We start from the raw sequence: 71,436 nt of genomic DNA, 5'->3' as shown, positions 1-71,436 counted from the left end.
TATACCCTAGTCCCTAAGCTTATTAAACCCTTAGGGGAAACAAGAAACGTGTATCAAACATCATAACATGGTACATCTTATTCGTATGCATTGCAGTTCACATATTGTGCATTATATAGTTAATAACATCCATTACTCGTGACAATTTGGTGAATTATTCGTATCGTTTTATAATTTGTTATTAATGCGTACGTACTATACCCTAGCCCCTAAGCTTATTAAACCCTTAGGGGAAACAAGAAACGTGTGTCAAACATCATAACACAGCACATCTTGTTCGTATGCATTGCAGTTCACAAATTGTGCATTATATAGTCAAATATATCCATTACTCGTTACCATATGAAGATTACATACATGTCTACGTACTATACCCCAGCCCCTAAGCTTATTAAACCCTTAGGGGAAACAAGAAACGTGTGTCAAACATCATAACACAACACATCTTGTTCGTATGCATTGCAGTTCACATATTGTGCATTATATAGGCAATTATATGCATTACTCGTGACCATGTGGTGCATTATTCGTAGCGGTTTCCAGCCATTATTAGATTACTATTGTACCCTCATAATGCACAAAATAGGACAAATAATGCAACACGGGATTAATTACCCAATGTTGATCTTGACCGTCCATTTCTCTAATCTAATGGCTGATATTAAGAAGAAAAAAGGAGGAAATATAGGAAAAGGAAATGAATACATCCCTATATATATATATATTTATATATGGTTCAGATATAAATTAATAGCCTTCCACTAAAAATATTTATTTGCATTGAAATAGTGTTTTGTCAATTTTGTCATGATTAAAATTGATGGCTTAGTTTTTAATTATTTTTTTAGTTTTGAGTGAAGTATTATAGTACTGCTTTTGTATATTAGTAAGTGATTCAAAATTCTTTTTTAGTTTTGAGTGGAGTAATGTAATACAGAACTCGTTTTATCTGTTACTAAGTAATTCATATTTCTTTTCTAAAACGTTTCAAGTTAAAAGAGTCATATTTTTTTGGCATTTCATCTTTTTAATTATTTTGATCTATTTATTTTATTCTTTTTTCTCAACTAACAAAATCACATTTCTTAATATTTTGTATCATAAAGAAATGTCTCGCTAAAGACGGAGGTAGTACTAAATTGATGTATGTGTTTATACAATTTAACTCAGTGATATTAGTAAGAATATTTCCATAAGTTTGAGTAAATATATTAAAACCATGATTCAAATTTCTTCAATTATTAAAATATACATATACTCCCTCCGTCCGCCATTGAATGTCCAATTTTTCCTTTTCGTTTATCCGCCAATAAATGTCTCATTTCACTTTTACTATATTTGGAAAGTGTACCATTCATTCCACTAACTCATTCCACTAACATTTTATTATAAAAACAATATATAAAAGTAGGCTCCACCTTCCACTTACTTTTCTACCCACTTTACTACATAAAGTCAAACAATTTCTTAAAACCCGTGCCGCTGAAATATGAGACATTTAATCACGGACGAGAGAGTATTAAAAAAATAGTTATACCGACAAAATAAAGAAACAAAATCACAATCATGAATCGACTGATAAGAATTTTAAATCAAATAATTAATTTTCAGGTTTTAAAATTTGTACAGTATTATTTAATTAAGTAATTTAGTCACATTGAAACTTTGACAATAATTGTAATTTTATTAAATTCTCATTTTATTGACATAATTATGTTTTGTAATATTTTAACAATTGAAGAAATATGAATCAAAGTTTATTTTGTTTACTCGAACTTAAAATATTACTAGAGTGAAATTGTTTAAACAGATATCAAATTCATGGGTCATGTTAAAATGCATATAATATCAAATGGACCAATCCTACAGCATTGGATCTTAAAATGAGTGAATGAGATTAAAGCTCACGTATTGATATCAAATTCATGGGTCATGTTAAAATGCATATAATATCAAATGGACCAATCCTACATCATTGGATCTTAAAATGAGTGAATGAGATTAAAGCTCACGTATTTCAATAAATAGTAGTAGATAAAATATCAATAAAAGAGTATAATAGTCAATCTGTTATAACATAATAATTTTCACAGTTTTTTTCTCTCAACATAGTATTTTACAAATATCAACACAGTGATATGAGAATCTCAACACAAGTACCAGAAAATATCAATATAGTTTTATTGATATTGTACATACATTATATTGAGATTGTTTGATGCATTTATTGATATAAAATTTGATTATCAACATATACGAAAATTAAAATAAAATTATAAAATTTCATTATCCGATCATCGTCGGAACATATGCAATTGAGATCTCGTTAGAATCCTTATGAAAATATCTTTATTTTTTTATATTTTTTACGAAAAATTAATTTAAATCGAGAAAGTTACATAAATTTAAAATTTAAAGATGATTTTAAGGAGAGAGAAATGGGTTAATTTTAACTACTCCCTCCATCCCACTCAAGATGGCCACATTTTTTAGTAGCACGGGGTTTCAGGAAGTGTTGTTAGGTGGAATAAAGTAGAGAGGAAAAAGGTAATTGAATATTTTAATGAGGAGGGAGAAAGTTATTTCTAAAATTGGAAAGTGGTCATCTTGATTGGGACAAACAAAAAAGGAAAGGCGACCATCTTGAATGGGACGGAGGGAGTACTATATATGAATTGACATTAATACCATTTAAGTTTATTTAATAATTTTTTTAATTTAAAATATAATCCAGGTGACATTATATCAACCACTAGATCTCCTAATCTAATGGCTAAGATTTGGTCTTAATTTGTGATTGCTAAATAGTTAGCAATTGGTCATTACCCTCAAATTCAGTGTATTACTTCACTTAAAAGCTAAAATAATTACTCCCTTCATCCGCCATTAATTATCACAAATTAAATGATTTAGATTTTAAGAAATATATAGAAGAATGAGTGAAAAAAATAATAAAATGTGGGTCCCATTTTTATATATTAGTTTTATAATAATATGTAAGTGAAAATGAGTTAGTAGAATAAGGAGTTTACTGCTAAAAGTGGAAAGGCAAGTATGGTACACATTAGTGGACAGACTAAAAAAGAAATTAATGATAAATAATACCATATGGATAAAGTGATAACTAAGCCATTTAATTTTATTGATGACTATACATATATTTAATCCAATAAAAAGTTGTTACTAGGTTGTGAAAAGGTACAAAACTGTCATTCATACATTGGAGGGCAGGTTTGTGTTAAAATGACAACACCGTTTAATATGACAATGTACCACCAAGGACAACCGTTAGATTTAGGAGCAGATTCAACCTTAGCCTGACACGTGGCAGACTTGATTGCCTATATATCGTAGATTGCTTGATTATATTTGATTTCGTATCGTCGATTGTTTGATACCATATGCCGAGTTGTTTGCCTATGTATCGTAGATTGCTTGCCCAGATTGTCATTTTAACTATGGTGTCACCATAGTGCTTTGATTTTGTATCTCATATTGCTTGGAACCATATACCGAATTGTTTGCCTATGTATCACATATTGCTTACATAAGTATTGCAGATTGCTTGTTACTTGTTGTCACTTTAAGAGTGATGTCACCCTAACGCACCCTTTGGAGGGCATTTATATATATATATATATATAAAGGATCAAGATGAAATCATCGACAACTTCATCCAATACTACAAGGGACTCCTGGGAACCGAAGGAGTAGTTCAACCACGGAGAACAGAGGTGCTTCACAGAGGTTACAGACTTGATATTGAAGACAATGAAGGCCTCACCCGTGAGGTGACCACAGAGGAGATCAAGGAAGCACTTTTCAACATCAGTATTGATAAGTCACCGGGACCGGACGGGTACACATCAGCCTTCTTCAGGAGACACTGGGAGTTCATTGGGGGAGACTTAGTCAATGCGGTTAAGGAGTTTTTCACCACCGGAAAGCTTCTGAAAAGCCTCAATACGACAACCATTTCTCTTATCCCGAAGACCTCCACGAACCCCAAAGTTAGTGACTTTAGACCGATTGCCTGTTGCAATGTGGTCTACAAGGTGATCACAAAAATCTTTTCGAAGCGGCTTGAGATCTTCCTCCCTAAGATAGTTAGCCCAGCTCAGTCGGCTTTCATTAAGGGGCGGAGTATCATGGACAATATTTACCTTGCGGAGGAGATCATGAGAGGTTACACAGTCAAGAGAGGGCCACCGAGATGCACTGTCAAGATTGATCTCCGAAAAGCTTACGACACAATTGACTGGAGTTTCTTGAGGGGCGTGCTTCAAGGCCTCAACTTCCACCCTTTCTTTATCCACTTGATCATGGAGTGCGTTACTTCACCTTCATACACGATCATGGTGAATGGTAGCCACCACGGCTACTTCAGAGGTAAAAGGGGTCTTAGGCAGGGAGACCCCATGTCCCCTTCTCTGTTCATTTTATGCATGGAATATCTGTCGCGTTTGCTCCTTACCCGCACTACTAGGGAATTCTCTTTCCATAAAAGATGCGGGCAAGCGGGCATTACTCATCTTGCTTTTGCAGACGATCTCCTTCTGTTCGGCAGGGGAGACTTGATTTCTATGAAGATTTTGGCAGACACTTTTGAGGAATTCTCGGCATGCTCAGGACTAGGGATCAATCAGGGAAAGTCTAACATGTTCATTGCAGGCACCATCAAAGTTCCCAAGGAGACTTTGCTGCAAGTGTTTGGCTTCCCAGAAGGCACCCTTCCAATCAAGTATTTGGGCATTCCACTCGCTTCGAAGAGACTTGTTTCTTCAGACCATGGCCAATTGATCGACAAGCTTTCAGACAAAATAAAAAAATGGCCAAGTAAGACTCTTTCTTTTGTTGGGCGCTTGGAACTGATTACATCTGTCGTGTATGGAGTGGAAGCATACTGGCTCCAAGCCTTTCTGATACTTGGGACAAGCATTGAGAAGCTTATTGGGATTGCCCGTACTTTCCTTTGGGGGAAGAAGTATGGTCAAGTTGCTTGGGATGATGTTTGCAAGCCGAAGAACGAAGGGGGCTTGGGAGTCAGAAACCTCAAGGCTTGGAATTCAGCACTTCATGCCAAGACCCTCTAGAACATTCACTCGAAGAAGGACTCCCTCTGGATTCGATGGATTCATGCAGAATACATCAGGAATAATTCTATCTGGGATTGGACGGCGCATAAGAAGAACGACTCTATGCTTATAAAGAAGTTCTTGTCCATCCGGGATGAGATGTTGGACAGATGCACCCGAGACGAGATCACAGCGCTCTGGAGTTCTTGGTTCGCGGGAAAAGGGGTTCATGAGGCATATGAGTGGTTTAGGCCGAGAGGTAAGAGACGATTCTGGGCTAAGTATGTTTGGAAGGACTATGTCCCTCCTAAGTACTCGTTCATTACTTGGCTTGCACTTCGAGGAGGCCTTTCCACACGGGATCGCCTCCATTTCTTAGAGAACTTGGACCCTACTTGTCAGCTTTTTCGTTGGGAGGAGGAATCAGCAGACCATCTCTTCTTCAAATGCCCGAAGACTTGGCCTGTTTGGGGAAAGATCATGATGTGGCTTGGCATCGCGAGGAGATCGGCAACCCCACAATCCATTAACTCTACTAAAAATAGAAACTTTAGAATATTTCTATTTTATGACATAGACCCCACAATCCATTAACTCTACTTTCAATACTTTTTTTCTTTCTCTCTCTTACTTTACTCATTTTTCTTTTCCTCTCTCTTACTTTACCAATTTTTCTCACTTACTTTACCAATTATGCATTAAAACCCGTGCCGTTTCAAATGTTTCTATTTTTTTTATACAGAGGGAGTATAGCAATCAACTTCGTAACAATAACATATATAGGGTTAAAAATGTGATTTATACACATCTAATTATGATGAGTATTCTAACTGAACCCCTAACTCGTCTTCTCATTCAACCTTGATCCTATATGATTATATACCAAAATTAAAATACTAAATATCATAACTATCTTCTATACTATAACATGCGCATAAGAAAATAATTTAAGAAAAATAACTATTCCTACAACCTTTCTACCTTCGGACTATCTTTCTGCCTTTCGACTCCAAGTTCTCGCTTCCCTTTTTTTCTTTTAATAAAAATACACTTCAAGGCATACATATGGTAAGTTCTAGTCGGTTATGGGAATAGGATTAACACCTATTTATTTTTGCTAACTCTAAAATTCTTACACGTATCAAACAAAAATAAGACATTATAATTGATGCTATTAGATAAAATTCTAAGTAACTATAGTATAAAAATCACACGTTAGTTGATTGGAACTACTCGCCTTTACGTATACACAAACAGACATATGTATGTGACTTAAATAAATATTATGTGTATGGCTTAGTAATTGGAAAAGTACTCCCTAGTCTAACACAAACATAAACATAAACATAAACATAAACACTTAACACATAATTCAGTTATTTTAATTTTAAAACTCAATTACATGTAATTATGTAATATATAATTGCTAATATCATGAATGTATATTTCTAGATACAAAAAGTTATAACTAACTTAACCTCACATAATTTACTATAGCAACTCACTCAAAACTCTATAGTTCTAAAAAAAATACATCATGTAATTATAATAAAATATGTAATTATGCAATATGACGTATGATTTGGGTTACGGATGTCACACTACCTCCCCAGCTCCCCCTTCACGTGAGCCTCACTAGGATTGGGGTACATGCAACGAATCTCCACATCTCATCCCAGGACGCCGGCTCGCATTGCAGATGCTCTTCAACATTATATACTCCCTATGTCCCATTAAAAATGAAACGTTCCTTTTTGGATTGTCTCATTAAAAATAAATGTTTTCTAAAATTGAAACAACTCCATCCCTACTTTATTTCTCCCTCTCTTAGGGCTCATTCAGTTTATTGGATATGCCCTGAAAAGGGTCCATATTTGAGGCAAATCCAATGTTCAGTTCCACTCCCTCAAATCTTCAAAGCCTTAGATATTGGTTGGGCCCTCACTATTCAGCTTCGAAATAGCCTATAATTAATCTTACCGAAGAGGTGGTTTTTGAAATCTGGTTGGGCACACAAACCCAGAAATAGAGTAAAGATTACATTTTTGCCCATGTACTTTTCGAGTTCCCCCATCTCTTTCATTTGCACTGAGATTTACTAGGGCACAAATAAGAAAAACCCATCCATCCCCTTCAACTTTTACCAAAAGTTGAAGTAGCTCCACAGTGGTAGATGCTTCTTTTTCCCTCCGACGACTGAAAATTAATTTGGAGGAGTAACATTTCCCTTTTGTTGTAGCGACAACGATTATCAGTGGGTCTCGTTTGTGTTCGATTTGTAGAACAACATTGGGCTTCGCGTCGGGAATCCATATTCGCGAGTGGGTAGACCTCATTGCAACATCTCCGACCATTGATTCATACAATCTGCCTTTTAAATTGACATGTGTTTATTATTTGATAATGACTTTGGGTCGTCGATTGCGATTTTATTTCTAAATAAATCTGAACTGTCCATATGCTTCTGTTGTTGTGTTGATTTAATTGAATTTGTATTTTGGTAGGCTAGTTGCAAGGCAAACTTCTTGGGTACGAAACCGTCACGCCTAAACCACAAAGATCTCATCCAAATCGCTAAGTTTAATCAGTAAGCGCCTCAATTGTTGACCGTGTGTGTGTTCAAGGTAGCTTTATTTGTAGAGATCTTAGATTAGCTACATGCTCTCATTTCCCTTGATTTTAGTTTGCAACGTCGATTTTTATAATCATCTTTTGTTACATGCTACAATTACTATGTGTGCTTTGCTGGTGTTTGATTTACCGAGAGTTGCACCCCATCAATCGCTGAATATGGTGCATATATTAAGATGATTTCCACTTCTAGTACCCAATAAGCAGGATGATCCCGCCTACACCTAACACGGCCCGACTGTGTATTATGCTTGAAGACATAATAGACATGTACTGTGTCGAGACCACACTTTTAATCATGAAATATAGGAAGGCACGCACTGTGCGGAAGAAATGCCAAATACTAGACCAGGCTATGAGGTACAGTGTTTTTAATAAGATTCAGGATCAGATAAAACATCTAGACCGCCTCGTACATTTAACTGACGCAGACGCATTTTGAACCTACGCATAGATCGAAACACATTTGGAAAGTTGTGTCGTATTCTGAGTGAACGCGGTGGGTTGACAGTTGGTAGAGTCATTGGTGTTGAAGAGCAGGTTCCTATCTTTTTGGAGGTCTTGCTCACCATAAAAAAAAATAGGATAGTTCGATTTGACTTCAAAACATCTGGACGATTGCACTGACCACTGCTGGAATGTTGGGGGGCATTGTAAGTCTCCACTCTGTCCTTCTAAGTAAGCCTACCCCGGTGTCCGACAATTGCACTGACCACTGCTGGAAATGGTTCAAGGCATGAACTTGTTTCCATGGTTCTTTGGGGCTTTATTATGTAAAAATTACTGCAGTTTATACATAATTTGTGAAATTCACTGGATGGGTGCTTTGGTGCTCTTGATGGGACCCACATCAACATGCTTGTTAGTGCTGCAGACAAGCCGCGATATCGCTCGCGCAAGGGTGACATTGCAACCAACATATTGGTTGAATGTGACCGCAACATGCAATTTGTTTATGTACTACCTGGATGGGAGGGTTCTGCAGGGGATTCACGTGTCCTTAGGGATGCCTTTTCTTGACCCAAAGGCCTGAAGGTGCCACAAGGTTTGTTCACGTCTTTTTTTTAATACATGTCTATTAAAATAGTACATATGTCATGTTGTTTGAGTTTGACATAATAATGTTTGAATTTCTATGAATTATGTTGACGTCTAATTACTCACAGGTTGCTATTACTTATGCGACAATGCATATGCTAATAGCAATGGATTTCTAACACCATACAAATGTGTAAGATACCACCTTAAGGAATGGTCACCAGGGACGGATGCTCCCCAAAACCCGAAGGAATTGTTCACCTTGCGACACACGAAAACGAGAAACGTGATTCAACGAGCGTTCGTGGTTCTAAAAATGCGGTTGGCCATATTGAGAAGTGTTGTGTATTACCCAATTCACACTCAAATCCGCATAATAATGACATGTTTTCTACTCCATAACTTTGTGCGTCGTGAAATGTCCATCGACCCAGTGGAAGCCGAGCTAGACGGAGCCATACCCACCGTAACACCGGATGAGGCATTCATTGGGGCAGAATATGTGGATTGCGTGGAGCCAACCAATGGACTCAAACGCATGATAATTTGGCAATGAACATGTGGAACAATCGTTAGGAAAATTATGCTAAATTTGTAGGAGATATGTGACTGCAATATGTATCCATATTCTACACTCTTGCAACATGACTTGATTATTATCATTCTATATTATTTCAGCCTGTTATGTTAATGGTGTTTTTCCGATCACCATTGCAGCCAATTGTTCCAAAACACCAAAAATGGGTGTTGAAGTCCCAGATTGTGGATGTGTCAGGGAAAAATGGAGCTGTGTTGTGCTGGGAAGAATGCTACGCATGCCGGACATTACTACTTCAAATGTCCGGCTAACGACGAGCGTGCGCCGGATAATAAGGGTGTGGGTGTTGTCAAAGTGAATGACCAGATCAGAATGAATTACTCAACACCTGATAGCGGGCGTCACGACAATGGATGCGTGCATTGCATTTGTATGAAGACCTACATTGACGTCAAGGTTAACACACTCCTGTGGTGTATGGCATTGATGCTGCAAATCGTTGGCTTTTTGATTGGCAAAGTGGTGTAACACACAAGCTGATTACCGTGTGTGGCACGTAAAACGTTTTGTCTTACGAAAAAACTATTGTAATCGCCTTACACGCTTCTTAGATTAGTATTAAGCAACGGTTTGGTACATAAGCAATTTGACTCTCAACCAGTGGCGGAGGGAGAAGGGACAATGGGGGTACGTGAGACAACTGTACATAATTGTAGCTAAAATGAGTTAATTTGTCAACACCCAAAAATGGCGGTAGACAGCATGTGGTTGGTTTGCAGACAATGCTAGTTGGGTAGTTACATACATGTCAATCCAATTACTAACCATCATTTAATTCCCCTTGATGCTGGTATTTTATGTACAGTTCCACAGCATTCCATTCATATCCAAAAACACCACTTACCTTCTCCAGTAAGTATGACTCCACCCACTCAAGCTTCCTACCTCTTCAATGGTGTTTGGCCCGCATCCACCGACTCTATCCTTCTCCACACGATGCTCACCATGAAGAACGAAAGCTCCATACTAGAGTGGGTGTTGTTGTCACCGAGGAGGAGCTTACCAAACGAACAGGCGTTATCGTGTGTTCAAAGCCGTGGTGGTGTCATTCGGAGCACAATGGGATCAGGACAACAAAATTATCGTGTTCTTATTTTGGAAGAAGATCATGAAGGTGCTCTTGCATTTAAATGTGTTTATCGTGATCTTGTTGAAATTATTAACTCAATTACTTCACAATTAAGGAGTACCGTGGTACTGCATCATCACCTTACCTTAGTGGTGTAAACTAGTGAATACTTCATGGCCAAAAGGATGCCACAACTCATCTACCTCATCAACTCCAAAGGCGATGGAACTAGTGGATAACATGTAATATCTTCCTAATTAAGCTAATGAGCCACGTAATGGAGATGTGTATAGTAGCTAGCAATAGTTGAGTATTTTATTATATTTGAATATGTATAAATTGGGGTGTAGTTGTTGATTGTATAATAAAATCTAAAAAGAAAAGAGGAGTGAGTGAGTTAAGAGAGAAAGAGCCGTAGCTCAAGTTAGAAAGAAAGTGAGAGTTTTTGTAGAGCTGAAGCACTTTTCAGTGTATTTTGTAATCCTTTTGTGAGAAGCTTATTAATATTTATCCTCCATATTTCATCCTTGTTGAGTGCTTCTATATTTTGTGTGTAAAATATCCAACAAATCTGGTATCTAGAGCCACTCGATCCTACCTATGGCGGCAGCGTTGAACATGGTTCAACCCCAAATTCCCAAACTAGAAAAACACAATTATGGGAATTGGAGTATTCAAATGCGAGTCTTGTTGCAATCACAAGATTTGTGGGATATTGTTCAAGACGGCTACACCGAACCTACTCCCAAGAAGTCGAAGATGCCCTGACGAACAACCAGAAGAATGCCCTCAGAGACGCAAGGAAACGAGACAAGAAGGCGTTGTTCAATATCTATCAAGGTATTGATGAAACCATGTTCGAGAAAGTAAGTGCAACCACCAAGTCAAAATAAGCCTGGGAGATTCTGAAGACTGCTTTCACCGGCGTTGATAAGACGAAACGAGTCCGATTGCAAATCCTTCGTGGCGAGTTTGAAAGTTTGGCGATGTCTGAAACTGAGAATATTTCGAACTATTTCACAAGAACATTAGTTATTGTGAATCAAATGAAAAGGCAAGGAGAGATAATTGAAGATGTTCGTGTTATTGAGAAAATTCTCCGTTCCTTGACGTCGAAATTTGAGCACGTCGTTGCGGCAACCGAAGAATCAAAAGATCTCAACACTATGTCAATCGACCAGTTGCAGAGCAGCTTGGAAGTCCACGAGCAACGCATGAAGAAAAAGACCACTCCGTCACTTGAGCATATGCTACAAGCGAAGGTGTCAATACAAGAAGACAAGAAGTTTGAGCATGGACATCACGTGGCGGATACAACCGAGGTCGAGGCTATCGTGGCCGAGGAGGACGCAGCCAGAATTACCAGTATGAAGGAGGACATGGCCAGAATTACCAAAATCAAGGAGGACGAGGCCAGAATTATCAAAATGAGGGACGACGTCAATATTCCACCTATCGAGGCAGAGGTCAAAATTCTTATGGACAACGAGGACGAGGAAGAGGACAATACAGAGGCGGTTATTCTCAAACCTACAATCAATAAGGGTTTGATAAAGCAAATGTTGAGTGCTATACTTGTCATGAATTCGGGCATTACAGTTATGAGTGTCCAATAGCCGGATATACCAGGTCCAATCAACAAGTCAATTATGCCGAAGGTGGAGATGATGATGAGCAGGTAATTTTAACCTCTCTTTTTACTCATAAAGGACTTGAAGGTGATCAGTGCAGCACGTGGTACTTGGATACTGGAGCTAGTAACCACATGTGCAGGAATAAGGAACTCTTCGTGGAGCTGAAGGAGACATCTTATGGGGATGTTATTTTTGGAGATTCCTCAAAAGTTGCGGTGCAAGGAAAAGGTAATATCTTGATTAAGCTGAAGAATGGAAATCATGGTTTTATATATGGCGTCTATTATGTGCCTGCCAGGAAAAGCAATATATATATATATATATATATATATTTAAAAATTAACTCCTATATAAAGGAGGAAATTACAATTAAACTCCTATACTATAGATAGGAGGAAATTACAACTGATGTCAAGAGGGCTCGAACTCGGCACCTCATGCAATAACATCTAAGCTCCTTGCCGCTAGGACAAAGGCTCTGGACCCATGAAAAACAATATTTTGAGTCTTGGTCAATTGCTGGAGAAAGGATTTGCCTCATGCAATAACGTCTAAGCTCCTTGCCGCTAGGACAAAGGCTCTGGACCCATGAAAAACAATATTTTGAGTCTTGGTCAATTGCTGGAGAAAGGATTTGATGTGAGTATCAAAAATTCTTATCTTGCTATCAATGATGCTAGTGGTAATTTGGTTGCCGGTGTGAAGATGTCCAAAAATAGATTATTTGCATTGAATATGAAACATGATACGTTGAAGTGCATGAATGCTATTGTTAAAGATGAATCGTGGTTATGGCATTTGCATCTTGGACATCTAAATTTTGGTGGTTTGAAGCTTTTGTCCTCAAAGAATATGGTGAAAGGCTTGCCGCATATTGATCATCCTGAAGAAGTTTGTGAAGGATGCATACTGGGAAAACATCACATGCCAACTTTCTCAAAAGAAATGAGATGGAGAGCATTACGCCCGTTGGAGATCGTTCACACAGACGTTTGTGGTCCTCTGAAGCCTATTTCTACCGGGGGTAATCAGTACTTTTTAACTTACATTGATGATTACTCCAGAAAGACTTAGGTATATTTCCTGAAAATGAAATCTGAGGTATTTGATATTTTCAAAGAGTTCAAAATTCTTGTTGAAAGGCAGAGTGGACACTATATTAAAGTTCTCAGATCCGACTAAGGAGGCGAGTTCACATCCGATCTGTTCGAAAAGTTTTGCAAGGATCATGGAATCGTTCACCAGCTTACACCTCCATATACTCCTCAACTGAATGGCGTTGCTGAAAGGAAGAACCGAACAATTCATGAAATGGCGATGAGTATGATCAAAGGGAAGGACTTACCCCGAGAATTCTGGGCTGAAGCTGTCGCAACAACAGTATATCTCCTGAACCGATGTCTCACCAAAAGTGTTCGCAACATGACGCTCGAAGAAGCATGGAGTTCGTTCAAGCCCAGTGTTGCGCACCTGAGAGTTTTTGGCTGCATTGCTTATGCCAAAATTCCTGAAGCTCGAAGAATCAAGCTTGATGATAAAGGCGAAAAGTGTATCTTCGTGGGATATGGAGATCGAGTAATGGGTTACAAATTGTATAACCCACTCACAAAGAAGGTGATCATAAGCCGCGATGTGGTGTTTGAAGAAGATCAAACATGGAGCTGGGAGGATGAGAAAGCTGCAAGCTCGTCAGAAATTGTACCTGATCAGCAAGAAGATGCACGTGAAATTGAAGAACCAGAGTAACCTACATCATCTCAAGGTCCAGGTGGAAGGCCTAGAAGAATGCACAGTCTGAATGATATATATGAAGCTACCGAAGAAGTTGATGAAGCTGTGGAGGAAAATGTTAATCTTGTTTGTTTTCATATGAATGTTGATCCTATTGCTTATGCAGATGCTGCACAAGATAGGAAATGGAAGATTGCAATGGATGAAGAAATCAATGCGATCGAGAAAAATGATACTTGGTCGTTGACAACGCTACCAGAAGGCCGAAAAGCAATTGGTGTGAAATGGGTGTACAAAACAAAGAAAAATACCAATGGTGAAGTGCAAAGGTACAAGGCGAGGTTGGTAGCGAAAGGATACAAGCTGAAGATTGGAATTTATGCTCGGCATGAAAACTGTGAAGAATTGAGCTTAAGGGAGGATGTTGAAATTATTAACTCAATTACTTCACAATTAAGGAGTGGTGATGAAGCTACTGCATCACCATCTTATCTTAGTGGTGTAAACTAGTGAATACTTCATGGCCAAAAGGATGCCACAACTCATCTACCTCATCAACTCTAAAGGCGGTGGAACTAGTGGATAACATGCAATATCTTCCTAATTAAGCTAATGAGCAATGTAATGGAGATGTGTATAGTAGCTAGCAATAGTTGAGTATTTTATTATATTTGAATATGTATAAATAGGGGTGTAGTTGTTGATTGTATAATAAAATCAAAAAAGAAAAGAGAAGTGAGTGAGTTAAGAGAGAAAGAGCCGTAGCTCAAGTTAGAAAGAAAGTGAGAGTTTTTGTAGGGCTGAAGCACTTTTCAGTGTATTTTGTAATCCTTTTGTGAGAAGCTTATTAATATTTATCCACCATATTTCATCCTTGTTGAGTGCTTCTATATTTTGTGTGCAAAATATCCAACTGTTCTTATTTTGATGATTTCATAGTTTTAATCTAATTTTTCGTTGTTTGGTAGTACGATTGGTTTGCCAACGCGTATTATCACTACGACAAGCTAGAGTACACGAAGCTTGTTTGGCTTAGCGGATGTGAAGATAGAGCGGCAGAATGAGGTTGTCACACTTTCAGATGACACAAAGAGGCTTCCTACTGACGAGTCACACATTCATGAGACTATAGAGGTGAATTCTCCGGCCATATTCCACCCTCTACCGGTGCGCCACCACCGACCTAGGCATTTGCTTCATAGACCTTGCTCCTGATGGACAACTTCGAAAAGATTCTTTGCCTACCCCCGCCCCATGCTATGAAGGCATCTTGCCCTGGTGGTGCGCTAGGTGAAGCTGGCCCATCCAGCAAGCAGTGGCGACCCTGATCCCCCCATCAATTTGGCTTTGAATTATATATATTATATGTAAACAAAAGGTTTTATGTGAACATGTGGTTATGGGCCATGCCTCCTTTGCATTCACTACCATCCAGCTTCGTAGGCTACAAAAAATAATAATATGGATCATTGATAAGGATCATTGATATATAGTTCAATTACAAAATATGCTGGCATCTTTCAGAGAACCAGTTAACGTTCCCCAATGTCTACCAAAATATTCACAGATTATCACACACACTTGCTCCCTAATTTGACATAATAAAAAGTAGACCACACAGTTTCACTTCAATTGCTGAATCACCCAACCCCCCGGTGCTATTAGATGAACCTTTACACATATCCAAGACGAGCAGATGCCAGCATACCCATACAGATCTCAAGACGCTGTGATTTCTTGCTAAGAATGTCACAAAGTTCATACCTTTCTGCCAGTGTTAGTCCATCAACGGTGCCGAGTTTATCAAACACCTCCCTCTGCACCTTTCCCATGTCAAACTCGGACCCAATCCTAGCAGTTAATCTCCACATGAAGGTTTGCAAGAAACTCCATAAATGCATCATCTGTGGAGGTGCTCTTCCGCTTCAGGGATCTGTTTTTCGGAGTGGAAGTGCGGCGCTGATCAGCACCTGAGCTCAACTTCTGCAGACCAGGCTGTTCCCCTATTGGAGTGCTCTGTTTAGCGGGATATCGTCCATACAAGGGTGGTAATTGATGGGGTGCGTACTAAACAAGCCCAACAGCAATGACGGCCCATCAGCCCAAAGCCCAAGGAAGAGTATGAGTTCGGCATTACCAAAGAGTTCGGCCTCAGCCTACAGCTCGGTAAAAGCCAACCTATCAAGCTCTGCTCTCAGGTCGGCATCAAGCTCTACTCTCAGATCGGCAACCAAAGCAGGAGTATGAGTTCGGCATTACCAAAGAGTTCGGCCTCAGCCTACAGCTCGGTAAAAGCCAACCAATCAAGCTCTGCTCTCAGGTCGGCATCAAGCTCTACTCTCAGATCGGCAACCAAAGCAGTTCGGTCTCAGTATTCGACCGAACAAGGAGTTAGTGGACCCATACAGGATGTCCAACACACCCACTACCACGTGGTGTCAACTCAGGCCACGATCGTAGGCCATGACCTACGCTACATCCACGATCTTAGGCCATGACCTACACGACATCCACGACTTAGGGTGGTGATGCAAGCCACGATCTTAGTCCAAGATATAAATGGAACTTAGATCTGATATGAGGGGGTTAAGCTCTCTAGAGATAAAACACCATATAGCAAATAGCAAGTTTGTATTTGTAAGCTGTAGAAAACAGATCAAGCAATACAATCTTGCCCTCCCTTTTTCCCGTGGACGTAGATTTACTTCAGTAAATCGAACCACGTAAATTCTTTGTGTCTGTATTTTCATTCTCTACCAGCATTTGCTAACATCAAAAATTCGCGGATCCATCACTGGCGCCGTCTGTGGGAAGCAGAGAACAAAATTTGTGATAAAGCGAATTTTTGATCCATTTTTTTCCACCCAAAAAATGCATACCAGATCGCAGAGTACCCGTATTCCTGCCCGTGAGAACCAGGAGGAAGCCAATCCATCCCATAGGTCTGGAAAACAGCCTAGGGATAAATCCACCACCAGTTCTCATGGCGAAGGAACAGGCCGCTCCAAAAATCGTCCCACTGAGTCTTCCCAGCAGCCTGATTTGAATGAGGCTGTCAAGCTGTTCTTGGCTGAGAAGCAGGATGAGTTCTTAGCCTTCCTGCAAAAGAGCCAAGAGCCGAAGACGAAAGCGGAGGATTCTCCTTCCTCATCCAGACATGAAAGTCACTACCGCAGTAGTGCCGTGTCTTCCAGGAAGAAGAATCCTCAACCCCGACATATTCCTGCTCTTCCTCGGTACCGGAATCACAGGAGAACTCAATCTCCTCCATACCGACGAGATATCGGATTCGCCGTGTACGGAGCACTGAAGACTCCGTTCTCGGACGACATCACCCGAACTCCCCTACCGCAGAACTACCGAACTCCGTCGATGACTTACGACGGGCTCGTGGACCCTCACGATTTCTTGGGGCGCTATCAGTATAACATGGCGAACCAGGGTCTCAACGAGGTCCACATGTGCAAGCTGTTTCCCGAGCTGCTCATCGGGAACGCGAGAAGGTGGTTCGATAGCCTCCCCCAGGGCAGCATCAGATCTTACCGAGATCTAATGGATGCCTTCCACAGGAGGTTCTTTCAGAAAGCGGAAGCCCGAATCACTTCGGCTCAGCTGCTTTCCATTCGTCAAGGTCGCGACGAAAAAATCAGCGACTTTATGACAAGATTCCACAAGGAATGCCTGCAAGTAGACGATCTCAACGATCTGCTTGTCATCTCGGCATTCCAAAATGGAATCCTGCCCGGAGCTCTCTACAGGAAGCTCGTTGAGTGCGGTCCGCAGACAGCTCAGGAAATGTGGGACATTGCGGACCAGTACTCCCGGGCCGATGAGGCAGACCGTCGCAAACGGTCGTTAGACAGCTCATCGTCCCGAGGAGACAGGAGGAAGCCCGATCATAGCGATCAGGGACATCCTCGCCGAACTCCTTTTGGCGATCAGGGACATCCTCGCCGAACTCCTTTTGAAAGGATTCAAAGGACTCCGGTGCAAGACAGATTGGGACCCCGTCTCAATCCCGAGAAGCCGCCCGCTCAGTTCGTACCGCTGAACAAGCCGAGAGCGGAAATTTTCGAACTACACTCCGACCTGTTCGAAAAGCCAAAGCGGATGACGAAATCTGCCGCGCGCCGACCCCAGGATAACTACTGCTCCTACCATCAAGACCACGGTCACGATACCGAGGAGTGCAGAAACTTGGCTGCAGGTATCGATGTTCTTGTGAGGGCAGGGACATTGAAAAAATACCAAAGCAAGCAGTCAAAGAAGAATAAGAAGCAGAGAGGTGCGAACTGCGCTCCTCAGGATCCGAAAAGGCAGCCGGATCCCGAAGACGATGACGAGCCGCAATATGATGGAGTAATCCTGACTATTGACGCTCTCCCTGCCGGGAAGACCAAGTCGTCCCTGAAGTCAGAGCGCAGGGGCTCCAATCGAGAGGAGCCAACGCATAAAAGGCTGAAGCAGGACGAAGTGATTACGTTCTCGGATGCTGATCCCGTCCCGGCCATCTCTCCTCACCAAGACGCCATTGTCATCCAAGCCGGAGTGGCAAACAAACTGATCCACAGGGTGTTTGTGGATACAGGAGCGTCAGTCAGCATTCTTTTTAAAGAGTGCTTCGACAAACTAGAAGTGGACCCAGCTCGGCTCAGCCCGGCTCCGCTTCCCCTGAAGAGCTTCGCCCAGGAGGACACCCGCCCTGAAGGTATTATCAGCCTTCCGATCACGGTGGGGAAAGCGCCTACTAGCTCCAGTACGATGATTGAGTTTTTCGTGGTAAAAGCTCGGTCCCCGTACAACGTCATCCTGGGAAGAGACTGGCTCAACACAGTTCGGGCCGTTTGCTCCACCTATCACCTCACCATCAAGATCCCTACTAAAGGAGGGATAGCGGTCATCCGAGGTGACCAAAAAAGAGCAAAGGAATGCCTGCAAATTGCGCTTAGAAGTGCCGAGCAGTCAGATCGGCACCACCAAGCATAGCAATCACAGCAGCCGGAGTCAGAGGCGATGACCGAAGTCATACCGGAGCCGAACTCGATGACAGTTCAGCTGTACGAAGACGATCCATCCAGAACGGTTAAGATCGGCTTCGCGGGAACGCCTCTACTTCGGGAAAAAACCATCCAGCTCCTCAAGGAGTACAAAGACGTCTTTGCATGGTCTCCGTTGGACATGACCGGAGTGCCCCCCGAGGTAATCACTCATCGTTTAAATATTGATCCTTCGGTCCGGCCGATAAAACAGAAGCAAAGACTCTTTGCGGCAGAACGAAGTCAAGTCATCCATGACGAAGTCCGTCAATTATTGAAGGCGGATGTGTTATTCGAAGTGAAGTATCCTTCGTGGGTGGCCAATCCTGTCATGATCAAGAAAAAGGAAGGAGGATGGCGGATGTGCATAGATTTCACCGATCTAAATAAGCACTGTCCCAAAGATTGCTATCCCCTTCCGAACATAGATAAAAAAGTAGAAGCTCTGATAGGCTTTGAAATTTTTTGTTTTCTTGATCTATACAAAGGATACCATCAGGTTTTAATGGATGAGATTGACGCTTCAAAAACGGCCTTCATTACTGATTTCGGCATTTTCGCTTATAAAAAGATGCCATTCGGTTTAAAGAATGCCGGAGCCACTTATCAAAGGATGGTAGACAAGCTTTTTCGGCACCTGATTGGAAAGGAAGTCGAAGTATATGTTGACGATATAGTCGTCAAGAGCAAAAGCACCTCGGAGTACGAGCACAACCTCAAGTCCACTCTCAACGTGCTCAAGAAAGCCAACCTCAAACTTAATCCCCAAAAGTGTACCTTTTTGGTAGATTCGGGAAAGTTTCTGGGTTGTTGGGTTTCAAAAGACGGACTCAAGGCAAACCCCTCAAAAGTTCAAGTCGTTCAGAACATGGCAATGCCGAAGTCCATACATGACGTGCAAAGGCTAACCGGATGTCTAGCCGCACTGAGTCGATTCCTTTCCCAAGCAGCCGAAAAGCAACTGCCGTTCTTCAAGGTGTTGAAAAAGGCACCAAAGTTCGAGTGGGGAGCCGAGCAGAAAAAGGCCTTTGACGAGCTCAAAAGTTATCTAGCCGAGCTTCCTATTCTCTCTGCTCCAGCCGAAGCCGAAGTACTATTCTTATACTTAGCGGCATCGGATCAAACCATCAGCGCGGTGCTTGTACGAGAAGAAGGCCTAAAGCAGTTTCCCATCTACTTTACAAGCCGAGCATTAAGAGGTCCAGAAACAAGGTATCAACCTCTGGAAAAAATTGCTCTGGCGTTAGTAAATGCAGCAAGGAGACTGCGGCCATACTTCTATGCTCACAAGGTATGCGTCTTAACCGATCTACCTCTTCGGCAAGTTTTGACCAAGCCAGAAGCATCGGGCAGAATCGCCAAGTGGGCTATAGAGTTGGGAGAGCACACAATTGAATATCTACCTCGGAAAGCCATCAAGGGACAAGCCTTGGCAGATTTTCTTGCAGAAGCGAAGTTCGATCAAGCAATTCCTATTATTGCCGAACAGAAGAATTCTGCCAATGCCGAACTAGCACAACCCTTGGAATCCGAAGTAGAGCCGCCGGACTGCTGGAGCGGATTCGTAGATGGAGCTTCAAACAAGATGGGAAGTGGAGCTGGTATTTTACTTGTCGCTCCCGACGGACACGAGGTAACCTACTCACTTCGTTTCCTATTCCCCACTACTAATAATGAAGCCGAGTACGAAGCCCTCCTGGCCGGACTCCAGTTAGCGCAAAGTCTACTCGTCAAATCTCTCAAAGTCCATTGTGATTCACAAGTCATAGTAAATCACATGTTGGGTACAAGTGAAGCCCGTGACGAGAGAATGAAGAAGTATTTGGACAAAGCGCAAAGCATCAGCCGAAGTTTCTCCTATTTTCGGATAATCCGCATTCCCAGAGCGGAAAATAGCCGAGCAGATACCTTAAGTAAGTTGGCCTCAGATCCGAGCTCAAAGGCGGAAGAATTAATGCATCGAAGCATTGATGAAGCCGAGGTACATTCTGTATCCAGCTCGCCGAACTGGATGACGCCGATCTTGCAGTATCTGGATCAAGGACAATTGCCCGAGGATAAGAGAGAAGCTCGGAAGATCACGTGCCGAGCTCTTCGGTACGAACTTCATGAAGGAGTCCTCTTTAGAAAGTCTTACCTCCAGCCGTTATTGCGGTGCGTAGGACCAGAAGAGACGGACTACATCCTCAGAGAAGTTCATGAAGGATCGTGCGGTAGCCACATCGGAGCCAGAGCTTTAGCTAAAAAAGTTCTGAGATGGGGATATTATTGGCCAACCATGGTACAAGAGGCAGTGCAGCTCGTCAAGAAGTGTACGAAGTGCCAAATTCATGCAAATGTCCCAAGGATGCCGCAGACCGATCTATACACTATGCAAAGCCCTTGGCCTTTCATGCAATGGGGCATAGACATAGTGGGACCACTTCCTCAAGCTCCTCGGCAAATGAAATTCCTTATCGTTGCCGTGGACTACTTCACGAAGTGGGTGGAGGCTGAACCATTAGCTACGATAACGAGCTCAAAGGCATTGGACTTCGTCTGGAAGAACATAGTGTGCCGATTTGGCATACCCCACATCCTCATCTCGGATAATGGGACTCAGTTCACCGACAAGACGTTCAAGAATTGGTGCCAAGAGCTGAACATACAACAGCGGTTCACTTCGGTCTCCCATCCCCAAGCAAACGGACAAACGGAAGTAACGAACCGGATTCTGGTGAAAGGGTTAAAAGCTCGGTTAGAACAAGCCAAAGGACAATGGGTAGAAAATCTCCCTCAAGTCCTATGGTCCTACCGAACTACACCCAAAACCTCCAACGGTGAAACTCCGTATAGCCTGGTGTACGGCACTGAAGCCGTAATTCCGGTGGAGATCGGCGTACCCAGTCCCCGAACCCTAAATTTCTCCTCAGAAATGAATGACGACGGACTGAGAGCAGAACTAGATCTCGCCGAAGAAAGAAGAGAATTGGCGTGCATAAAAGCCTCCAAGTATAAGGAGCAAGTAGCCCGGTATTATAACCAAAGGGTGAAAAAGCTTCAATTTCAAGTGGGAGATCTCGTCTTGAGAAACAACGAAGTAAGCCGAGCAGAAAAGCTGGGCAAACTCGAACCCACATGGGAGGGTCCATATCGGGTGTCCGAAGTCCTCGGCAAAGGGTCTTATAAATTGACTCACATGTCAGGAGAACAAGTACCCCGAACATGGCACGTCTCCAACCTCAAGAAGTTCCACTTGTAAGAGACAAAGTCCGGTCAGTCCGTCTCGTGTCTAGTTCGGTCATAGGGGTATGTGTTTTTATTTGTTTGTTTTTTACTTGTACCTTTTACTTGTCGTTTTAAAAAAAAAAAAAGGTTTAAAGTTTTTTTCCTTCGTCTTTTTCATTTTTTCCCTATGTGTTTTGTCTCTATGTGCTTGTCGTCTCTTACAAATGGTACCAAGGTATATCGTTCTTTAAAGACTGATCCCCTTTTTAGATCGATTATTAAAGACTATTGTGAGTCCAAGTTTCTAAGGAGGATATAAGACCACAATTCAGCTTAACAAGCAGTCCGTCTGAAACGAACTGCAATAAGCCAACGATTGTGAGTCCAAGCTTCCAAGGAGGATACAAGACCGCAATTCAGCTTAATAAGCACTTCGTCTGAAACGAACTGCAATTAGGGAAAGTCCGATCCACGCGATAAACCTCGCCGAATTAGGACGACCAAGTTCGGTCAAAGAAGTTTACCTCATAAGACCGGGGACGACCATGTCTAGTCAAAGAGGTTTACTGCATAAGACCACTTCGGTTAACTGGGAAAGTCCGATCCACGCGATAAAACTCGCCGAATTAGGACAAGGGAAAGTTCGATCCCGGCGACAAAAATCGCCAAATTAGAACACAAACCAAGTCCGGTCAAAGATGTTTATTTCATCAGACCAAAGACGAGTCCGGTCGAAGATGTTTATTTCATCAGACCAAAGACGAGTCCGGCCAAAGATGTTTATTTCATCAGACCAAGGACCAAGTCCGGTCAAAGAAATTTACTTCATAAGACCGAGGACAAGTACGATGAAATTTTTTCGCTAAGCTGTAAATACAGTGTTAGAAGCGAAAACAAAATTTCATTTATCAAATCTTGTTCAGCATACAACTCCGCTACCCTACAAAATGGCGTTACGCTATTACAAAGGACTATTCTACTGTCCAGGGTTGCTGAAGTTAAGCCACCTATCTGCAAAATCCTCTGGAAGCCGAGTTCGGTTGTTCCGAGCAGATGAAGAATAAGCAGGTCGACGAGATGCTATCCTCGACCCAACGCCTCTTCCCCGAGCCCGAGAAGTCCTAACACCTCGGCGATGAAGAGTCTCTGCAATAAGCATCTGCTGATCTTGCTCGCTCATAGTCACAACTCCTCGGCGAATTTCAGTCCGTCCCCGTCTTGACGATTCCGGTTGCTCCTGAGCCCGTTCTCGTCTTGACGTTTCCGGCTGTTCCGGAGTTCGTTGTTGGCTGGGAGTAGGATTTTGAACAAGGGAACCAGAGGTTTGATCTGGAGTGCGAGCATCTGTTGGCGCGATATGCCGGAGGAATCTCTCAATTGAGGGACGCCGGGCAAGAACAATGTCGTACCGAGAAGCCCAGCGCCGCAATGATTTCACGACTTGTTGGCAAGCCGAGCTCTCCAGCGCATTGTTCCTCCGGAGTACATTATACTCCTCCCACAGTTCGTCAACTCGTTCCTGAACTTCTGATATGGTCATTCCCCCGCGCACACGGATGTAATCCTCATACGCAGTCCTCTCAGCAATGGCCGTATTCAGCTCGGCCTCCAGATCTTTCTTATCGGACTCTAAGTCCTTGATATCGGCCTCCAGCTTCACTAAACGAGCCAGAAGCTCGTCATTCTTCGTCTGATCGGCTATAGCTCTTCTCTCAGCTTCGTCCAAAGCCGAAGAGTACAGCCGTTTCCAGTGAAGTATCTCCATCTCCTTGGGTACAAAGCAGCTATATTAGTTCGGCAGCTATACCGAGCAGATAGTAAAATACAACAGGAATAAAGGCGAGTACGAAAAGCTATACGAAGACAAATGTAGAGAATTTTTTCATTCACAAGGAAAATTTTTTACACTAGGGCTTCAAGGCCATTTTACAAGGAAGAAACTAGACTAAGAGAAGGGAGACGAAATCATACTCCGCCTGCTTCGTCTCCGGCTCCTCGGTCTGGTACAGCTTCCTTCTCCTGGGCTACCTCAGCCTCGGCCTCGCCTCCTGCCGGCCTCGCCTCCGCCTCCTGATCGGCCTCCTTCTCCGGATGCCCGGCCTGATCGACTTCGGCCTCCCGCTCCAGCGGCTCGGCCTCACCCTCTCCGTTGTAAGTCGAAGCGGGTGAAACGGGTCCCACGGAGGCAAAGATAGCCTCCAGGTTCTCGTCCCGATCAGCTCGACAACTCCGGACTCGGTCTGCAGAAAGCAGGACCGAAGATGAAGCGAGCTCCTCAAGGAGCGGCAGATTCTGAAGCCGAGCTGCTATCTCTCGGCTGTACAGAGGCAGCACGACGTCGGCCCCCTGCTCGCCCTTATCGGCAATTAGCCTTACCAGGCTACCGACAAAGGCCGAGAACTGGCTGCTCAAAAAGAGTTTCTCCGTGTAAACACGGAGAGCCTCCCCTTGGGCAACCACGGCAGCAGCATCGCTCCGCTTCGCCTGCTCTCGCTGGATGACGAGCTGGTTTTTGGCAAACTGAGCTTCATCCTGGGCCGAAATCCTAGCAGCTCTGGCCTTCTCAAAGTTAGCCTCAGCCTGTTCGGCCCGATGACAAGCAGCTGCCAACTTCCTCTGCATCTCGGCATAGTCATTGGACGCTTTGGAGAGTTCGACGGCGACGAGCTTGGAGAGCATATCGTTCCTCTGAAAATGAATAAAGAAAAAAGTCAACAAAGGGACCACAAAAAATACAGAAAAAAAAAAAAAGCAAGGCCAGAAAATCAAGAAGAGAATTCACCTCGGCGAAGTCCGTGGGCCATAAAAACGGCTCACAGATATGTTCCGAAGGAGGCGCCAAGACCACGTCTTTCTCTGGCGCTCTCGGGGGCTTCTGGGCCTTCCCCCTCCCCTTTGCCGAAGTTGACTCCGGCTTCTTCGGATCCGAAGAGGTTTTTTGCCTTTTCGGAGTCCTCTCGGCATCAGACGCCGAGCTGGCGGTTTTCGGCCTCTCCGGCTCCTTGGACTCCGAAGATTTTCGGGTAGCCTTGTTCAGCATGTACACTGCCAAAAAGCAAGAAAGCAAGGTTAGTTTTCTTCGTTAAAGCAGTAGAACATAAAGGTAAAGAGAAATCCTCACCCTCGGCCTCTTCGTCCGAAGACGAGATGTCGAACACGACGTCGCCCTTGACGAGCTCAGACTCCGTGTATTGTTTCCTAACTATGGGAATCTTGTTGAGCTCGTCATCGAGCTCGGCCAATGGTTCTAACCGAGGGTGAGGAATCACGGACTTCGGCCCTCTCCAGGGGAAGCCCGGAGCCGCTGTCCTATTATAAAAAAAGAAGCGGTTTTGCCATTTCGGCCACTTGGTTTTGCAGAATGCCCTAAAAGGCTGTAAGGGGATCAAGTAAAACCAAGATCCCTTCCTTTTAAATTGGAAAAAATTAAGGATTGCCCGCAGAGACAGATCCTTATCTAACCTACGGAGTTCGGCAGCAAAAGCCGACAAGTGCCTCCAAGAATTCGGAGTCACCTGACCTAAAGGGAGTTGAAAAAAATCAAGAAACTCTACAAAAGGTGGGGGAAGAGGGAAACGAAGCCCGCATTCTAAGCAGGCTTCGTAAACGGTGGCATAACCCTCCGGCGGATCGTTAGCCCTATGATCATCGTCGGGAACCACCGCCTTCCCCCCAGGAAAAGAGTATTTTTCGTAAAGGGATATCACAGTATCCTTACTCAAGATACTGTGAAAATACTCTACGGTCTTCTCCCCGGATTCTTTCCGGCTAGAAGACCCCTTACCCCCTTTTCTACCGCTACCAGACTCAGACGAAGAAGAAGCAGACATGGTTCTTACTCTTTGAAAGTTTGAAGAAATCCTGAGGAAATTTTTGAAAGCGGAAGGAAATTTTTCACGCAAAAGATAGAGAGTGCAGAAGAAGCCAATAGCAAAGGTGTTCAAATGATGAAGAAAGGCGGTATTTATCAGATTTGGAAAAGATTTCAAATCATCGCACCGTTTCATATCCCACCTTTTCAGGATTCGACGGCCAGATTTTACTGTCGCATTTAATGCCGCATTTAATGCAGTCACGCGCAGGGCACGTCCCCCGACTTCAGCCTCCCCCCGTATTCCAGAATGCCGAAGTGACTCGCTTCGCCGAAGTGATTCACTTCGCTTTTCGGGGGGGGGTAGTGATGGGGTGCGTACTAAACAAGCCCAACAGCAATGACGGCCCATCAGCCCAAAGCCCAAGGAAGAGTATGAGTTCGGCATTACCAAAGAGTTCGGCCTCAGCCTACAGCTCGGTAAAAGCCAACCTATCAAGCTCTGCTCTCAGGTCGGCATCAAGCTCTACTCTCAGATCGGCAACCAAAGCAGGAGTATGAGTTCGGCATTACCAAAGAGTTCGGCCTCAGCCTACAGCTCGGTAAAAGCCAACCAATCAAGCTCTGCTCTCAGGTCGGCATCAAGCTCTACTCTCAGATCGGCAACCAAAGCAGTTCGGTCTCAGTATTCGACCGAACAAGGAGTTAGTGGACCCATACAGGATGTCCAACACACCCACTACCACGTGGTGTCAACTCAGGCCACGATCGTAGGCCATGACCTACGCTACATCCACGATCTTAGGCCATGACCTACACGACATCCACGACTTAGGGTGGTGATGCAAGCCACGATCTTAGTCCAAGATATAAATGGAACTTAGATCTGATATGAGGGGGTTAAGCTCTCTAGAGATAAAACACCATATAGCAAATAGCAAGTTTGTATTTGTAAGCTGTAGAAAACAGATCAAGCAATACAATCTTGCCCTCCCTTTTTCCCGTGGACGTAGATTTACTTCAGTAAATCGAACCACGTAAATTCTTTGTGTCTGTATTTTCATTCTCTACCAGCATTTGCTAACATCAAAAATTCGCGGATCCATCAGTAATCATTTTCGTTGCACTCACTTCCCAAGGTTTCTTGGGGACGCGATCGCGTAGCAGCATCCGCAATGTCTTCAGCCATTGATCCGGTTGCTCTGTCCCTGCCAAAAATAATCTTCCTTGTCTCCCAAAAGGGCCAAGACTTCGCCAGCATTAACTTGGCATGCTTGTCAGCCTACACACACAGAGGGATTATACATTAAACTGTCCGCAAGTGAAAAGTTAAACATAAATCGTATTCAAGTGCTCAGTAGCAACGAGTTAAGGAATAAAATATTCACAATCTGCTCCCACTGTTCGTCAGAACAGTCAATTTTGAAATCCCCATGTGGAGTGAAGCCCACCCCAGTTCGTGCTATGATCCCTCGCAGGCTGTTGTAGCTCTTTTTCCAAGCAGGAATTTTTGAAGTAACATGCGGGGTACCCTTGAGATCCGAGTTGGGGAATTCAGCCCGAATACTGTCTTCGATTTTCTGGAGAGAACCAGGCCAAAATCCATTGTCCGATTTCCAACTCCGGGCAACAAGTTCAACCAAGGTTGTTGCGAGTATCTTTTCCTCGCGTAATGTCCAGATTCTTCATGAACGATCGCCCCTCTTGAACTTCGCCATCGGCTGGTCAGTTTCCCCTACTCATTACACCATTTACACATCAATCGATCAACGGATCATAACCTGAATAATCATGATACAACTGAGTTTATTGTGGAAAGGCTGAGAGAGAACAAACCGTCACTACCGGAACCAATCCCAGATCTAACGGCTGCGCGATTGACGATAGACATTTTGCTGCAATGAAATTTGAGTTTAAAATCCAATCACAACACAAATAGCGGATTTCTACGAATGCTTATTCTACCACTTATTTGAAATTTTTCCCAGATTCACAAATGTCAAAATGTAGGGCATCCATTTGAAAAAATGAAAATCATAAATTCACATGAAATTTTGCAGTCAACTGTAACCAATAGGTATAATCATAGATTAACATCACACATTGCAAGAAACACTGATTATCAAACACAAATGGGGAGGCAAAGTGTGGTGATCAAACCTCCGAAGAGGGAATCGAACGGCGGGGAAATTAAAGTAAAATGAATAGGATTCGCGCATACCGTGCTATGGGTTGAATCTCAGCTTCGATATCCTCAGGGACGTTGTGAGTGTTCAGATTCCAGAGTGTTCACCTATCTGAAGAGCGGATTGTGAAAATTGAAAATCGCCGCCCAATTTTTCAATTTAGCGGAGAAGCTGCGGATTTGGTTTTTGGGGCGGGGTTAAATTGCTCAAATTCTATTAAACAGATTAAAATTAATTATTTTTTCAGCAAATCTAAACACCAATAATCACGCTATGGTGGGCCATACTAATTCAAACCTAATGTTGTTACAACTCTGACTATTATGTAAAAGGAAAACTGAACGGGCCTTTACTTTACTCACTTTACTTTACTCACAAAACAATACTTTATAAATCTCGTGCAGAAAAATATATCTTTCGTATTTAATAGTAGGATGGTAAGACTCATTTCATGCATCGGTTTTGGGGTAAAACATATACTACTTGATCGGTTTATCGTGCAAACAAGTGTTAAAATGTGCAGAAATGCTACTTGTCCAAGGCAGCAACGCCGAACTAATCAAGCACGTACAAAAGGCGAAAAAGGCCAAAAATCAGAGGAGTTGATCAAGGGGCGAGGTCAAGCAGTTAAAGTGGGGACCGCTAGTTTCTAGAAGGAAAACGTGAGGAAATGAGCTGGATGTGGCGCACCATTCTGTTACCCAGGACGACGTTCTAGAAGGGGACACGTGCCAGCTTGTGAAGACGCCAGGACGAACCGATCAGAAATTTGTTATCCAAAAGCGTTGTTATTCTAGAAGAAATAGCACGTAGCAATCAATGAGTCGCTCATCCTCTGCATGAGCGAATATTCCCTGTCAAGATCGTTATCCAGCTGGAGGCCGATTCGAGCTTATAAATAGAGGCTGCGCCACCACAAGAAAGTATCCGAGACTTTACTTTCCGCCTAGTTTAGCTTAGTTCAGCTCTCTAACTTAGTTTAGCTTAGTTCTGCTCTCTTAGCTTAGTTTAGTTCAGATCTCTAGTTTAGCTTAGATAGCGTAGTTAAAAGGGCGACCAAAGGGAGCGTTGCAGAATAACCATTTCTGTCGGCGTAACTTAAGTTTCCCGCTGAGATTCTTCTCAGTTTACCGCTTTCTTTATTTTCGAAGTGTTAGCTTAGTTTATTTTCACGCTGTAATCGTATCTTAGTTTAATCGAAGTTATTCTCTCTTTTAAATCGCGCATTTACTTTTATGTTATTACCTGCAATTTACTTGACCCAGTGTTTAAATTTTGGTTCGAGGATTGATTCGATTAATTGGCAACAACAATTTGCTAACTGGTCCAACCGATTCAGTTATCCTCCATATAACTTCATCAAATCTTAATCCGCGCGTTTTCGAGCCCGCCAAAATGGCGCCGTTGCCGGGGAAGCATGGTGTTACTTTATGTTTGTGTGTAGTGCGTAGGAGTAAATAGTTTATTTCTTTCTTTTCTTATTTGTTTTTCCTGTTGTTGATGAGAAGGTACCACCAAGGCGATTACTGGAATCATCCTTTGATATATAGAAGAACTAACAATCGTTGGAGAGTCCAGGAAGCCGGCGTAGTTACCACTCGTTACAGAGCAGCTTTAGAGGTAGCAGCAGTAGCTGAGCAAAACCCACTACCACCACCACCAAAGCAAACAGAAGCAGAGATGGCCGTTGTCATCGACGACTCGGGAATCAGCTCTTTGCACGCTCATGATGAGAAGGAGCCCACACATGCCATTGCCGCCACTCCTGGGATGCGGACCATCGCTATCAAATCAGGAGTGCTGGCCGTCTTGACCCACTTCTACGGTCTCTCGAAGGAATGTCCGTACGCCTTTTTGGAGGAGTTCTGCCGATACTGCGATATTCAGCCCGTCCCGGCTGGATCCACGTCTGAAGATTACAGGCTCAAGGATATCCCCTTCGTTTTGAAAGGGGACGCAGGAGTATGGCTGTCAAGGCTACCAGAGGGATCCATCAGGACTTGGGCGGAATTCCGCATGATATTCCTCGACCGTTTCTTCCCAGCATCAAAGACAAGTGCCCTGAAAAGGGAGATTACAGAGGCCAGACAAGAGTACGACGAGCCCCTCAGCCAGTACTGGGACAGATTTTAAGGGCTGCTTCAAGCATGCCCCAACCACAAGCTGGGAGAAAAGGAGATCTACTCGATCTTCTACGGCGGACTCACGGTGGACAGCAAGAACGACCTCAACCTCGCAGCTCAAGGGGATTTCTCAAAAACCCCTTTTAGCCAAGCTAAGAATATTCTAGAGAGGCTAATCGAGGCCAAGCGGTCATATGAGATAACCCGATGGCAGTACAGACGAGGGGCAGTGCACGCAGCAGAGGCGCGCAATGATGAAAAGCTAGAAGCTCGATTTGAGCAAATGGAGAAAAGGCTGCTGGAGGCAGTGGAGAAAGCTAGACCACCACCACCAACTGCACCCAAAGAAACGCAGTATGTGCCGCAACCACCGCCGCCAGAGGAACATCATTACTATTACTGCGAGTTTCCCCCTGAGGTTGAGCAAGTGAATGCCGCAGGCCACTGGAATGCAAATGGCAACTGGATCCAGGGGAAGCAGAGAGATGCTCCATGGAGGGATCACCCAAACTTCAGATGGACCGATCAAAATTAGAACCAACCACAACTACACCCTCCACAGCAGACGCACTCCTCTGACGGGCAGTCCAACTGACCGTCCCGAACCATGGATAGACCAAACACTGGAGGAAACATAGTGCAAGGGGGTCAGGCAGGTTGGTCAAGTGCCCCTCAAGGGAACTGGTCAAGCGGAGGACAATCCAATTGGTCAAGCCGACAAAAGGAAGGAGACTAGGGAGGATACCAACACCAAATCCCCCAGTATAGCAACCAGGAAAGGCAGTCAAGTAACCAAATGGTGAGTTATGTTCCACAGTACTTCCAAGGGAACCAACAAAACCACCAGTTCCAGAGCCAACCAGAGCAGTATGGATAGTCCGGTTTCTATCAGCAAGGTTATGGAGGAGGCCGATTTAATCAGAGAAATAACAGGCAGCAAAATGAAAATCCAGGGGAATTGACAATTCCACATCAGCCCAATGATGCGGTGCGTGAAATACAGGAAACCCAGAGGGAACAGAGGGCTGCATTAGAGATGTTTACCAAGCAGTTATCTCAAGTCGCCATATCGCTGGGCGAGCTGAGAGGCAATGAAGGAAAGATTCCGGCTACAGTGCAACCACCAGCAGGGCGGGAAAACGTCAACACAGTGTCCCTGAAATCAGAAGGAGTTTATCAAAGCTCAACTATAAGTTTTCTGACACCCAGGATCAGTCATAATGCAAACTCTAAATCTGTCACCTCTGATCAAGTCACAGCGGAGGAAGAATCTGACATCCGAAAACAGGTTGCTGAAAAGAGAAGGAGGATCGAAGCAGAAGAAGTGACCAATATGGTCTGACCTGGTGATCTTACCCCCAAGAGAACTGACCCAGGGGTATTTACGCTCCCAATCTCCGTCAGAAACGTCCAAATGAGCACGCAATGTGCTACCTAGGGGCCTCCATCAATATTATGCCATACTCTATATTCAAGAAGCTGGATAATGCCAAGCTCGTCGAAACTAATATGGAAATACGGTTAGCAGACGGATCTTGCATTTACCCCGAGGGAGTTCTGGAAGATGAGGTCGTCAAGGTAAACAGATTCATGTATCCCGCGGATTTCTTTGTTATAAAGATGACGGAACCAGGAGCGAAGGAGTCTATTGGAATCCTCTTGGGGAGACCTTTCTTATCCACCGCCAACACGGTCATTGACGTTCGCCAGGGAACAATTAATTTGGAGTTTAAAGGAGAGCGGCTTACAGTCGAAATTAATAAAGCTGCAAAACGGTTGCAGGACAGAGAAAGCATACAAACTGTAGACGCCATTGGCCCTCGGAGACAGAAGCATCAGATGGAGGAGTCCTTCAAGAAGCCACCATCTGTCTCCACTAAGAGTAAACTGATCAGGAGAGAGGCAGAAGATTGGCTTGAAGCGACAATGACTAGAGCAAGGGATGATCAAGCCGTTGGGGGCGCAATTATGGAATTTTGCCAGCCATCGCGACCCACCGAGGCAGGAGAGGGTACCCAACCGAGAAGGGTCGAAAAACCTCCAGACCGAACCGCCCCACTAAAAGGAATGCTGAAAAGGGATCTCTCGCTTACAAGGCAACTACTCCCCCAACATCACTCCCAGCTGATGCCTAAGAAGCGAAGTTCAGCTTGGTCGGACCTTCGAGCAGTCACGACAAAACTTCCATACCCCATTGACCAAGAGGAGGTCAGAGCATCGTTAAGACGCGCTGGAGCCCATAGAAGACTCATAAAGGATTTCGCCGAAAGAGCACAGGTCCTGACGAAGTCAGCCCGGAGCAACGTTAAATATCCTAATGTCTGCGAGACCGCGTTCCCATTTCTAAGAGATCGATTCAGGAGTTATTCTATGATGCGCGGTCCTGACTGGAATCACTCTTTTGAAGTGATGTGTGAAGCTGATGACCATGCAATCAGAACAGTACTGAGTCAGAGAATCCGAGGGAAGAGTCATGTGGTCCTCTACGCGTCAAAAACATTGGGTCAGGTGCAAAGAAAGTATGATGCGACCAAAAGAGAAATGATGGCAGTAGTTTTTGCATTTGAGAAGTTCAGACAGCACCTTCTTGGTTTGAAGGTGCTGGTGTATACTAACCGTGCGGCCATCAAGTACCTACCGTCAAGGGAGAAGTCAAACCCGCAATTGATCAGATGGTTACTCTTCCTACAGGAATTTGAGTGGGAGGCAGTTGATAGGAACAAATGTGAAAATACAGAGGCGAATCACCAGCGCCGAGCTCTGCAGGAAGAAAGAAATGGGGGCCTTTCAGACAGAATCCCTGAAAAGCACTTGTATTTGATCAAGTCCAAGTCTGAGAAACAGCGGGTCTACCAAAAAGGGAGGACTGATCAAGGAAGACAGAATAGCTGGGAACGACTTGAATCCAAGAAGGAAAGGCTCGCAAGTAGCAACGGATTGAAGGAAGAAGGGTTACCCGGAAAGGACAAAAGGGAGGCGTTTGTAGTGGACTACATGTCACTACCAACGCCTAGCTCGCGCCAGTAAACAGGTAAAAGGAGTGATCAAGTATTCATGGATAGTCTGCTTAATCAATCGATAATGTCTAAATTTCTTAATCTGATCAAGTGATTCCAAGAAAACTCGGTCAGCCCCTTGTTAGTGTAAATAGTCTTTAGTAGGTTTAGTTTTATTTAAATCAAAAGTCGGAAGTAAAAGCAAGAAACTGATCGAGTAGGATTATGTGAGATGTCATGACCCACGTGATCAGTGCAAGTTGAGTTCAATTAGTGGTGCAGGGATTGAGATGATTAAAAACAGGAGATGATAAGAAGTGTGCAGTAATTAGAGGAGTGTCAGGCGGCGCCGACTGTTGAAATGAAAGGACACCCTGAAGAGAGAGGAACGAAGCATGTCGGGGAAGCTTTTCCACCTGGCATTCTAAAAAGGCGCATCGGTATGCGAAAGGTCGCAGAGACTTCGATAGGAAGGAATCTCAACAGTCGGAGCTCAAGCATAAAAGGAATCTTTCGGATCTCACTTTCCATCAGCTACATCTTTACTATCCTTATCTAATTCTCTCCAATGCAAATCACCTGCAAACATAATCAGAAGAGAGAAGGACAATCAACTCGAAGTTTCCAGTACCTCCTCGTTTTCTTCAGGAGCCGGCATCAACAGTGATAATCAGAGATCCTTGTTACCGGCCAACCCACCAACAACCAGAACCCCTTCATTACCTCCTAGGGTCATCCGCCCACTCCCAGTTATGAGCCCGACTGACATAAGGCGTGTGGGTTTCTTACTCAGAAGTTTCCCCGCCGGCGCTGACCCCGTGGAAAGACACATCGCCATCAAGGTTCGCCAAACAATTTCTCGACCAAAGGACTTCTCTACGCCGCCACCCACGGATGGTATGCTTGCTCAGAACACCAAGTCACTACCCAGTGGCAAGGACCTTATGCACCTTCACGAAGGGGTGCCTCTTCCTAGTAATCCCCTATGGCAACGGAAGGAGACAGAATGTAACCTTTCTTTGACTATAGAGGTTTACTCCATCCCGAAAAGGACGCGTCACCAGACTCCGAACCAACTCCTTCTTGAAGCTGAGGGTTCAAGGCAGCAGGTGGATGAGAAGAGACAAGTAGACCGAGGGACCATGCCAGCCGCAGAAGCAAGCAAGACTGTGGGAGGCAGCCAAATTAGAGCAGAGGAAGGAAGTGTTCTTCCTCCTCCGAAGAAGGACCGCCATACCAATCAAGGTGTGAAAAGTCCACTAACGCCGCCAGCATAAGTCTTCCCCTCCCAAGGAGAAAAAGAATAAAAATTCCAAAGAGGAGGAGCTCCAATAAACGTAAGAACCATGGAGGCAATAAGGAAGGCCTGTGAAATGGAGGCTATAAGGAAGGCGTGCAACATCCCCTGATCCAACCATCCAGAAGGCAATAGTATCACCCTCAACTATGTTTCTTTGTGCAAATTGCGTTTTGACTCCACTCTCACACTTAGTTCTAAGTCGAGACTAAGTGTGAGAAGTTTATGTAAGTGTTTTGTGTTTCTTAGCATGTTTTGATTATTGGCACCGCCTCACACTTAGCCCAATGCTTGGTCTAAGTGTGAGAAGTTTCCCTTTTTGTTTTTGTGCAAATTGCCTGTACCTAACCCTTCTTTCCACTGCATCCAGTCCCTCGAGGACGAGCTCATATGCAGTGGGGAGGGGGACGGGTTAGTTACAGAAAATTCATACATGCTAAAATTTTTCAAAAATAACAAATTTTAGATAGCAATAAGATAGGAAATATGCATGAAATCGGATAAATGAAAGACTTGATTACTTCGTGGAAGAGTTAGAGAAAGGATTCAGTACGCTCACATGTAAAACTTGATTGCAAAAACTTGATCAATTTGAATGACGCAAGTATGATGGAATCGCTCAATTTCTATACCAACTGTGAAGTCTCTCTATATGTGAGTTATAAGCCAAAAGTAGAACACTTTCTACTACTCTTTACAAAAGAAAAATTACGACAGACTAACTTTTAATATTGAGATGAAAATTGCACAAGTAGTGAAGACTAAAGGCATTAGGATTTAACCAGTTGAGCCGTTTTTCTTCCTTCGTTCCACGAACCCACCTCATTACTAAAGGCACCCCTTAGTTAGCCACTTTGAGCCCATACACTCTTACTCATTCTTTGAAACCTTAAAACCAAAAATTTTCGTATCACATGAGGGAAGATGGTCAAGGAGATGAAATTTATCAAGGGGAACAAAAGGGGATAGCAATAGAATAAAAATTAAAAGGTAGCCGGGTCGATCAAGTTAGACAATCAGGTTGATCATATAAAAAATTGAGAAAAGGTTTAAGAAAAGAAAGGGGCAGGAAATAGTTGCAACCTGACCCAGGAAAAAAATAAAATAAAGCCGAAAGTTATAAGGCTAAGGGTCAACATTGACCGAGAAGGAGCATCAAGTGGAAGAAGAAATAAACACCCCAAATTTGATGCAACAAGTTTAGTCAAATCTTTGGCTTTTTGACTCATGTGATTTTCTCTTTTAAACTTAGAAACCCTAGTACCCTACCCTAACAAGTTACTACCCCTGAGCCCTGTTACAACCCGAAACAAAGACCTTAAAGAACTATCTTGTGCAGTCCGATTCAAAGTATTAAATTTGTAGCAACACCGAGTGAACAGTCCTAACATCTCTGGTGAGAAATGAGTGACTGAGTGAATCCAACAGTGGTTTTTCAATTGAGCAATCTTGACAAGCTGACTCCTTGATCAAGCAGAAGCAAAAAAGCAAAAACATAAGCTACTGGTTAATGGTATGACCTCGACCTCGGGTATGATTGTTGGAAAATTATTCGGTCCAATGCATACATGTGAATACGTGTTTTTAGTTCTTGTTCTTCTTTCTTTTGCTTGTGAAATAAGTAAACCATGCCTGAAATTTGCCTAATTTTTTTTTCTTTCTTTTTCTTTCTCTTTATACTTGAGGACAAGTATGTTTTAAGTGTGAGCAGTTTGATAAGGCTAATTTCATGCATCGGTTTTGGGGTAAAACATATACTACTTGAACGGTTTATCGCGCAAACAAGTGTTAAAATGTGCAGAAATGCTACTTGTCCAAGGCAGCAAGGCCGAACTGATCAAGCACGTACAAAAGGCGAAAAAGGCCAAAAATCAGGGGAGTTGATCAAGGGGCGAGGTCAAGCAGTTAAAGTGGGGACCGCTGGTTTCTAGAAGGAAAACGTGAGGAAATGAGCTGGATGCGGCGCACCATTCTGTTACCCAGGACGACGTTCTAGAAGGGGACACGTGCCAGCTTGTGAAGACGCCAGGACGAACCGATCAGAAATTTGTTATCCAAAAGCGTCGTTGTTCTAGAAGAAAGAGCACGTAGCAATCAATGAGTCGCTCATCCTCTGCATGAGCGAATATTCCTTGTCAAGATCGTTATCCTGCTGGAGGCCGAATCGAGCTTATAAATAGAGGCTGCGCCACCACCAGAAAGTATCCGAGACTTTACTTTCCGTCTAGTTTAGCTTAGTTTAGCTTAGTTCAGCTCTCTAGCTTAGTTTAGCTTAGTTCTGCTCTCTTAGCTTAGTTTAGTTCAGATCTCTAGTTCTGCTCTCTTAGCTTAGTTTAGTTCAGATCTCTAGTTTAGCTTAGTTCTTCCCCTCCCAAGGAGAAAAAGAATAAAAATTCCAAAGAGGAGGAGCTCCAATAAACGTAAGAACCATGGAGGCAATAAGGAAGGCCTGTGAAATGGAGGCTATAAGGAAGGCGTGCAACATCCCCTGATCCAACCATCCAGAAGGCAATAGTATCACCCTCAACTATGTTTCTTTGTGCAAATTGCGTTTTGACTCCACTCTCACACTTAGTTCTAAGTCGAGACTAAGTGTGAGAAGTTTATGTAAGTGTTTTGTGTTTCTTAGCATGTTTTGATTATTGGCACCGCCTCACACTTAGCCCAATGCTTGGTCTAAGTGTGAGAAGTTTCCCTTTTTGTTTTTGTGCAAATTGCCTGTACCTAACCCTTCTTTCCACTGCATCCAGTCCCTCGAGGACGAGCTCATATGCAGTGGGGAGGGGGACGGGTTAGTTACAGAAAATTCATACATGCTAAAATTTTTCAAAAATAACAAATTTTAGATAGCAATAAGATAGGAAATATGCATGAAATCGGATAAATGAAAGACTTGATTACTTCGTGGAAGAGTTAGAGAAAGGATTCAGTACGCTCACATGTAAAACTTGATTGCAAAAACTTGATCAATTTGAATGACGCAAGTATGATGGAATCGCTCAATTTCTATACCAACTGTGAAGTCTCTCTATATGTGAGTTATAAGCCAAAAGTAGAACACTTTCTACTACTCTTTACAAAAGAAAAATTACGACAGACTAACTTTTAATATTGAGATGAAAATTGCACAAGTAGTGAAGACTAAAGGCATTAGGATTTAACCAGTTGAGCCGTTTTTCTTCCTTCGTTCCACGAACCCACCTCATTACTAAAGGCACCCCTTAGTTAGCCACTTTGAGCCCATACACTCTTACTCATTCTTTGAAACCTTAAAACCAAAAATTTTCGTATCACATGAGGGAAGATGGTCAAGGAGATGAAATTTATCAAGGGGAACAAAAGGGGATAGCAATAGAATAAAAATTAAAAGGTAGCCGGGTCGATCAAGTTAGACAATCAGGTTGATCATATAAAAAATTGAGAAAAGGTTTAAGAAAAGAAAGGGGCAGGAAATAGTTGCAACCTGACCCAGGAAAAAAATAAAATAAAGCCGAAAGTTATAAGGCTAAGGGTCAACATTGACCGAGAAGGAGCATCAAGTGGAAGAAGAAATAAACACCCCAAATTTGATGCAACAAGTTTAGTCAAATCTTTGGCTTTTTGACTCATGTGATTTTCTCTTTTAAACTTAGAAACCCTAGTACCCTACCCTAACAAGTTACTACCCCTGAGCCCTGTTACAACCCGAAACAAAGACCTTAAAGAACTATCTTGTGCAGTCCGATTCAAAGTATTAAATTTGTAGCAACACCGAGTGAACAGTCCTAACATCTCTGGTGAGAAATGAGTGACTGAGTGAATCCAACAGTGGTTTTTCAATTGAGCAATCTTGACAAGCTGACTCCTTGATCAAGCAGAAGCAAAAAAGCAAAAACATAAGCTACTGGTTAATGGTATGACCTCGACCTCGGGTATGATTGTTGGAAAATTATTCGGTCCAATGCATACATGTGAATACGTGTTTTTAGTTCTTGTTCTTCTTTCTTTTGCTTGTGAAATAAGTAAACCATGCCTGAAATTTGCCTAATTTTTTTTTCTTTCTTTTTCTTTCTCTTTATACTTGAGGACAAGTATGTTTTAAGTGTGAGCAGTTTGATAAGGCTAATTTCATGCATCGGTTTTGGGGTAAAACATATACTACTTGAACGGTTTATCGCGCAAACAAGTGTTAAAATGTGCAGAAATGCTACTTGTCCAAGGCAGCAAGGCCGAACTGATCAAGCACGTACAAAAGGCGAAAAAGGCCAAAAATCAGGGGAGTTGATCAAGGGGCGAGGTCAAGCAGTTAAAGTGGGGACCGCTGGTTTCTAGAAGGAAAACGTGAGGAAATGAGCTGGATGCGGCGCACCATTCTGTTACCCAGGACGACGTTCTAGAAGGGGACACGTGCCAGCTTGTGAAGACGCCAGGACGAACCGATCAGAAATTTGTTATCCAAAAGCGTCGTTGTTCTAGAAGAAAGAGCACGTAGCAATCAATGAGTCGCTCATCCTCTGCATGAGCGAATATTCCTTGTCAAGATCGTTATCCTGCTGGAGGCCGAATCGAGCTTATAAATAGAGGCTGCGCCACCACCAGAAAGTATCCGAGACTTTACTTTCCGTCTAGTTTAGCTTAGTTTAGCTTAGTTCAGCTCTCTAGCTTAGTTTAGCTTAGTTCTGCTCTCTTAGCTTAGTTTAGTTCAGATCTCTAGTTTAGCTTAGATAACTGTCGGCGTAACTTAAGTTTCCTGCTGAGATTCTTCTCAGTTTACCGCTTTCTTTATTTTCAAAGTGTTAGCTTAGTTTATTTTCACGCTGTAATTGTATCTTAGTTTAATCGAAGTTATTCTCTCTTTTAAATCGCGCATTTACTTTTCTGTTATTACCTGCAATTTACTTGACCCAGTGTTTAAATTTCCGTTGATCAAGCTAGCTAGTTTGAATTCTGTCTAGATAAAAACCATAGTTAAAACTCCCAAGTTAAAGCGTGGCAGCAGCCAACCCCCCTGTTCACTACTCACACACTCGACACACCAACTTCTCTGTGGGATCGACCCTGAACTTGCCACTTTACTGTTAAAGTAGTGCGAAATCGGGAGTTATAAATATTATCTTTGGCGCGTTTCGGTTCGAGGATTGATTCGATTAAGTGGCAACGACAATTTGCTAACTGGTCCAACCGATTCAGTTATTCTGCATATAACTTGATCCAATCTTAATCCGCGCATTTCCGAGCCCGCCATAGGACGTATGAAGTACTCTGTATTTGGTCAATAGCATTATTAACCAGTTATTATAATTGTATTTATTTATTACTCAGTGAATAGGAGTCCTGTTTTTCATTTTAATTTATCCATATATTAGAATTTACTATTCATTTTTACTATAAACGGTAATAAGAATCACATTTCGCTAATTCATTTTAATCTTAACTTAAAATTAATATATACGCATAAGACTTATATATCATTAAAATATTTTCCAATAACTTTTCAAACATTTCTTAAAACCATATGAAAGAGATATTCCTATATGTGACGCACGACTCCCAGAGAGAGCAAATTACTCGATTGAACGGCACGGGGACATATCCAGGCGGCGATTTCGTCGGTGCCCGTCGATTTCTCTCTTCTCTTTTAATTCCAAATACCTTCCATGCCAAGACTACAGGTTTTCAGTTTCCTCCTTCGATCACAACGTCTTCAATTTCTTGCTTGTTTCTCTTTTTTCATTTTTATCGGAAACTTTGTAATCCTTGAGTTTAGATTGATTTAGGATTTTGTTCATCGTTGAGTGGGCTTCAACTAGCAGAGAACTGGTGACGGATTACAAATTTTAAACCTCCAAGTTATTTTCCCCAATTTCTGTTTATATATCTCTGAGAACTATGGTGATGAATTGTGGTGGCTATGTTCCAAAAGTCTTTGCGAGAAAATCTCTTAGTTATTAGTGGTTGATGAATTGATCACGTCATTCAAAAACTCCTTTTCATGATTCATGTCATTACAGAAGGTTTTGAAAGTCGATATGTAGATAGTTGGCTGTTTTCATTTGATTTAGATAACTATTTTGAACTTAAAGACAATTAAGTAAATCTCGTGCTTCAAATGATTCTAGTTTCTGGTGATATTTAAATTTGTTCAAGTGATTTCGAGATGAAAAGAAAGTTGATTCAAGTTTCTGATATTGGATTGGCTTTTTGAAAATGTTAAATGAGTATGTTAGATATCAGGTACACTTAATTCTCCAAATGTGATAGAAGGAATGAGCATATCATTTAACAGTGTCGAATGGTTAGTGATGGCCTGAATCTATGAAGGATTCAAGGATGTGAAAATCTCAATTATGATTGTGTAGACTGGCTGTTAGAGTGCTATATTTGTCAACTTTTCACCAAAATTTGAGAAAAAATTTAAGCGTGTCTTTCTGTTGTTATAATCTTCATTTGTAGCAAAAGCGGCCACCAAAAAGAAAATTGGAACAGTCTCTGTTTTGATGTCTTTTTTTATAGAGTAAAATGGAAAATGCTGATACGATTCTCCTTTTTTTCCTTTATAGTGGTGTATGTCTGCTTGCTTATGGATTCCTCTGAGGGTCCGACAGTATAAGCTATGCAATTCTATGACGGGAACATGAATCTTGTATGTGCAGATTGTAATGGTCCAAATGTTTTCCCTCACCAGTGTGCTTTCTGCTCTCCCTTTTCTTCCCTTCTCATCTCTTGGATGAATTGATTTCACTCTTCTTTAATTCAGATGACAAAATAGAGATTGCTTACTTGTCTCCTTTCTATTTAGTCCACTGCTGGTTTAAGTTATTTACTTTATGGTATCTTGTATTCCTCTTATATCGAATACCATGTATATTCAGATATTCTGATTGTGTTGATGTTGCAAATTGCTAAGTCCTCTTTCTTAAAAGTTGTATTTTGTTTTCTGACGTTGATTTATGCAGATACACAACTAATGGTAAAGCCAAAACAAAGACAGATCCATCGTTCCTGTGGAAAGAAGCATCAAAATCAACGTTTCCCCCATGCTGATCCACCTGATGACGGAGACTGGATGGTGGTCAAGAAGCAGAAAATAACAATTATAATCCCTCCTATGCCTAATAAGAAGCACTCGGAAATGCCCACTGTAGAAGATGGGCAGCTACAAGAAAAGCCAAGAAGCATCACTAACTCCAAGTCACCGAGAAACACCACCAACTCCCAGTCACCTAATAGAAAAACCAACTCCCAGGTGCACTGCTCGTCAGCAAACACTGCGAAGCTATCAGTCCATGAACTGGATAAATCCAGGTCATCTGAAGAACAGGCTGTTCAACCTCAACCTCAACCTCCTCTAGAAGTGCCCAATGTAAATTTCGAAAAGCCACCAAGTTCATCCCATCAGAGGACCACCTTAGACAATTCTCCACTTCGTGGTCATAGAGAGGGGAATGACATTAGTCTGTGGAGCATCCCGAGATCTAGGCAGGGAATGAAGATATTTGCTGATAGCACCTCATTTCTAAATCAAAGGATGAGAGCGTCGTATCTAGAGAAGAAGCTCAGGAAGGCAGGAGGATTGGAGAATTGGCTCGATTCTCTTGGCCTTGCACGATTCATCAAGGTTTTCCAGATGAGAAGGGTCGGCAAATTTCAGCTGGCAAATCTTACTATGCAGAAGCTCAAAGACATGGGCACGGATGCCGTTGGCCCGAGGAGAAAGCTGATGCATGCCATTGATTGCCTCTGTGAACCCCATTGTTTCCAGCACATCTGAATGTTGTATCTTCTTCTTTGAATTTTACCGGTTTAAATGTTGGGGGAATTTTGTAAAAACTTGACCCATTGGTTAGCTTTACATCCGTCTGTAGATTGGCGTCGCTTAGTTCAACTTTACACGGCGCCCCATTTACCAGTAGATACTATGTAAAAGTCTTCTAATTACTGTCATCCTATAAATTTTATGATTCTCCTATTTTTTCCAAATCCAAGTTGTTATTTGTTTGTGTTTTTTTGTTTTTGGTAAAGAAGATCACCGTTGGTTTCATGTATATGATACCTCGAATCCCTTATCTCAATTAAGTTGATCTTTCGTCTATCCAAATCCAAGTCTATCGTATGATAAAAATAGAAAATACAGCAAATTGAAGTATAAATTGAAAATGATAAAATGCAAATAGAACATAAAAGGTAAAACAAAATGTAAATAGAGATTAGAAAATACAACAAATCGAAGTATAAATTGAAAAAACTGAAATAAAATGAGCAAAACAGGTAAATGTAAATAAAAATAAATATTTATAATATTTAACATTATACATTAATAATTTATGAAATATATTGGTAAATTCAAATACGTGAGTATATAAGATAGTGAGAGAGGGGGAAAATTTTGAAAGGAAGAAGATGGAAGAATCAGTCGGAAAATTGTGCACAACGCTGGCGAAATTCTGCAACCATCTCCAAACTAGCTGCGCCGCCCTCAAAGAGTCCGTCCACCGCCGCCCGATCCCCCTCAGTACTCCCTAACTAACTAACTAACCACTCACTGCACTATCTGCTCCGATCCAATTTAACACTAATTCATCCTTCAATTCTTAGATTCCGCTTCAACAACCTTCATTCAAAGCGTTAATCGGAGAGTTTCCGCCGCCGGAGATGACCTCAACATTCTCGAATCCATGTCATTCGCAACGGTGTCGTTTGAGGAGCTCTTAGGGCACTGCAATGAGGTCTTGAAGAAGAATCGAAATGGCATTTCTGACCTCCAGGATCACCTCTATTCCTCCTCTAACTACATTGCCCCACGTTCGTCTCCATCATCACTTTTCGCATTCTTCTCGTGTTTTTTTTTTCCTCTTTTTTTCTGAATTAATTTATATTTCAATTGGTGTATTAGTTGATTTTGATGAAGAAGCTGTGGTGGATGACACCTTTTCCCCTGGAATCGGTGATGAATTGAAGAGGAGCGATGATGTGGAAGACGACCCCTTGTATCCTCTGGATTTGATTCTACAATTTCACTAGCATTCTTGTTTTGCCTTTTTCTTCCTTAACATATAATGTAGGCTTGATGATTCATTGAGTTTGAAGAAATTTGGGATCTCAGATAGTAGTCTTGCAGCCATAGCATCTCAAGGTGAGTTGATTGTGCTTGAGAAATATCATGGCCACTATCACACTTTCTAAAAGCACTAATTTTTGTTTTGTGTATGTGGTGAAGCTCAAACTAAAGTTGAGATGTATGAATCTGAATTTGAGATAGAAGGTTAGCAAGTCACTGTCTTCCAATTTTATTCCTTTCTTTCTTTCCATGTAGTACATCTAGTTGAAGCTTTGATACAAATGATATACTTGTTTATAATGAGTTTAGAAGAAAGGACGGATGAGATGAAGCAATGTGAAGATTCTAAGCTTTCCCTGAATGTGTCTAGAGATGATTATGAAAGCCTTCCCAAAATCATGAAAGGCTTGGCATCATGGGAGGTACAACCTTCGTCTTTTGTCAGCATTATAAAGTTGATAAACATTATAAAGTTCGTTCTTTAACATTCATTACTTACAAGAATCTTGTAGTCATGCTTAGACAGTGAGCATTGAGCATGAGCGAATGGTTTATAGACATTGTTTAACATATCTTTCCACTTCACTATTCACATCTTCACTTTGACTAAAGCTATATATAGAGCATTCTCTTACAAGAAGAAGATCTAGTAGTCATGCATACTATGATTGTAACGTGAATAGTATTGGTTGGTGAGACTGCATTCGATCTCTCTGTGAAATTCCATTCATCATTTTAAGGAATACTAGAATCAGATGCATAAGTCCTTGGACTTGACTTTGTAGTTGCCACCTGTTACTTGTCTTTCCCCTTCATTCCATAAAACAGAGACTGAAGTGTGAGTTATACAGGATCTCCAAATTGCGGTTGAAAAAATGAAATCATGGTTGGGTTCAAAGGGAGAAAGTTTTCAGCAAGATGAAATTGAGTTGATGGGACTAGGTATGTGGTTCGATACTATCTTCTAGTTTTAACATTTGCTTCTCCTCGCACCAAAAACTATGTGCGGCTCTTATATTATACAGTATATTTATGGGCAGGCTACAAAGCAAGATCTTATGTACTGCTGCTCTTAAAAATGAATAGGGTGCGCATTGAGACCAATGAAGGTGTAATCTCATACAGGATCTTGTAACTAAGCCGTTTGCAATTGCTCTTTCCTAGCTCGGGAATGCTGTTTCATTTCATTTTTTAAAGGAGAAATAGTTGCAAACCCAAGGGCATTTTGTCATTCCAAACTTGTAGCACGGACCCAAGGTCGTTTCAGTAAATTTCCCTTCTGAATCTAGTAAACCTGCATCCGCCATATGAATGGGTAATACAAAACTCATATAGAATGTTTCACATTTGTTTCGAATTGGTACAAAAAGTTTGAAGTTTACCTATATCATAGTACAAAAGTTTTATTCATATTACAGTTTAGTACATTCTGTTAATTTTGTTTGGAACTCTGTTTATGCTGCGCACAAAATATTTTGTAGTCATTATTTTGATTTTGTTGAGATAGAAGGTTTGGTGTAATTTGAAGTTTATAATTTTGAGGATCAGGTCCGGTTAGAGCCGATTGAAACCCTTTATCTTATGCAATTCCCTAGTGTTTTGTTTATATTTTTATCTTACCATTGCTTGTGATACAACACACAAAATATGTTCCAATATTAAATTTGAAATTTATGGCTTAAATTTGAATTCCATAATATCAAAGCCTTCTGCGTTCTGTACCATGGAATTCAAGCTTTGGAATTGTAATTGAAGCCTTCCATTCCAATTCTGTTGTTTGGTATAATAAAAATACATGGATTTGTATACTGATCCATACTAAATTACATAAAATCAGCATGAATGAGTCAGCACATCCATACAACGGAATCAATATATTCGCATACGACAACCTATAGAAATTCAATTAGCAGAGTCATATATTACAATGAACATAGTCATACAACAACCTATAGAAATTCAATTAACACAAATTAAAAACTCAATCAGCATATATTACAAACTCAATCAGCATAGGTTAAAAACCCAATCAGCATATGCTAAAAAAATCAATCAAAATATTTATAAACACATTAAAAATAACTACAAAATACAATGAATATGATTGATAAGGCTAATTTCATGCATAGATATAGGGGTGAAACTCATTCATTTGCGGGGTCTAACACATGTTTTAAGTCAGGTATGTAGAAGGTTTTCGCCAGATCCAGGAATATAGAAGGACAATTGCATGGTCCAAGGAAACTGGCGAATAAGTGAGCAATTTGAAGAAAAATTACAAGGCGGAGGAAATCAAGGGGCTGAAGGGTAGAATGGAGATCTCTACGAAGGCTTCTAGAAGATTATGTCCACACCTATATAAAGAAGAAAGCATGCAATCAGAGGGGACCTTCTCGGTGGAGGCCTTATGACCAGATTGCAGCTCTAGCTCACTCACTTCTACATACTTTGGGTTTAATCGGGAAATCGTGGGGTGTTCTCGGGTTTATTTTGCTAGTCAGTAGTGGGTAACACCGTCCTTACAGAGGGCGAAGAAACAATTTAATCCTTTTCATTTTACTTTACTGTCGTGAATTTCACCGAGCTTCGCCGTTCGAAGCTCGGCCCTATTTGCTGTTGAATTTCCGTTGTTTATGAAATTTCTGTTTTCCATATTTGAGTTGCTGTTGATTTCGATTATGGATGTCATTTATCTTGAGCTAGTTGTGAATGTTGAATTGGATGTTTGATTTTCGTGTTAGTTGCTGAGTTTGAGTAGACTCGCTGGAATTTAGTGTTGATCGGAGCAGATCTGTTGAATCGAGAATCATGGAGTTGATTCTGGTTGTTGTTGGGACCGGATTGTTTGGATCCAGAGTGGATTAAGCATCCGGCGTTGAAGCTGAAACAGAGTGATTTCGTGTGTTCATTTCATTTCGTGTGTTCATTTCCGACGTCCGAACTTCTATATTCTGTTCGAATCTAGGTATGTGCTCTGTTTTCATCATATTCGTATTTGATTTAGCCGATGAGATGCATGTTGCTGTTAGTTAAATCCTTAGTTAGTTAGTTGCAGCTTTTATTCCGTACTTGATATTTCTGGGAGTTGGTCCCCACTTTTATTTGCGTTCTGTTTAGCTATAGTTGGTAATTGTTGCTCGGTCTAGGAAGTTAGTTTAAAATTACGTAGCCCTAAGGATGTTCGATCTCAGCATGACATTTACAGTTTCCTAGGTCTAGTGTTTGATTTTGTGCCTAGGTCTAGCCGTAGTTATACCTCAACCCAAATTTGTGTGGCAGCAACCGCTTTCTAAACCAAAGTCTCTAGATGCTTTCTTTCACGTCCATCTTCGTGGGATCGACCCCTGCTTCTCTGTACTAATCTATAATATAACGGGGTTGAGGGATATTTGAAACGCAAGAGTTTGTGTGTTCATAGACAGAGAGTCTTCCGTGTCACCTTGAGTTCCTAGACCTAGTGTTTAGTGGATTCATTAGACTTGGTAGCTCGACCTAGAAGTTTATTACACATACACTCACACAACAAGCGGCCGTTTCAATGGTATATTACAACTCAGTCACTATATATTGCATATTGTAATTATTATATCGTACAAACTAAATCTACAGACTAAAATATTTGCAGTCACATTCGTTCAGTCCAAAGTAGTTATCAGTGAGCATATTAAGATATGGTCATATTTTGAATGCAACCATATATTTAACGTACATTTATGCTACACAACTTATATTTAAGAGTATATATATGTTTAGTTAGTTTTTGGGAATGAAATCCATAGAGGAAACAATATGATTATAAGACATGAAATTTGAATTGAAAATGGCTCAATTTTTTCCTCAACTATCGCAATAAAGAGAATTATGTATGAATCACTTCATTTAAAATAAACTAATGACTTACCAACTGACTAATATAGAATGACTAAACTATTAACTTATGTGTACACATAATATGTGAAGTTAGACTAGAGTAAATAAAAATAATAATGTTAGAATTTGATAAGCTAAAAAGTGAAATCTCACGATGTTGGGAAAATTTGATCTTCGTAATTTTGAGAATCACGGCAAAGTCACAAGGTTCATTGAGCTTTGCTAGCACACTATTGACTAGTGCGAGGCAATCCATCAACATATATATACATACATACACACACACATGAGATATTGAAAATCGCATGGCAACATATAAATATCTATTCGAAAAGTAATGGCTAGAAATATCTATTTCAAAAATAAGAGAAATGATTATTTACCACCACATTCCCTGGATATAAAATTTGGGATGAACAGAAAAAATGACATAAGATTAAGAAACACAGAGTACTACTATCTATACTCACTTTACCGACCCGACCCGACCCGACCCGACCCTATTCAGCCAAAATCCTGTTATGAACGATCTTTCACGGGTATCGGAGGCTCAGGCAATGTTATAATTCTCGCCTACTGCAGGGGAATCTGGTGACCGGAACACAAAACGCAATATCTACTGCCTCTATCCAGAAAATTACCCTGAGCCTACCAAACACCGTAAACTTCTCTTCTCTTCGAAAAAGACAAGCGGTCAGTAGAAGTAGAATAACACAAGATTAAAAGATGGAAAACTGCTGACTCACCTGGTTCACAATAGTATATGCCCTTTTAGGTGTAGTAACAGAGTGCTCTAGCCCAAGGTACTGCTTCCAAACACCGTACACTTCTCTTCTCTGCGAAAAAGACAAAAGAACCTCACCAGTTTCAACTGGAATTCCATCAAAAGCTTATTTACTAAATTATCACAATGCCAGGGGGGGGGGGGCATAGTTTTACCTGGACCAGGAAACGACTGGAGACAACGTTAGAGTCCTCAAGATACTCTGGACATCCCAATGCGAACTTCCACTGTACATTTTTCCAAATAATGAAAATTAATGATCAGAAGGGAAGATTATCCACAAGAGTTAAACAGAATGTATCAAGGTAATGGCATTCAATTTACATGCCTTAGAAAACTCTTCATCTGGGACCTGCAATTTCTTTTGAATGCGGAGTTTAACATCTGCTAATGTTTCATCTTTATGAATAACCAATAAGAATGGGTCCCCGAAATTCTGTACTTGCTGTTCAGGGAAAAATGCAAGCATTGCATAAGTAGCTATAACTTATCTCATATCTACTTGCAAATCTAAAGTTCAGAAAAGGCTGAAATACCATTTGATTCTGGGAAACCTCCTTTGTAAAATGGTGAACATGAATCAAGTGATCGTTGCGCCCAAGATTCTTTTCTTCTTCCGGAATCTAAGATAAAACAGGACAGTATAAATATAGGGCCCAAAATGTTGTTCATTAGATGTATCACACATTAGTTCTAAGGGTGAAGAGGGATCAGGTAATATAGCTGAACTGTCAATATGATTTGTCCACAATGATGAGAGCGAGATAAGGCTTAGGAAATAGAATTCACCTCCTCAGCGCGCATCGTCCAATACTGGTCATTTATGTTCTCAATTTTTTCAAGGATGGGGAAAATCTGCAAAATCAAGGGAGGTTAGGATTATCCTGTGTGGTACATATTTAGATGAACATGGGATCAGAATTTGTTTGAAATTATTTGTGGCATCCACTTCATGCCATCTAGTCAAGCAACAATATGCCAGATCATAACGGTTACTGAGATTATATAGCATCCAAGTACAGCCAGAAATGACCCAACATACAATAAATGACCAAGGCTTCAGCAAACATATCAGGAACAAAAGACATGTTTGAGCCAAGATCATTACCTTGTAAATTTTATGATAGAAAACTTCAAGTAACCTAAGCTCAGCATTTGGTTGAGACAATTCTACCTACGATAAGATGCAAAAGAATTATAAAGGACATAATAAAAATAAAGAGAAGTTCGACAAATAAATCATTTGAAGATGCAATGAGTTAAACATAAAGACTATGGCCAAGAGCAGAACATAGGAAGAACCTTTTTCTTGATCTCATCGAGAACATCCCCAACAGTGCTTTGCTTTGGCAACCTAATATTGACAACAGCAGCCTGAGAAAGGAAATGCACGCATACTATGATGATGTCATCCGTCTTAAGCTAAAAATTTCAATAAAACGTAATGCCCAGAAATATCATCACCTCATCTTTTGTAACATGATGGAAGGCGACATTCAAATTCTTTATACACTGCAACTCTGGAAGCGGAATATCCAGCACTTCATAATACAATATATCGGAGATCTATTTCAAGAGGTCCACATAAATCATTAATCAACTACTTACATTCATGCTTCCTTCTTTATTCCTTATAATGAAAAAAGGAAACAAACCCAAAGAAACTAAATTAAAAATAGGGACAGATACTTCACAGCACTACCTGGTTGTGGTGCATAAGCATGTCTTGCAGATGATCAACTGATCTATATTTGATCGGATTTGGCTTTGGTTGCTGAGAATAGCAATTGTGAGGAGTAAGCCTAATTTTGGATGGATCCTCCAAGCCAAGTTGCTGGGCAATTTTTTCCACGACATCATCATATGTGTGATTCTTCGCTCTGTAGGTTCAAGCCAGATGCTCACAAACAAATCCTCCAGAATATAGAGAATACAAAATAATGGTACTTGAAAATCAGAGTCCTCAATGGTCAATGTGATGCCCATATAACCTTACTCACAATTCTAGGCAAAATGCATCTTCCCTGGGCCTCTCCAAGGCTCGAACATGCACAACCTGCAGAGGAACAAATAATGGTTGAAGGAAAGTTGCTCTCCACATCCAAACAGAAAGAATAAACTTCATAAAGTAGCATACAGCCAACTATTACTAAAAGAAACAAATAATAACTCTAATATAAACAATGTTCACCATAAGTGTTCAGAAAGATAACCACAAGCCAGGCAATAGAATAACTTACAATTTGCTAATTCACTGCCAGTGCCAAGAAGGCGTATTAAGCAACCTGAAGTAGGAGCTCACCTGGCGATTTTTCACATACTCCAAGTACGTAGGAACATCGGGGAAACGCATTTTGTTATACAGTTTATCCGAAGGTCGTTTCTGGAAGCAAATAATATCCCCATTTTCGATCTTAGGAGCCAATAGGGGGAGCGGTGAATAAGTACAAAACAGAGCATGAAAATGATTAATATAAACATATAGTAATAAATTAAAATTAAATAGTAAACCTGACTGGACAAAAATGAAGCTCTTTTATGAAGGCATTCGCACATTACACATGGCTCAAATTTTATTTCCTGTAGATTTAGCAGAAACATGACAATGTAATGTCAAATTGTCAAAAGAAGTTCTAAGTGTTCTGTAATTTTATGGCAGAGAAACCTCAAAAAGTTCAATTTCTTCATCAGGGGCAAATCCAGCCATTTCATTTAACTTTGATAGGATTTCAATGGGCTTTGCTGTGCCCTTGACAATAAGCCTCCCAGCGTAGCTGTAAAATTTTGATTTATATAATGGCAGCTGATTGAAATAAAAGAAAGGACAAAGATGATACTTCTTTTTCGGGATCATAAAGCTTAAAGAAGAGGAGAATGTCATCCTTAGTTATTTCTGGTAGAGGAATTGATTGTAAATCCTATACATTAAGCACAAAGAGAGTTGAGACAAAAATAACAAAAATCCTGCAATAGCCACTTCTATAAAAGATCTAACAAAAATATCACAGAAATACCAGTCCAAACTCTACTTCCAGAAATAATTTCAACTCTGCACCGTGCGCTTTACTAGATAAAGCAAACTAGATACGTAATAGGCAAAATGAAAGGGCCATAAACATCTTGTAGACATTGTGAACGTAAGCTTAGATTAAGATTCAGCAAGTCAAAGCCAAAATCAACCGAGTTAGAAACCAAATGAGACATTGGGTGGTCCTGGTTACGCAAATTCGGTACCATCATTTATGGATGTGGACAGAAACCAGCCAAGAGAAAGGCTCAAATTTTAGTTTTGCTTTGTCAGAACGAAATGCTTACAGTTTGAGCCTCCTCCTGGGGTGTCAATGGTCGGTTTGGGCGGTAAGTGTGGTTCTGCCTTTTCGCCCACATCCAGAAGCGCTGAAATTGAACTGGAATACCAAACTCTTTCGCAACTTCATCCTTCATAAGAAACCACAAAATCCACTTAACCGATGGCAATAACCAAAAAAGACCATTACATGATACAAGTCTCAAGAATACTAGAATAGTACTGTTTCCTGTATTTTATTCAGACATATACTTTGTTTCCGGAAACATGCATTGCAACAATTTTCACTCAAAAGGCATCTTATTGAAAAAATAGAGTCTAATAACGAACTTTTAATAGTAACATAGAGGGCTAGGCTAGTTTTGTGCTTTTTTCCACATTAAGGATGAGGAAATAAGATACCTTGAAGATATTAAAACGCATCTGCTTCTGGATACGGAAGTTACGGACTTTATCATGATCTACAAGATCAAAATATGCATGCTTTCCTATCTCTTCTTTTAAATCCTCATCTCGAGCAACCTGAAAATATTAATAAATGGCTTCAGCAGCCCATTTAATTGAGAATGCAGAACGCCATGAAAACCTTAATAATGGTGTAAAGTTGGGCTTGTGCTTTGTATCTTCTCTTGTCTTCCTTTTCTTCTTCTTCTTCTTCTTTTTTCAGTCTTATCTGGAATGAGTAAGCAAGTGATGGTTCATGAAAACACTCTGTTGATAACAGTAATACCAAAACACTAAAGCATTGCTTTATCACCCGGAGATGTTCTGCAATATCCTTCTCATCCACATCACACATAATCTTATCCTTGTCGCTCACTCGTATATACACAAGCATGTATGCATTTGAGCATTTTGTAAATTTGAATGGAGTATTGTTGTAGCCAGGATTTGTCTGTGGGAACTGTCAATATAGGGAACATAAGCACACATTTAAAAGGTCGTAAAGGCACAGAACCATGAGGAAAAATCACCTCTTCCTCGCCGCCATACTGCTCCTCTAGTGCCCTCTCCATGTCTTCTTTCGTGACCCTCTCATCATCAAACTTATACCTGAGAAGTGAGTCCTAACTCAGGAAAGATGAAGTTTCAGGTGCTTTTCAGATGAAATCAAATTGATTAAGCAACCATTATTAACTACATCTGCCCATGCGTGGTAAAATATTCGAATCATTATAAAAACTAAAACTATGGAACTTCGAAATATGTGTGTCTCCTCACTGAAAAAAAGTAAAATATGCGTTAGTTGATATGCAGGATCATCAGGGGTTGGGATTCTGCAGAAATAAAAAACATACCACAGGTCAGAAAATTTTGGTCTGATAAAAGCATAATAGTGTCCACCTTGCACCCCACCGCTGTGAACTAAAACACTGTCATAGAAAAGAAGCAGAGAAGAACAAGAAAAGGTTAGTAGTATTTGAGGGAAAAGTACTTATTTTTTCATGATGAGATACTAGGAAATCAATTACGTAAAAGGAATGCGATGAGGTATCCCAGAACAGTACTGAAGCACATTGGTTTATGCAAATAAAATGAGCAAAACTAATTACACCAGATCTGCCACAAATTTCTCATCTTAAATATAAGGAGAAAACAACATTGAGCCATCTTCATCAAAATTTATCAACTAAAATCCAATACTATACACTGTTGCATGCATGAGTATAAACCGTGATTAGCTTACATGCATGCAACATTAGCGAACATGCATGCGATATATAGTGAGAGCGCGGTGACGTGGCATTAGTTAAGAGGTCTCGACCAATGAGAAGAAGGCAATGACGTATTAACAGCCAATGAGAAGGGTCCTACGTGGAGGATACTAAGCTAGGAGGCGGCATGAGCTAGCTCGAGCTAGGAAACGGAGTATAAATAAGCTTAGCTACTCTTCCTTTTGTTTTTAGCGTTGATATTGTGTTGTTGAGCTGTAAGCTCGGAACTTAGGTCGTGGATCTAGAGTTCCTCTTCGTTGTTCATTCATATTGTGTAACTCTTCGTTTGTGATTCAATAAAACGTTCATTCCTTGATCATTCGTGTGTTGTGATTGCGGATATCGCGGAATCTCGGTGGAGTTGAGCTAAGATAGGGAGGTTACGACGAGAGATCGTAACAATTGGTATCAGAGCAATCGATCTCCGGACGTCGGAACGGTTACTCGAGGTGCGGAAATGGAGAAGAAAATGTTGGAGGCGATGGAGCAGAAATTGCAAGAGATGCGAGAAGAGCATAAGGCCGAGATGATGGAGATGTCGCAAACAATTGCTGCGCTTAATTTGCAGAATCAGAAAAATAATGAAATGGAGACTGGTTGGAATAGGTATGAAAATGGAGGAAGATCGACGCGATATGAATTTCCTAAATTCGATGGAGACGGTTTTGAAGGGTGGATGATGAGAGCTGAGTACTTTTTCCAAGTGGCTAAGGTACCTGAAGAGGATAAGGTTAGAGTGGCTGCAATTCATCTAGAAGGGAAGGCTTCGCAGTGGCATCGAGGTTTTGAAAGCTTACATGGAGATATGGCGTACGCGGATTGGTCGAGCTATAGCTCATCCTTGGCCGCTCGCTTTGGTGCTCACGCATATGAGGATCCATTAGCTGACCTCAGGAACCTCAAACAAACAGGTACGCTACAAAATTACATGGATACCTTTGATGAATTATATCCTAGAGCTGGAATTAGAGAGGATCAAGCTTTGAGCTTCTTCTTATCTGGATTAATTGATGAACTACAAATGCCTGTGCGTATGTTTAGACCTAAGGCATTATCTGAGGCTTACTCTTTAGCTAAACTACAAGAGTTGACTGTGAGAGCTCTAGGTGTTAAAACAAAGGTTAGTCAGAGCCATGTTCAAGCGAGCAGTAGCTACTATTCTAATAGCAAACCTTTGGCTGTGACTGCTACTAATAAGGTTGGAGTTTTGAATAACTGGAATGGAAGTAACAAGGAGGTTGGTAGACCGAATGGTGTTAGAGCTAGTACTAATTTGACTCCAAAAGAAATGGATGAAAAAAGGGCAAGAAAAGAGTGTTTCTGGTGCACGGAGAAATTCACTCCAAACCACCAGTGTAGTAAGAGAAGATCATATGTTGTGCAGCTGCTTGAGGTAGGAGAAGTGGGAAGTAATGAGGTGCAGGAAGTGAGTGAGGACGAAGAAGAAGATGAGAAATCTGGTCTGCAGCTCTCCTTACATGCTGTGTGGGGAAAGGATGGACCTCAAGTAATGAGGATTAGAGGGAAATGTCAGGGTAAGATCTTGAGAATATTGATAGATACTGGTAGCACTCACAATTTTTTAAGCTCGAAAGTGGCTAGAAAAATCAATTGTGAACTACTTCCTGTTAATTCAAAAGCTGTGGAAGTAGCTAATGGGCAGATTCTGCAATGCACCCAAAAATGCAATAGGTTGGAATGGGAGATGCAAGGATCCAGATTTCAGAGTGAAGTCTATCTTATTACTCTGGAGACTTATGATCTGATATTGGGTGGAGAATGGTTATCCACTTTGGGTGAGATTAAGTGGAATTTTAACAATCTCAGTATGGTTTTCAAGTTGAATGGAGAGAAAGTGAAGCTACAAGGTGAGAGATGGTCACCTAAGGTTGAGCAATTGAATTTTCTACACATAATGAATCCAGATGAAGCTGATGTTAATGAGAGAAAACTCAGTCAGTGGATACCTGCTGTTGAGTTGGAGACAGATTTATGTTATGAGCTTAGTGTTGAGGAAATTTGGCCAAAGCTTAATATGATGCTTAAAGAGTTTGCTGAAATATTTGAGGAGCCGAAAACACTACCTCCACAGAGAGAACTGGATCACAAAATTATTTTAAAAGAGGGAGCAGATGCCATCAACATGAGACCTTATAAATATGTTGCACATCAGAAAAATGTTATTGAGGCTATGATTGAAGATATGCTTAAGGCTGGAGTTATTCGACATAGTGAGAGCCCTTTTGCAAGTTCCATTGTGTTGGTTAAAAAGAAGGACTCTACTTGGAGAATGTGTGTGGATTATAGAGCATTGAATGCTATCACGGTCAAAGACAAGTACCCTATACCTGTTATTGAGGAGTTGCTAGATGAATTGGGTAAGGCTGCTTGGTTCTCAAAGATTGATTTAAGGTCAGGTTACTGGCAAGTAAGGATGAGACCGGAGGATGTCCACAAGACTGCTTTTAAAACTCACTCCGGGCACTATGAGTTTTTAGTCATGCCATTTGGTTTGACAAATGCTCCAGCAACATTTCAGAATTTAATGAACACAATTTTCAAGAGTTATTTGAGGAAATTTATACTGGTATTCTTTGATGATATTCTAGTCTACAGCAGCAACCAAGAGGCCCATGAGCAACACTTGAGAGTAGTTCTGGAATTGATGAAAGAGCATAGCTTATTAGCTAAAAGGAGCAAGTGTACTTTTGGGTGTAAGAAAGTGGAGTATCTCGGTCATGTTATATCTCATGAAGGGGTCTCAACTGATGAAGGAAAAATAGAAGCAGTGAAACATTGGCCTCAGCCTAAGACTGTCAAACAAGTGAGAAGCTTCCTTGGCTTAACTGGCTATTACAGGAGATTTGTGCATCATTATGGAGTGATAGCTAGACCACTGATAGAGGTGATTAAGGGCAATATATTCAAGTGGACAAATGAAGCACAAGAAGCTTTTGAAAAACTGAAAATGGCTATGATAACAGCTCCTGTGTTGGCCTTGCCAGATTTTACTAAAGAGTTCGTTATAGAGACTGATGCTTCAGGATTTGGAATTGGAGCTGTGCTAATGCAAGATAAGCATCCCATAGCCTTCATTAGTAAGTCCCTATCTCCTAAATATCAGACTTTATCAGTATATGAGAAGGAATTGTTGGCTATTTTAATGGCTGTGAAGAAGTGGTATCATTATTTGCAAGGCAAGAAGTTCATCATTCTGACTGATCATCAGAGCTTGAAATATTTGATGGATCAGAAGCTGACTACACCTACTCAACAAGCTTGGATGACCAAGCTAATGCAATTTGATTATGAAATTAGATACAAGAAAGGCATTGAGAATTCAGTGGCTGATGCTTTGTCTAGAGTTCCAGAAGTGATGACTTATGCTCTAACCTCCTTTGTGATTCCTCTTGAGTTAATTGCAAAAGTTAAGGAATCATGGAAAAAAGACACTCTGATCCAGAAAATTTTGGAAGAAAAAAGCAGAATACAGAGTCTCATCCAAAATTTAGTTGGGAGAGGGAAGAACTGAGAAGAAAAGGCAAGCTGGTGGTGGGAAATGATGTGTTACTTAAGGCTCAGATCTTATCTACCTTCCATGGATCTGCTTTGGCTGGTCATTCAGGAGTATTGGGAACTTACAAGAGGATAGCTGCCCTGTTATATTGGCCGAAACTGAGAAAAGATGTCAGAGAGTTTGTGCGACTATGTGTTACTTGCCAAAAATACAAGCCGGGTAATACTTCTCCATCTGGATTATTACAGCCTCTCCCAATACCTACTGCAATTTATACAGATATCTCAATGGATTTTGTTGAAGCTTTGCCGAGCTCTCAAGGTTATGACACTATATTTGTGGTGGTGGATAGGCTAAGTAAATATGCACATTTTATGGCTCTTTCACACCCATTTACAACAAAGAAAGTAGCTGAGGTGTTTATGGATTCTGTGTTTAAATTGCATGGAATGCCAGTTAAGATTGTGAGTGATAGAGGAGCTATCTTTGTGGGGAGCTTCTGGAAAGAATTCATGAGCTTGTTAGGGGTTGAGTTGTTGTATTCCACGACTTATCACCCAGAAACGGATGGGCAAACTGAAATAGTCAACCGAAGTTTACAATGCTATTTACGTTGTGCTATGGGAGAGAAACCGCATACTTGGTTCCATTGGTTGAGTTTGGCTGAATACTGGTACAATACTACTTATCACTCGAGTATTAGAATGACTCCTTTTGAAGCTCTATATGGCTTTACACCTCCTTTACATGTTCCTTACTTACCGGGTGATTCCAATATTGAAGCAGTCGATCTTGCTCTCAGAGACAGAGAAGAGATGCTTGCTATACTTAAACGAAATGTCCAGAAAGCGGCTGACAGAATGAAGAAACAAGCGGACAAACACAGAAGTGATAAGGAGTTTGAGATAGGGGAGTGGGTTTGGTTGAAATTGAGAGAGTATAGGCAGAGATCCATCCGAGGAAAACACCACAAATTTGAGCCCAAATACTTTGGTCCATATCAGATATTGGATAAGATTGGTGCAGTAGCTTATAAACTCAATCTACCAGCCTCGGCTACAATTCACAATGTGTTTCATGTATCATTGTTGAAACCAGCTTCTCCTCCAACAGGCCCCGTAACTGATCTACCAGAGATATCTCACTTAAATGACGCTATTCCTCAGGCGATACTCGATAGAAAAATGGTTAAGAGACAGAATCAAGCGGCTACTAAATGGCTCATCCATTGGGAGGGAAAATCGCCGGCAGATGCTTCATGGGAGTTTGCGGAGGTGATTAAAGCCAGATTTCCATGGTTCCTTGTGGAAAAGGAACCTTAAGAGGGGAGCATTGTTGCATGCATGAGTATAAACCGTGATTAGCTTACATGCATGCAACATTAGCGAACATGCATGCGATATATAGTGAGAGCGCGGTGACGTGGCATTAGTTAAGAGGTCTCGACCAATGAGAAGAAGGCAATGACGTATTAACAGCCAATGAGAAGGGTCCTACGTGGAGGATACTAAGCTAGGAGGCGGCATGAGCTAGCTCGAGCTAGGAAACGGAGTATAAATAAGCTTAGCTACTCTTCCTTTTGTTTTTAGCGTTGATATTGTGTTGTTGAGCTGTAAGCTCGGAACTTAGGTCGTGGATCTAGAGTTCCTCTTCGTTGTTCATTCATATTGTGTAACTCTTCGTTTGTGATTCAATAAAACGTTCATTCCTTGATCATTCGTGTGTTGTGATTGCGGATATCGCGGAATCTCGGTGGAGTTGAGCTAAGATAGGGAGGTTACGACGAGAGATCGTAACATACACTTTAAAGCATCACTCATTATTCTTGAGATGCATAACAAAGGCCCACAAAGAGTTACTGCATCCAAACAGAAGGGGATGACCTAAAAATTATGAATTTCGCATCACCAAGTTAATGAAGGACAAACAATCATTAAATTGTCGCATTTATGGAACTAATGGAATGGATAGTTAGAAATAAAAATATAACGATTAACCTAGCGTAAGAGGATTGAATATCATTGCACCAACTTATTATACAACGTCTTATAGGCAAACATGTGACAACAATTCTTATTTGACATTAATGATATTCTCTCTCCCACGTCCTCTGTTAGTTAAGATCAATTTCTCAATGTATGAAACTTTGTATTCCAATCCTACTCAATAAAACAAGAAATGAGAAAACAAGTAGTGCTAGACTGCTATTCCAACCGGGACTCCTAAAGTGGGATACCAAAAAATGGTAAACTTGGGCTCCTAAAGTGGGACGGAGGGAGTATTTATTTCAAAAACCAGATTCACAGGTCAAAGTACAGGAAAACTCTATTTAAATAAGTAAATATAAGAATAGAATGATACATTTATAACTCCAAGCTAAGATCAAACAGTTAAGCCGATGATTGATCATATACCCAAGATGCTAACCAGAATGTACATAAAGAAACAAGATAAAGATAATCAAACATTAAGAAACAAATACACAATGATCAATATTTCAACAACTCACCTTAACCATTGTATCCTTCATAAAATCATATTCAAAACGCTTTAACTGAAGCTGGAGAACTGGAGGGAAGTCAATGAACAAGACACCCTTCTTTGCATCCTAAGGACAAAATATATTTTCAGCCAAGGAGAATGAATAATGAGTTCTAATGTTACACAAATAAATTAATCAATCAACGAGGAAAAATCAGAGATATTGACATACACGAGTTTTCTTAGGGGCAAGGAAGTTACGTAGATTTCCTTAAATCAACAATTAAGTTAAGCTAATAGTCTCAAATATACACCATTATCTGCTATTGCAGCAGCATACCTGCATACCATCTCCTTCGGCATGATATTTGTTATCTCCCTCGAGACGTTCGACTTCTACATACTTGTCAAATGAAGCATAAACATCCTTACAACCTTTTACATCAAGCTGAAGGTCTGCCACAAGAACACGAGTTATAAATCCCTGATTCAACATCAGAATGCCAGGAAAGTGCAGCTGTATAAGAAAGCACCAATACCATAAAATGATTCTTTTCCAGTAGACTTGAAATCTACGTTGATGCACTCTATGTAATTCATATGGTTTCCTTCAAACAATTTTTGTATAGTTCCTTCCACAACAGTTCCCTGTACCAGTACAAGAGATAATATAACATCACCACTTACTTTATTAACATAAAAAGATAGATACACATAAAAGATCTCATGTTGTCAGACATCAGTAGATTCAGTACCTTCATCTTGTGTTCAAGCTTTTCAGACAAAACTCTGTTCAGTTCTTGCACATCATGTTGCATAAAAGAATCATACGTGTCCCATCCAAATGATTTAGTCAATTCTTTTGTAGCTACGCTGGTGTCATGATACTGGAGCTTATAAAATAAACTCTGTAACGCCAAAGGTATGCTTCCTGTAGGGTTATCATTCTCAGTTGTTGGCATGTGATATACAGCCTGATACAAGATTTCTCAGGTTAATAGTATATCGGAATAATATTGGTGACAGGAACATATGGTAACCTTTCTAAAGTAAGGAATGTGGTACAAAGTTTGGAGCAGAGAATTCATATAACAAGTTGCTCCCTGGTTCTTAAGTCCAACAAAGCCAGTTTCTTTCTTTGAGTCATATATCCAATAATCATTGACTCCACGTACAGCGACATCAGCTTCGACAAATACAAGTATCATTCATTAGGTAACCCTTGTTGGTGTCATACAGCTCACTAAGATGCATGCCGCTGCGCTCTTGCAGCTGACACGGCGCTGCGCGATGCATCGAGCACGTCCGTGCCAACAATTTGATTTTTTTAAATCGGATTTTAATTAAAAAATCCGATTAAAAATAAAAAAATATTTTCCCACTTTCCAAAAAATTATATTCGTTTTCTACTCACTTTTAATTTATTTTTCAATTTTTTCCCCAAAAATACACATTTTCATCTGTAAATACCCCCACTTCCACACCAAAAATTCACACCACACTACACAATTCTCATCTAAATTCTCTCATTTCTATTCTTACAATTCTCAATCTTTCTTTCACTCACAACAAAAAACTGTCCGGCTCCGGCGATCACCGCTCCGGCTCCCACGGTTGGAACCTCGATTGGTTCGGTTCACAACCATTTCCTAGTCCGGAAACGGAATATTCGGCCCCTCCTCAAACCCAAGGTTCGCGAGTTCCGGGTGGCTACAGGCCTTACCCGATCGACGACCAAGATGCCCCCGAAGGGCAATACGGGTGGACACCCGAACCACCCGTACCTAAAGCGGGAGGGAGCGGCCCCTCTCAAACTCCTCCTCTTCCTAGTCGTGGTGTCCGAACTCCGTACACTCCGGGGGAGATGGAGCAATTATTCAAAGCGTACTTGTCAATCTCCGAAGATCCGGAGGTTGGCACGAACCAATCCGGTGACCATTATTAGTGGCGCATCTGTCGCCGGTACAATCAAAACGGGCCGGCTGGAACAATCGAGCGCAACGAGAGTATGGTGCGCAATGCCATATACAAAGCCAACGAAGAAATCCAAAAGTTCCAGGGGTATTACCTCCAGGAAGAGCGGTCGGCGGGGAGCGGCCGGAGCGAGCTTGACATCATCAGCTCCGCCTTGGCAACCTACCAATCCATGAACTACAAGCCGTTCAAGTACCTCAACATTTGGCAGGAGACGCGGGCGCATCCGAAGTATAAGGGAGGCGTATCATCCTCCTCTAGCTCCAACTCCAAACGGTCGAGGTCGATATCCCTATCCGACGCCGGCTCCGAGGATGAGGCTAGCCAATTTGCCGGAGCTAACTTGGGTAGCCCCGACGCCGGCCAGAGCAGTTCGAAACGTCGGCCGCAAGGAACGAAGAAGGCGGCGGCCAACCGCCGTCGCGCCGCGACTCCATCCGCCCCCGATCCCTATGTGCCACCTCAACCCCCCACCAACTCGTTGAGGGGGATTTTGGCCCAATCTAATTTGGCCGATAGGTTAACTATGACTCCCGAGCAACTTCGATCGCATGTGGCGATGATACGGGGTCTCCAAAAAACATTGGCGGTAGAGCCGGATGAATAGTCATCCACGGGGGTAATTTTTATTTTTTAGGTGTTTAATTATGTAATTTTTAATTTTTAGGATTTTAATTATGTAATTTTTAATTTTTAGTATTTTAATTATGTAATTTTTAATTTTTAGTATTTTAATTATGTAATTTTTAATTTTTAGTATTTTAATTATGTAATTTTTAATTTTTAGTATTTTAATTATGTAATTTTTAATTTTTAGTATTTTAATTATTTAATTTTTAATTTTTTTATAATTTGTAATATTATTCCGGGTATTTTTAATGCATTTTAATTTTGTGTAAATATTTTTATTTAAATTGAATAATAGAATGGTGGGACCCTTAAGCTTGTACTTGCGGAAGAGCACGGATGTGGGCGTTGTGCTCTTGCCTAAGAGCAGGGAGTAAAAGTGGTAGGAGTAGATGGTTAAATTAATAGACCCAAAATCCAAATAGAGAGAAAATAGATTTGATGTAGAAGTTTAAACTATTTTTAAAAATTAGTAGTACTAGATAAGTATAATTATAAAATAATTACATTTTGATGTTTAAACTATTTACAAAATTTTATATTTATACTAGTTTATACTCCTTCCGTCTTATCTAAGTGGAACATTTCATTTTCAGCACATGATTGTACATAGAGTGTTGTTTAGTTGGAGAGAGGATAAAGTAAGAGTGAGAAAAAGTAGAGTAAGTGATATTTCTATTTTAAGAAATGTACTATTCCATCCGTTTCATAAGAATATGAACTTTTGGTTGAATATGAGTTTTAATGCATATATTTTAATGCATATTGGTAAAATAAATGAGATAGAAATAAAAATTAATTAAAATATTGTAAGTGGAAAATGAGTCTCACCTTATTAAAGAGAAAAGTTTTTCCATAATTAGTTGGAAAGTGTATATTTTTATGGGACGGACTAAAAAGAAAAGAGTATAATTTTGTGGGACAGAGGAATATTGAAGATGGAGTGAAAGAGTCGATAGAGCATTGGAGATGATATTTGGGGAGTTTAAACTTATCATGCCAATTATCTTGAAAATTATATTAAAATTCTAAGTTTTTAATTCATCTAATTATTTTAGTTAAATGCAATTGTCATCGAATGTATGCAACATAGTCATGTTTGGTTGCCAGGATTTTACCTGAGAAAGTAATCTGATTCCTTAAATTTTAAATTCCTGTGTTTGTTTCCGTTTTTAATCGAACTGGGAAAGTAATCAAAATCCTGAAACAAGGAAAGTTAGTACAACTTTTAAGGATTCTCGGGAAAGTAATCAAAATCCTGAAACAAGGAAAATATAATGATAATAATAATAATAATAATAATAATAACAATAATAATAATAATCTTATTTATTAATATATTATTTTTATTATTATTATATATTATGATGTATAATCCATATTTAAACTATCCATCGTAATAATAAATAAAATAATATAAATATTATCATTTGTAATTAATAATTTATTAAATCAAATATATACTTTCAAATATTGATATTTTCCAAACACGAGAAAGTAAAGTTATTAGAAATCATATTCTCGGGATTCATTTTCCTATAAATAATTTTCCTTGCCAATTTTACTTTCTCGCCAATCAAACAACGCCTAAAAGTAGGGGAAATGGAGATTGGATTTGCTCAATCCTATCTTCCTAAATCAAGCTTGATTATTTGGCGCGGTCAAAATATTGTAGCTATAATGTTGGGTTCAAGCTGGGACTTTCACATACAGTCCATCATTTAAAAATGTATTGAAATATTGACGGACAAATGTATTGGAACTATATTTAAGTTCAAGTTATAACTTTCCCATTTAATTCATGTATTCTAACATTGCACTATAAATCTTCATAATTTTTCAATCAAAATCACGTGATACATATATCCTTATTAATTATTGCCATTTACAACATTGAATAATAATCTATAATTTAACTAATCTATCCTAATTATGATATAATTTATTTCCTTATCAATATAATTTCAATTTATACCTATTTTGAAGATATTAAAAATTGTGGGATGATAAAAGATTGTAGTGTTGCTACTCGGTGCAGTAAGTCATAGTACGTAATACTGATACGACCCTTTGTCGTATCCCTTTCTCCGGCGTCCTTACGTAGGATCGGCGGCGATCTAGTTCGTGGCTGTGCGCGGAGCTCCTCTGTCGGGCAGCGGCGTGACTAGGGTTGATAGAACAATTCACGATTGTTTGTGGAAAAATAATATTTCTTTCATTGATTGATTTCCTAAAATGATAACACCCTATCTATTTATAATGCTAGAATATCTACTTAATGAACAAGAAACAAATATATGAAAAGATATTCAAATCCCTAATAAATCTAAACTATACGAAGGCTCGTATCAACTCTCCCCCGGTTAAAATCCACCTTGTCCTCAAGGTGGAAACTACGAAGCAACAAAGTGTTGAACGCAGAAGCTTTGACGAGGCATCTCCTCCGGGATCAAACACATATCGAACAGTTGAATGCCTTCCTTTATCACCTCCAAGAACACTCAAATATGGCGCGTCATTGCACGGAGGGATGAATCGCGCATCGACGACGAGTGATGTCGAACGATGAACAATACTTGGAACATCGGCATCAACGAAATCCACATAGAAATAGGCAATTGTCCTTACACCAGTGCAATCACCACCTCTCTTAAACCCACAGTTCGCACCATCCATCAATGACATTTGAGCCACATTGAACGATGCGATTATCTTCTCCCCTTTACCAATAGAACCACTCTCCTCTTTATCTTCTAGCAATGTCACCTCTTTATCTTCTAGCAATGTCTCCTCCTCTTCTAGCAATGTGTCCTCCTCTTCGACAATCTTCTCATCATATACCCTGACGAGCCCTTGCAGCGGCATATTGTCGGTCTTATCGATCTCTTCTATGGCCTCGTCGTTTGGAACATCAAGATTAGAGCCCCCATTGTGAGCGGCATTGTTGGGAACTTTCTCATCGTAAGTGGCCACGCCCTCATCTCCCTCCTCGGCGTAACACAATAAACACTGTTTGCACACATGACCCACCACCCATTTATCTGGGCAGTAATAACACAGACCCAACCGAGCTCGTTCCACCTTTTCTGCCTGCGAAACCCGGACCCTCGGCGGTCTTGCCTGATCAACCGCACGTCCCGGACCTCCCTGGGTCTGAAACGGCGTCGGTAAAGGTTGCGATGACTGCTGCGCCGGAGTACTCAACTGTAGCCTCTCCTTCATAACTGGTTTAGGGCCTTGACGATCAAAACGATCAAGCACATCTTCCAAGAAATCCTGCCACGTCACGAAATCGTTATTTGCAAAATAGTTGAATACCCAATCCGCCGCTGGTTGATCAAATAACATGACCGCGTAGTGCAATCGTTGGGCATCGGGCATCATCAAATGATTGAAGTAAGATTGGACCCTCGAGATCCAATTTGATGCATTTGTCCCCGCGAAACGAGGAGGATGCATTTTGATCCGCTCCGGTTTGACATACCCCGCAATTTGAAACCTCTGGTGTGGGTCCCAGCAAGACGGCGGGCGATCGACTGACTGATCGTACCCGTTGGACTGGTTACGAGATTGGCGATAACCCATTTCCCAAGGTTTCTGTTGACGAAAATCTTCATCATCGAAGTCCTCTCCGTACTCGTATCCCAGTGGAGGTTCTGTATAGCGAGACCATGCGGGTTTCAGGTTCTCAAACCGCCGATCAGTCTTGTCTCTCCACGCAATCAGCTTATCCAAGCGATCCAGCAGGCGATCCAGTTTAAGGCTAACCGGATCATCATGGTGTGACCCCTCTCCGGGTCTGTTCTCCATCTCACCGTCGTCGAACGGCCGACGGTTGTAATTCCCAAAATCACGACATCCAACCGGCTGTTGGCGACGTGAAAAGACATCGGGTCGGGACGATCCCCAAACCGACTTACCGTTGTTGTTGAAGCGTTTCATGAGTACATAGGATGAAAGCACCAGTTGATACGACCCTTTGTCATATCCCTTTCTCCGGCGTCCTTACGTAGGATCGGCGGCGATCTAGTTCGTGGCTGTGCGCGGAGCTCCTCCGTCGGGCAGCGGCGTGACTAGGGTTGATAGAACAATTCACGATTGTTTGTGGAAAAATAATATTTCTTTCATTGATTGATTTCCTAAAATGATAACACCCAATCTATTTATAATGCTAGAATATCTACTTAATGAACAAGAAACAAATATATGAAAAGATATTCAAATCCCTAATAAATCTAAATTATACGAAGGCTCGTATCAAATACCCAACACTGATTATATAAAGATCACAAAGTATGCCTCAAAATGTGACATGCCTAGTGATTAGATCAATCTATTCACACAGCTCAAATGATTTCAAGCATGTGGACAGTAGATTGACGCCCCAAACGAAGAAGGATATTCGTTTAATAAGGCTTGGGTAGAATGATGCCACAAACTATTGTGAATGTGTAATTATTAATCCGCATTATCAACATTTATAATGTCAGTATCTTACTTCAATCAAAATAAAATTTAGTAGTTCCATTATTCAATTATAAAGGAGCCAATTTGCATTCTACTTGTATCACAAAACCTGCATTGATATTCCATACTACTACAATCTAAATCTCTCTGTCTCAATCATCTCAAAATTACTTGTCAAAAAACTCTCTATAGAGTAGGGCATGGCGGCATCCGCCGCTAGCTTCCCGATTCCGTCGTTGTCGCAGTTCCGACATGTGCAGAAAGATTCGGTCCGAGGCCTATTCATCCTGCTCATAACCAGCTCGTTATTTTTCGTTTTATAATCATTTTCTAGCACAAAACATGGCATTCATCATCAAGAAGGCATAATTCACCCTCCTAAAGCTAATCTTACCACTTCAACAATCGCGGTCGCACGTTATGCACAACAACCCTTTCATCTCTCAAGAATCATTCAATCCGCCATTGCCGATGAAAAGAGGTCGTGATGGTAAGAAATAATTAAATATTATTGTTTACCTTAATTTATATTAGCAATTGCTTGCAATATACTAGCTGGCTTTAGTTTTTTCAAAGTATAGTTAATTAACATTCGTTCCACATGCAATAGAAGTCCTATTTAACTTTTACACGAATTTCAAAAAATGTAAAGAAAAGTGTGTTGAGTAAAGGTCACTTTCGGTCATAAATATATGACAAAATACAAATTTGATACAAAACATTCATTTTTTTAAAAACAGATCCAAAACAAATGATATCCTTGTCGGAGTGGTCTTTTTTTTATGGTTCCGTCAAAAAACTAACGGTCATGCCACTGTGCAATTAGCGTTGCCGTTAGTTTTTTGACAGAACCGTAAAAAAGGACTACTTCGGCGACATTTTCATTTGTTATGGACCTGTTTTTCAAAAAGTGAATATTTTGAACCAAATTCGTATTTTAGTCATATGTTTAGGACCAAAATTGACATAAACTCTAAAATATAAATAGAATAAGTTGGTGGAATGTGGGGCATACTTACCATTTATGGTAAAAGTGAAATATGACTGTTATTTAGGGATGTTTGGGAACTGCAAAAACAAGACTCTTGGGGGGGGGGGGGGGAGGTAGTAATTAATACTCACTCTGTCCATCATTTAAAGAGCAATTTTGTTGTTTTGGGTTGTCCAAGATTTATGAAACCATTTACTTTTTTTCCACTTTTAGTATGCGGACCTCACATTCTATTAACTTTTTACATTTACAATCCATTATAAAACTAATACTCCCTCCGACCTGTTAGAAATGAAATATTGTTTTTCGGCACGAGATTTTATGTAGTGTTGTTTTGTGAAATTAGTGAGGAGAGAATAAAGTAAAATAGATGATATTGTTTCCATTTTAGGAAATGTTTATTTTTATGGACAATTAAAAAAGGGAAATGTTTCATTTTTAATAGGATAAAGAGAGTATTGAAAATAGTAATTAATACTCACTCTGTCCATCATTTAAAGAGCAATTTTGTTGTTTTGGGTTGTCCAAGATTTATGAAACCATTTACTTTTTTTCCACTTTTAGTATGCGGACCTCACATTCTATTAACTTTTTACATTTACAATCCATTATAAAACTAATACTCCCTCCGACCTGTTAGAAATGAAATATTGTTTTTCGGCACGAGATTTTATGTAGTGTTGTTTTGTGAAATTAGTGAGGAGAGAATAAAGTAAAATAGATGATATTGTTTCCATTTTAGGAAATGTTTATTTTTATGGACAATTAAAAAAGGGAAATGTTTCATTTTTAATAGGATAAAGAGAGTATTGAAAATGGTTCCTACTTCTGCTCACTTTCTCTATTTACTTCTCTCTACAAAGTCGAGCAATTTCTTAAAATCCATGCTGAGTCGAAAACTCAAACGGGCTCTTAAATAGTGATCAATTATGATATTTATATGCAAGATGACGATGCATTCCACCAGAGAAGCCTATTCATGGAAGACTACACAGAAATGAATAAGAGCATGAAAATATACATGTACCCACACAACAAGAATGACCCCTTCGCAAACGTGCTACCGCCGCTGGATTCCGAGCCAGACGGCAACTACGCAAGCGAGGCCTATTTCAAGAGAGCCCTCTTCAAGAGCCATTTCCTCACAAATGATCCCTCCGAAGCGCACCTCTTCTACCTCCCTTTCTCTATTGTGAGCCTCAGACACGACGAGAGAGTAGGCGTTGGAGAGATTCAAGCGTATGTCAATAACTATGTTCAAGACATCAGCCGAAGCTACCCCTTCTGGAACCGGACAGGCGGCACAGATCATTTCTATGTCGCCTGCCATTCCGTGGGGCGAAACGCCATGGAAAAATCGATCCAAGTTAAACTCAACGCGATTCAAGTGGTGTGCTCCTCTAGCTACATCTTGCCTGGCTACGTCTCCCATAAAGACGCTTCGATACCGCAGATATGGCCCAGAAGAGATCGTCCACCGATCCAACCTCCGTCGAACAGGTTTAGTTGCTATCCAATGCAAATATTTTCATGCATTTTTCATTTTCTACATCTTCTCTATCACAGATAAAGTTTTTGATCTAATCAAAATGAAAGAAATTACTATATCATTTTTCTGTACTTTCTTTGCACCCGCAAATATAGAGATCTGATTTCAATAAACAATTGATAAAGTAAGAGAGAATAAAAAGTATAGTTGAACTAGTGTTAATAGATAGGAGAGCTATTACTCCCTTGGTCCGCCATTTATAGTCCCCTTTTTACTCAGTACATGTTTTAAGAAATTGTTTGACTCTATCAATAAAAATGAGAAAATGAGTTAGTAGGTTACGAATCCCACTTTTACATATTGGTTTTATAATAGAATGTGAGTGTAATGGGTTTAGTGGAATACGTATCCTACTTTTATATATTAGTTTTATAATAAAATGTGAGTATAATGATTTAGTTGAATGGTGGATCCACTAAATGAGACTTTAAATCACAAACTTCTAAAAATGGCAAAATGAGACTATAATGACAGATGGAGTGAGTAGTTGCGTTTAGTAAGTGGATACTAGAGCTTTAATGGGACAACTTGTAAATCAAATGATGTAAAGAGATAATGAGTTGTGGGAAAAAATTTATGAATGGATGTGGACTATAGACTAAAATAACAAAAATAGACTAATTTTATAGGAGAAAGGGAGCTGTGAATTTGAAACAAAAGGTAACACACGCTCAAGAGTTACTGGTAATTTATGACCTCAAATTTGTCAAATTTAAATTATGTTTTTGGACCATCTTTCCTGAAATCATGAGTTCCACTATTTTCACTTATCAATGATGTGTTATTATCTACGATGGTTTCAGAGATAATCTTGCATTCTATGCCGGAACAATGAATTCAAGGGTCCGTGAATATCTCGTGAAGACGTGGGTGAACGATTCAGAGATTTTAGTGCATCCGGACCGCCTCAAGACGCCGTACTCGGAGTCTCTCGTGAGGAGCAAGTTCTGCATCCATGCTAAGGGATATGAAGTGAACATAGCTCGAATAGGGGATGCTTTGTATTATGGGTGTGTTCCTGTAATTTTAGCAGATCACTATGATCTTCCATATGCGGACATATTGAACTGGGAGAGTTTCTCGATTGTTTTTTCAGCTTCGGACATTCCGATCATGAAGGACGTTCTTAGAGAAAAGGTTAAGTCGGGTGAATATTTGAGGTTGCATGGAAATGTGATTAGAGTGCAGAATCATTTTCAGTGGCATAGTTTGCCGGTTGATTATGATGCATTTTACATGGTTATGTATGAGTTGTGGCTCCGAAGAAGTCATGTGAAAATCAATAGTTGATGAGTGGTTTGTTTGTATGATTCGTTTGTACTCCCTACCTTCCATGTCAATATAAACGTTTTATTTTATGTATATTTTTTGTAAAAATAATACTCCCTCCCTCCCAAAAAGTAGAGTAGTTTTTCCAGTTTGGATCGTCCCCAAAACTAGGCAAAGTCTAAATAAGGAAAGTTTTGAACTACAAATAACGTGGACCCCACAAATCCACTATCACTACTCCACTACATTTTCTATCTCTCTTTTATTTCAGCAATTACACATTAAAACCCGTGCCATATAAAACTTTGTCAATTTTTTTGGAAACGGAGGGAGTAATAAATAGCTAAAGTGGAAAAAGAGTAAAATAATAGAGAGAATATTGTAGAGAACAATTCTTTACATTATTCTCTCTTACTTTCACTATTTATTACTCACTTGTCCTTGAAAATTGGTCACTTATTTCCATTTTCGTCTGTTACTAAAAATTTGTCACATTTTACTTTTACAATTTTTTGTAGTGGACCATATATTCCACTAACTCATTCACACCCACATTTTATTGTAAAATTAATATATAAAAGTAGGACCACATGCTAGTAACTTTTTCAACTCACTTTCTATTACATTTCTTAAAACTCGTACTAGGTCAAATGGTGATGAATTATTAGGGATGAAAGGAGTATTACTTTTCCAAAGTAAGTGCAGAAAATGAAACGCTACGGAGGAACAGATGGAATAATTGTATAATGTATGAGCATTTGTTTGATTCGTAATTAATATTTGTCGTTTATAATTGAAGCTTACTACAAAAAATATGGATTGTATCGAGTAAGGCTAGTCCTCGTAATTTCCGGCAACTTTTCGATCATACCTTAGAGTTGTCTGAATCATTGAAAATTGCGTAGTTAGCTAGCCATTTTTTTGCACGGTCAGAGATCTCCAACCATTTACACAAAATTCAAACCCATTTTAATGTAAATGTCACATCAAATATGATTTTAATCCAATCATTTACGCTAAATTCAAATTTAAAAGATGCATTTTTTACTCACAAAATTTGAAAAAAATTTAGGTTTTGGTTTAGCGTAAACCTAAAGATATGTATTTTTTCCTCAAAACTCAAAAATGAGATTAGTTTTTGAGTACTATTGGAGCTAAATACCTATCCTATTTTAGGTTTTAGTGTACCCTTGGAGATGGTCTCAACATGCTTGAACATTTTCTATAAAGTAAGGTGGTGTTTGGTTTCATAGATAAAATAATACCAGATATAATCTAGGATTGAGTTGTGAGATTATTTTAGTCATAAGGGGTTAGCTATGTTTAATTTTCCCATGATTATCCATTTAGGATTGGATTGTAGGATTGAATCTTGAAGCTCGTGTGGGACGAAGTGATTTTTTTTTGTTTGCACGT

General features: G+C 40.6%; 4 protein-coding genes, 1 long non-coding RNA gene and 1 pseudogene across 7 annotated transcripts; 3 read left to right on the top strand and 3 right to left on the bottom strand.

The window, feature by feature from the left end:
- Window positions 1-25,010: 25,010 nt before the first annotated feature.
- On the bottom strand, window positions 25,011-28,213 carry LOC121799043. 2 transcript variants are annotated; one of them, XR_006050136.1, is made up of 4 exons: window positions 28,052-28,213; window positions 27,667-27,725; window positions 26,962-27,565; window positions 25,011-25,064 (listed from the first exon to the last, which is right to left on the bottom strand). It is a non-coding gene; the product is annotated as an uncharacterized LOC121799043 (long non-coding RNA). The 2 variants fall into 2 exon arrangements; XR_006050137.1 differs by lacking the exon at window positions 25,011-25,064 and having other exon boundaries at window positions 26,827-27,112; window positions 27,219-27,565.
- Window positions 28,214-39,913: 11,700 nt separating this feature from the next.
- Window positions 39,914-42,391, top strand: LOC121801305. Its single transcript, XM_042200773.1, has 2 exons — window positions 39,914-40,083; window positions 41,368-42,391. Exons 1-2 carry the CDS (start codon window positions 39,927-39,929, stop codon window positions 42,180-42,182), a joined length of 972 nt encoding a protein of 323 aa, XP_042056707.1. The 5' UTR covers window positions 39,914-39,926; the 3' UTR covers window positions 42,183-42,391.
- A 402-nt stretch (window positions 42,392-42,793) lies between these two features.
- On the top strand, window positions 42,794-45,004 carry LOC121799172. 2 transcript variants are annotated; one of them, XM_042198514.1, is made up of 8 exons: window positions 42,794-42,923; window positions 43,007-43,213; window positions 43,305-43,398; window positions 43,474-43,544; window positions 43,629-43,673; window positions 43,779-43,891; window positions 44,321-44,411; window positions 44,556-45,004. In XM_042198514.1, the coding sequence occupies exons 1-8, from the start codon at window positions 42,812-42,814 to the stop codon at window positions 44,582-44,584; spliced, it is 762 nt and encodes a 253-aa protein (XP_042054448.1). In that variant the 5' UTR covers window positions 42,794-42,811; the 3' UTR covers window positions 44,585-45,004. The 2 variants fall into 2 exon arrangements, with proteins under 2 accessions (XP_042054448.1, XP_042054447.1); XM_042198513.1 differs by having other exon boundaries at window positions 44,510-45,004.
- A 2,710-nt stretch (window positions 45,005-47,714) lies between these two features.
- LOC121800820 (ubiquitin C-terminal hydrolase 12-like) lies at window positions 47,715-55,780 on the bottom strand. Its single transcript, XM_042200323.1, has 21 exons — window positions 55,777-55,780; window positions 55,568-55,604; window positions 52,405-52,483; window positions 52,188-52,334; window positions 52,017-52,103; window positions 51,833-51,952; window positions 51,439-51,561; window positions 51,138-51,203; window positions 50,635-50,703; window positions 50,426-50,536; window positions 50,124-50,179; window positions 49,826-50,003; window positions 49,588-49,689; window positions 49,426-49,497; window positions 49,232-49,297; window positions 48,913-48,978; window positions 48,660-48,746; window positions 48,452-48,568; window positions 48,279-48,350; window positions 48,086-48,175; window positions 47,715-47,981 (listed from the first exon to the last, which is right to left on the bottom strand). Exons 1-21 carry the CDS (start codon window positions 55,778-55,780, stop codon window positions 47,913-47,915), a joined length of 1,818 nt encoding a protein of 605 aa, XP_042056257.1. The 3' UTR covers window positions 47,715-47,912.
- Window positions 55,781-58,785: 3,005 nt separating this feature from the next.
- LOC121800819 lies at window positions 58,786-60,439 on the bottom strand (annotated as a pseudogene).
- A 6,192-nt stretch (window positions 60,440-66,631) lies between these two features.
- On the top strand, window positions 66,632-70,041 carry LOC121800818 (probable glycosyltransferase At5g03795). The gene is made up of 3 exons (XM_042200322.1): window positions 66,632-66,701; window positions 68,123-68,702; window positions 69,555-70,041. The coding sequence occupies exons 1-3, from the start codon at window positions 66,632-66,634 to the stop codon at window positions 70,039-70,041; spliced, it is 1,137 nt and encodes a 378-aa protein (XP_042056256.1).
- Window positions 70,042-71,436: the final 1,395 nt, after the last annotated feature.

This window comes from Salvia splendens, chromosome 4, assembly GCF_004379255.2.
Source record: "Salvia splendens isolate huo1 chromosome 4, SspV2, whole genome shotgun sequence".
In the NCBI taxonomy this organism is placed as follows: Eukaryota; Viridiplantae; Streptophyta; class Magnoliopsida; order Lamiales; family Lamiaceae; genus Salvia; species Salvia splendens.
This window is presented reverse-complemented; position numbering and strand designations above follow the sequence as displayed.

What these genes read in the sequence shown, in the direction of transcription:
- LOC121801305 (XM_042200773.1), top strand. Translation starts at nt 39,927, where the DNA reads ATGAAAGAGATATTCCTATATGTGACGCACGACTCCCAGAGAGAGCAA. An exon ending in CTTCCATGCCAAGACTACAG is followed by an intron (nt 40,084 to 41,367) that starts GTTTTCAGTTTC and finishes TGATTTATGCAG; the next exon opens with ATACACAACTAATGGTAAAG.
- LOC121799172 (XM_042198513.1), top strand. Translation starts at nt 42,812, where the DNA reads ATGGAAGAATCAGTCGGAAAATTGTGCACAACGCTGGCGAAATTCTGC. An exon ending in TGCAGCCATAGCATCTCAAG is followed by an intron (nt 43,545 to 43,628) that starts GTGAGTTGATTG and finishes TATGTGGTGAAG; the next exon opens with CTCAAACTAAAGTTGAGATG. An exon ending in AAGGCTTGGCATCATGGGAG is followed by an intron (nt 43,892 to 44,320) that starts GTACAACCTTCG and finishes TGAGTTATACAG; the next exon opens with GATCTCCAAATTGCGGTTGA.
- LOC121800820 (XM_042200323.1), bottom strand. An exon ending in ATCATGTTACAAAAGATGAG is followed by an intron (nt 49,498 to 49,587) that starts GTGATGATATTT and finishes TTCCTTTCTCAG; the next exon opens with GCTGCTGTTGTCAATATTAG. An exon ending in TCGATGAGATCAAGAAAAAG is followed by an intron (nt 49,298 to 49,425) that starts GTTCTTCCTATG and finishes ATCTTATCGTAG; the next exon opens with GTAGAATTGTCTCAACCAAA.
- LOC121800818 (XM_042200322.1), top strand. Translation starts at nt 66,632, where the DNA reads ATGCACAACAACCCTTTCATCTCTCAAGAATCATTCAATCCGCCATTG. An exon ending in GATGAAAAGAGGTCGTGATG is followed by an intron (nt 66,702 to 68,122) that starts GTAAGAAATAAT and finishes GCTCTTAAATAG; the next exon opens with TGATCAATTATGATATTTAT. An exon ending in ATCCAACCTCCGTCGAACAG is followed by an intron (nt 68,703 to 69,554) that starts GTTTAGTTGCTA and finishes CGATGGTTTCAG; the next exon opens with AGATAATCTTGCATTCTATG.